Source organism: Haliotis asinina, chromosome 8 (assembly GCF_037392515.1).
Source record: "Haliotis asinina isolate JCU_RB_2024 chromosome 8, JCU_Hal_asi_v2, whole genome shotgun sequence".
In the NCBI taxonomy this organism is placed as follows: Eukaryota; Metazoa; Mollusca; class Gastropoda; order Lepetellida; family Haliotidae; genus Haliotis; species Haliotis asinina.
The window spans coordinates 21,599,840-21,661,259 of record NC_090287.1 but is presented as its reverse complement, the minus strand read 5'-3'; the positions used below and the strand labels follow the sequence as shown (position 1 = coordinate 21,661,259).

Below are 61,420 nucleotides of genomic sequence, written 5' to 3'. Positions count from 1 at the left end.
TTAATTTACAGATGTTTTAACATAAGTATCGGTGCACTGCAATGGTTCACATTGCACACAAGTATTCAAGTAAACATTCATACCTTAAACATTAGTAGACCACATGAACAACGCTGTAAGCTTGGTCACCATGACGTCATCGGCGTCGCATGGGCGGGGAAACAGCGTTCTCCATCAAGAACGCGTCATTAATCGCCATGTCAGGTGATGCAGTCAACCCAACATTGCTCAATGTGACAATGACAGGATATCCTGTTATTCCAGGTAAAGTCGGACAACAGGTAGATGAACTTGATAGCAGGCCTCATCTGTCTTCACACGCGGTAAGTGGGCCAGGTAAATGCATGGGATAAATGGAAATGGCTTTACGCCGCTTTCCGCGCCACATTCAACCAATATCAATGAATTACCGTAGCGGACCTCACACTGTACCACAGCCAGGATTTTTACTTGATGAGTGTAGGCTACAAGCAACATAGCGGTATATACCAATATATTTTATAAGTTGAGACTATCATATAAAAACAAGAATGTACATCAGCACTTGTAATCAGATGATTCTTAATGAAGTTACTTCTATAACCCGATAAACACGAAAAGTTGTTTTAATTCAACACCATCAAACACCACAGGGGTGGTTAACGCGTTCACACGTCACACCGAAGGCCGGGTTCGATTCCCTATATGGGTACAGTGAAGCCCATTTCAGGTGTCCCGGTCGTGATTTTGCTGGATTATTGCCGAAATGTTGCTGAAAGCGGCGTAAAACCGTACTCTCTCACTCATTTGATAATCAATCCATGCAGTTCACACCTTTCCATTAAGACACCCTCTCTCCCTCGTTCACTCTCTTTGTCATATATAGCGCATAGATGAGCACCCAAACGTAAGACTCGAGGTCAGCTCTTCAGTATTAAGTACATTCTCCCAAATAAAGTATATGTCAACTTCCCAATATGCTGCTTGAATAAATTCTCCAAAGTATACGTCAACTCCCCAATATAGCGGATACATAACCTCTCCCATGGAACGAATACGCCAACTACCCAATATACCGCATATATGAATTCCCCATAGCACGTTTATGTCATATTCTCAATGTTCTAGATAAATGTATTACTGCATGCATAAACTCTCCAATATAATGTATTCGTTAACTCCCACATGTTCGTATCGATACATGATCTGTCTAATGTGGGGTAAACGGTAACTCTATGCTATCTATGATGGTTCTGTCCCACAGCACCTATTTCTCAACCCCATGTAATGTAATACATTGGCGAACGCTCGAAATTACGATACACTTAAGGTACGGGTTTCTGGGTATATTCACATGCATAATTACACGACTGGTCAAAATTTTGAGTGCACTAAATAGGCAGGTGTCAGTATACATGTTTGAATATCCATTAATCACATTTGTAGCGATTGCAACTGTGACGTACCAAACAACATGGGCAATAATAATATAACACAAAGTGAATGTTCAGATATGGTAAAAGTGTTCAGAAACTCATTTCCCGAACACATTTACACATTATAGACCTGAGTAGGTGTTATTGCTGGTGACATTTGTGTAAGGTGGGTTTGGATAAATGGGTCGCTTTCTGCCATCGTAATGGTATGTGTAGTTTGAATGAATGTAACTAGTATGAAGTGTATTCAGAGCCGATGGGTGCTGTTCATAGGGTTCGACATCCCAACCACACTTTATTCCTTTACATCAACCTCAAAATGTAAGTGGAGATGGTATGGGATTTGCTTTATTTCATACAAGGATACTCTACAACAGGGATGGGTCACTCGCTTGCTTTGTTTACCATTTGTACTGATTAACGTGTGCCTCGTCATGCTCCAACGCACAGTGACTTGGCCCGTTCCCAGCGCAGCTTCAGTTGTTGTGTTTAACAGAACTTCAGCCAGTTTATTGTAGCAGTAGGAATGTTACAATGAATTAATGAATGAATTATAGTAAGAATTAAGAGCAAGACTTATGTGAATGAAAGAAATAAAGAAAAGGAATACAAGAAAGAAGTACATATGTGAATGAATGAAAGAATAAATGATACACCGCGGCCTCCCCCCCCCTCCAAACATGTTAAAAAAACGCAAAAGTATCGCGAGAACACGTGTTAACATAAGCTGTCCTTTTAAAGAATCTACTTTGAGACATTTTTGTTTACATTAATAATTGATCCAGATATCTTATTGCATGTGGAGAATGGAATGGACATTAACAAAATGTTAACTGACACTGTCACACTGCCCTCAAAAATAAAGTGTAAAACTGTCACAAAGCTTTCTAAAACACCTTTCCAGTTTTGTCAAAAAATAAGATCAACAAGAAAGAAAGACATTATGGAACTATAACCCTCAAGCATCAATGGCGAATCAGATCAGATCGGCAATATGTCACATTTTTCATACACCTCAAAAACACCCTAACATTAGTTTTTAGATTATGAAACTTTCACTATTACTTGCAAACACATTTCATCCGATAGTATTTTCCCCTCATATAAATTAAAGGTGTATGTGGAAGATGTTTTTGAGCAAGTAACTAGGAATACTCAAACAACGGCGTGTAGCATTTTAATGGCGGAACAGAACAGATCGGTGAAATGTCATATTTTTCACACACCTCAATTACACCCTAACATTTTTTTAGTCATAAAACTGTGACTATTACTTGCAAATACCTTTCAACTAAAGGTATGCTTTCCTTCTAAAAATTTCATCTATCTTCGCGGTGAATCGAGTGAGCTATAACATACCGACTTGAAACTTTACTACAAATTTACTGTCCTAATACGTACACTAATACCAATTATTTGGCTAAAACTGTAGTGACAAAATAGTTAACCTATCTTCTACATGCAGGATTTCAGTTGTTACAACACTCAGCGAACGTAATCAGTTGTTGAAAATAAACCGGGCTCAAACTTAAATACGACACTGCCACCATATTGACTACACAGGTTACGTAACGAGACATACATACGTTCAGCGGCGTGTCGAGGAGTTTCTTCTCCCGCTCTGTATAGACTCCCTGTTTCATCATATTGATCAGGGAGACTCTAACATGGGGAGTGGTCACTCATCGACAAGGATCTAAGCGTATACCGTATAACTCGCCACGTGACCACTGTAGCCAATATGGCGGCAGCGAAGTTCTTTAGATTTAGCACGGTGTATTTTCAATAGCTGATCATATTCGCTGAATGTAGTGACAACTGAAAACCTACATGCTTTGGGTATTTGTTACCTATTCTGTCACTTCAGTTAAGCCAGATAACTGTTATTAGTGCCAGGATTAGTACAGTACATTTGTAAAGTTTCAAGTCGGCATGTTATAGATCAGTAAAATCTTCATTCACATATTCGTTTAATTTTCAAAACTTCAGTGGGTGCGTGTTGGGAAGTAATAGTGATAGTTTTATACCTTTTGAAAAATTGTTCGGGTGTGTCTGAGGTTGTAGATTATCCCTGTATTGATATTTGTTTTCTTAGAGGAGTGTTCGTCTAAGCATTAAAGTGGGTTTAAAGGCTCGCGTGATGTGACTGAATGGGTCGGTTGTTGTACTTGCCGTGTGAGAGGACTGAATGGGTCGGCTGGCTGTGGTTGCCGTGTGAGGCGACTGAATGGGTCGGCTGGTTGTGGTTGCCGTGTAAGGCGACTGAATGGGTCAGCTGGTTGTGGTTGCTGTGTGAGGCGACCGAATGGGTCGGGTGGTTGTATTTGCTGTGTGAGGCGAGTGAATGGGTCGATTAGCTGTGCTTGTTGCGTGAGGCGACTGATTTGCGTCGCTTGGTTGTACCTTGGTCGTACCTGACAGGCGGCTGAATGGCTCGGTTGGTCGTGCTAGCCGTGTAAGGCGACTGGTTGTGCTGGCCGTGTGAGGCGACTGAATGAGTCGGTTGGTTGCTCTTGTTGTGTGAGTCGGCTCAATATGTCGGTTGGTTGTTCTTGTCGTGTGAGTCGACTCAATGTGTCTGTCGGTTGTGGTTGCCGTGTGAGGCGACTGAATGGGTCAGTTGGTTGTGGTTGTCGGGTGAGGCGTTTGGCTGATTCGGTTGGTCTATTTCGATATGTCAATCGGCTGAATTTATGATACTTGGTTGTGTGGTTGGCTGAATGGCCCCCTCCCCCGTAAGACGATACGTATAATATCAGCCAACTGGTACAGACGCGACTCTTTAAAGGGGCACTGATGCAGAGCAATTTCCGTGGACTGGTGGTTTCTTTTGTTACTGTTTTTCTCCCGTGAGTACCCGGATGATATCCAAGAATTCGTGACTGGTTTATGATCTCTGCTGCGTGCCCGATATGCGCAAATGATAGTTTATGTGTAGACTGATCAACAAAGATGAAGTCATTTTACTTCGTTATTATGAAAACAAATCAAACATCTTGAAGTTTACTCATCTGCTAGTGATATAAAAAACGTTAGGACTGAAAAATAACGAAGTCATTGTAGGTCTTTATATTTAGTTCCTTGTCACATTTGTATGCATTTTGAAAGTTAATTAAAAAAACCCACACGGTATTCTTATACTTACTTTCTAACATGATTTTCATGTCTCAACATTGTATAGATTGCCAACGTGAATCATATTTTACACACATCCTATTCGCGACCTAGTGCATGTTTTCTATAATACAGGTTCTGCTGCATGCTGCAAGAAATAAATTAAAACAAAGCGCAAATATTAAATTTAAGACAAACGAAAATTATAGCAACAATGTCAGGCTATTGCCTCGTTCAGGAATGTATCCATCAATATCCACATAAAAGAACGACATTCCATTCATCTGCAGCTGGTAAATAATCCTGCTCTATGTCTTGTGTCTTTCAACAGTCTAATATGCGAAAAAGTGACACGTCGTTTGAGAAATTTTCACACTGGTGTATACATAATCTCATTGGTCACCCAGAACAGCACCTGGAAACTAACTGCATGATGTCGGCCATGAGCTGGCCAATAATGAGGAACAATCAATCAATCAAGGCAGTGGTGGTTAATTCTTTGTAGGAAGGATGTTGTTTTTGACACTCGTACTTTATGACAGGTTGTATTCGGTATAGATTACGTAAATCTACACTCATAAACACTGCCTTTTTAACAAATCCTCCGTGGAAGTAATTAATCAATCGGTGTGTTATCAGTTAAGCCTTTGATCGATGTTTGTTTTTGTAACTCAGCGGATAAACCCTCTTGCATCACTTACATGCACATATTACATAACATGCAATACATTTGCCACTACAGACCTTAATTTATAGTGTTGAGTATTTACTCCAGACAGCAGAAATACCAAATGGGAACCTCTGTCGAATAATTTTAGTGATGTTACCACTATTTATACCCGTTATAAATTCATTAACTGACCATCAAGTGAATGATGACAAATAACACGTGTAGGTTCATACCATCAAACGCGAGTTACACAAGGAAGATGTAATCTCAGCGTCGCATGCAGCCTGAAAACACTTTTGGGCCGAAACTGTTTTGAGGATACCAACGGAATTTCGTTGTTACATAAGAAATGCACATAGGTATTTGCTGTGTACTTGGGTAAATGGGTATAATCAGCTTTTTACGTAAGAAAATTTTCAGATTTCTCTACCAATGGCAGAGTCGTTGTTCTTATAGTTTACGAATAATCAACTGTGTGGTTTTCATTATCGTAGATAATAAACCAGGGTCGTAGTTACCTAAATTTACGTATAATGTTTGCTATGACAGCTGGACCAACCCTCAAGGCTATGTAAATGTAAAGCTTTGCAATCTTTCGGACTTATATGAAACAAATGGCTTGCTACGTGTATGTAATCATATTTTCACATGACATGATTAAATATCGAGGTAAAAGACACATAAATAGGATCCAACTGGATCAGTGACAATACCATCCAGGCATCAGAAAAAGACTACACTGATGGGATATATTGTTACAATCAGATAAGGACCACCATGGATGTTTTTAAATAACGGCATGTGATGGGCATCAGCTTCCTCACTTTATAGGGTAAAGAAATTCTGCTAATATGGACAGGAGCCCAGTCCCTCTGTCCGTCACGGTCGAGGGAGCGGGTGCTGACCAATTTGCTGCTTGGTTTTGTAATTAGACCGTTGGTGAGAAACATTATTGGCTCCGCATCAGTGCCCCTTTAAAGGAAACCGTTATGTAGTTGGAATATTGCTGAGTGTTGCGTTCAAGAATAACACAACACATGTAAGCTTCTTTGCGTGGCATATTTAGAAGCCAGAAGAATTTAGAAGAAGGAACATATATACAGTACAACATAATTGCAACTGTACAACATAATTACATATAAACTTGTACATGAAGTGTATTGATACTGCTTAAAATGACATTTCCGTTTGCTATTTAGTGCTTTACTGCTCACAAATGTGAAATGCTCACTAAATACTGAATCTGTCTTTTTGTCTTTCCTGTTTTCTGTAGAACCCATGTTACTATGAGAATATTATACTCCCATTGCAACCAATCAGCGGTGCATAGAGACTGTCGACATTCGGGACTATTTCGGGTCACGTCATGAACTTGAAATCGACGGAATTTTTCTACGCATGGAGAGGTGCTGGCAACGTTGCATTTGGGTACGATGTCTGTGGTGTAGGTCACAATTAAATAATTCCCGTAGTATTTTTCCATTGTAAACAGCCATAAAGCACAGTGTGTCTACTTTCTTTTGTATGTCAGTTTAATTTTTATATTGAAATGGAAATGGGCGAACCTGTGCCAGCCCTGTCATATATTCAAGTTCACTCTCTAAAACGTAGGTGGTGTGCATCCCGACAATCTGTTTTGACTGAAACTCATCATTCAGTTGTGTAGGTAAGTACTATGCATCGCAATCAGCTGGAACCCAGCGGTCTGTAATTAACTCCAGACAAACCAGCCAGGGCAAAACCATCATCAGTCAAAGCTATGCAGGCACGTCGCATAACTCAGTAACCGAATCTCACCACAAGATCTTCCTTGTTCTCCTTTTGTGAGTGGGCGTAGGGCTAATAGTGGTTAAAATGTTTGCAAGTCACTCCAAAGACCCGGGTTCGATTTCCAACATGGGGATAGAAGGTCCAAAATGCAACTATGATAAAGCGATTCACCATTGAATCACCACTGCTTATTTGATCCATTCTGGCCACCATCAATAATGAATGTAAAGTTTTCCTTTGCAGTTATAGCATTCGTTTATTTGCTATTGTCTAACGATGTATCAATGACATTGACCTCTGAGAGTTTCTAGACCTTCGGTCATGCCATACTCTCAAGAACATGTATCACCCGTGCTATCTTTCACACTCTGCTCTGAATAAGTCTCAGCTGATATAGCCAATGACTGGGTACCCGGTAGGATGAGATGGTAAAGTGGCAATTAACTTTTATCTCCTGACAGGGCACCCTGAGTTGTACTGTTAGAATGGTACCTGGGCTGTACATGACCTGAGAACGAAATTTTAACGCACGCTGATACGTTGAACAAAACCTTAATTGTTGCAAATTCAGCAACCTTTGACCTTGTGTACAAAGTAAACATGTTTGCTTGAACAAAATCGAGTCTCTTGGTTGTGCCAGGATCTGCTGTTTCAATGATTCTTCTTCCCACATGTATCCCACAGACGTTTCGAGTTGAGTGTTTAGTGTACATTTGACCATTTAAGACGAGCTTCAGACCAGCAAGGGTGGATGACCTCCATGATGGAATTACTGCTAATGTAGGTTATCAGGTTATATGAATATTCATTACAACATGTTTTTACTGTAAACTAGCTCTGGGTGAGATGTTTACTCATTGAAATACTTACAGTTGCATTAACTGCAGATCAAAGGATAGTTTAGACACTTAATCCATGAGTAGATCATGTTTATTTAGATGTCGTTCACAAGATCAAACATCAACGTAAAAATTTAATCGACAATTTTATGTGGTTTCTTAAATAGATCTTGTGGAATAAAAATAACTAAATCAGCTTTTACCGTGAAAGGACTGTTTTATCTGGGACATTTTAATGAAACTCTTTTACCAAGGACTATTTTCTTACAATCGTAAAAATATACCCATACCTAGTTTGTATGCGACATGGTTTCGTCTGAACAACACTGCAACCTTGACCATCAAGGTGAGATGTCAGCTGACGCAAGCAACGAAGGCCACTTCAGCGTGACAATAACAGGTGCCCCTTTGTCCCAGATGAAGTGGTACACTAGGCCGATGCACTTGATAACCGCCTTGCGTCAGTAAATGTTGTTGGACAAGACAGTAAAAACATCTATTTATCAGAATCATGTGGTGTGAAATATATTTTTGAATTCTCTATTCGCAATGGAGACAAGTCATATACTAATATGTGCTATGTCTAGGGTAGGTTTGAGTGTGAGAGTGGTTATGAGGGTAGCGCGCACGCACGCACGCATGCACGCACCCACACTTACACGTACATGCACATACATAGCAAAAGATAAAAACAGCTTTAAAACAGCTTTAAAGCTTTAAAGGACGGCATACCCTTAGGTCATATCTTGATATAATCTCCTCGAACAACCTCACGACCAGCTTTTCAACGGGGCTTTCTGAAACCCGCTTACGTCACATTGCATAGTACCCTTACAATTACCCACCTACAGGCAACTGTTATGTGTCAGAAAGCGGATGCCATCTAATTAACCCGTTATTTGGAGGTATCTGATATGCGGAGGAACAACGTTCAAAAGTTAAGCCACTGTGTTATGTTCATTACGCTCTGAATTACGCAAAGTTAATTAATCACTTCTGTGGGCTCATCGGATCACGTGACTTGTAAGTGGCAAGGTTAGGTAACGTTACTCAATGACATACCTGTTGATTATGTAGTAGCGTGCTTCAGAAAACTTGTGGCGAAAGTAGTAAGTGTATGTTCTGAATTTGACGTGGATATACTGCCGTACGTTGAAGGTAGGTCGAGTATATTTCTAGCTCAGTGCTGTTCAATTCGCATTATGATAGGGTGTATTTACAGATACCATTAACGCAGCTGGAATGCTGCCATATGCGTTGTTAAACTACATACTAAACCTCATCTGCATAACCACAGAAATCAAAACACAATCGATTCTTTCATTGTAAAATCCGGTATTGACTGTGGTAAATATTCATGCAATATAGGTTGTACGATATTTCACGATCGAACACGAAACATAATTCCGATGGTATCGAATATTCACGCCCAGCGTGCAAGTTCATCGAGTTTTGTTACTACTCTACACCAGCTTATTGATCGATATGGCACAAAAGTACTATGGTGTAGTGCCTGATTAATTAAGCCCCATCCACAGTCGAATGGTATTCCAGCAATGGCATGTCGAAGGTCGCCAGATATGGACTTCACACGCTATACAGATACTGAGAATCGAACGAGTCTTCAGTGTGACGGGCGAGCACCTTTACCACTGAGCTACCTCACAGAAGCCAAGTAATGGGTGTGACTTTGTACATAGTCTATATGTTCTTCACTGATTGATAGACTATGGATGGATAGATAGAACCATTACTTGGATGGTTGTCGTTCATAATATTATCATGACAAACATACACAATCACTGCTCAAGGTGATAAGCGGCACAAAAACCGAAATACTCTCGAAACGTTGATAATGTTACAATTAGTTGTTTCTTAAGATTTACCTGCCCTTAAAACTGCCATAATATTTTGGTTTGATGTGACTACCAGAGGAACCTGCAAGGCAAACGAACCATTTCATCAAGGGATATACTGTCACTGACCACGGTTTACTTGCATTACAAGCACCTGTGGTGGACAAAGAAAGACATACCTTTGACAGACTTCATTCAGTAAACATGGTAAAGAGGCCTTGGGCCCGTGATAATGCTTTTGTGCAGTAACAAATAACACTTAGGTGGTACTAAAAGAGCTGAGCAGGCACAGGTATCAAGATTTGCAATACGATATAGTATATATAAAAAACATGTACTTTTATATATTGTTGGCTTTAAGTGACGAGTCTTGCTGTGTACCAGTGATAGCTAAAGCGTTACGAGATTTGGATTCATTGTGTTGGATCTCAATTTCCATACGTACTTTCCATACATATGCTATGCAGGACAGAGACACCAGTGTTTACCCGTAATAACCACATGGGTAAGTGCTGTCGAGTTAACAACGTTGGATCTCAATTTCCATACTCTACACAAATACAAACATACACTACGCAGGATAGAGATATTACTGTGCGCCAGTAATAACTGCAATGCTAAGTGGTTATGAGTTAATAGTGCTGGCTCTCAAGTTTGGAATTAACTTTGACATAACGTAAATCTAAATATAATACACCTTCCTTAAACCTCAAGAAGAATCAAGGAAAATAGTTTAAATGGCGTACTATTCACAATATGTGTTCTCAATTACAACTTTAGAAATATATAGAACAGATGTATACAGAACAGATAACGACCGTTTCACGTTTATCAATATCTCGTCAATATCTGTTATCACATTTTACCAAAGCCACAATCTGGCCTAGATTACGAAAGCATTAGTGATTACAACACATACGTGCAATATCGACGAAATAAAAGTTGAATGCATCTTTCAACATTTTCACAAAAACACACACCTCCGCGCCCATGTGCATTAACAGATACACAAGCACACATGTGTATGGTTAATGTGCAACGTTGTGATAAAAATCGTTACGTCAGGATATGTAGCGTGTTTTTAGGCTTTACTAACTGCTTCATTGAGGGTGTGATGTATATTTGTATTGAGTGTCTGCGGAGACGTTGACATGTTTGCAGCAGTGTATTGTGTATTGTATTGTATATAAGCATTGCTGATTGTCACACATTCTACGTAAGAGCGAAGCGTAATACCCCCTGCCCCCCCTCTCTCTCTTTCTCTCTCTACCTAGCTCTCTCTCTCTCTCTTTCTCATATTATGATATATTATGTTTGTGATGTGTGTGATTGTACTTATTGACCTTACGCATGCGATGTACACCACTTGTGGCATGTGCTATCCTGCTATAATGCTACCGTTGAACCGGCAATCATCACTATTCTCGTATAGACTCGTAAATAAACTGCCACTCTATACGCATCTTTCTTTCTCCCTGTTCCAATTCACACCAGCTAGATTTCCAACAACACGTTGACATAAGAACTCAGTGTTATCCTGCATGGGCGGATCGAACCTGATCGCATGCCTCCCGCCACCCATCATCCCCTTTCAAATTTCCTGGATCCGACCTGTAAGGTATATCTGTACGGAACAAAAAACACACGCACCTCTATATATTTCTGTATCTTCACATTGTGTTTGTTTTTTACGGGGAGTGTGTTTAATTCGGGGAGGGGGGGGGGGGATTATTTATGCGAATATAGTATTCTATGCACGCTCGACCTTACACTAAATACGTGCGGTTTGGGATGATGAAATATGTATGACCAAAGAACGATAACTCTATAGAGTATCACACTGTTTCGCGCCAAATTGGGCTCTGCGCATGACCCCTATTTGTCTCTTTCCCGATCAACAGAGATGGCGAACAACTCAGACTGTCAAAGGCTTAATGGCCAAAATGGCGATGTACCCGCCAAAAGACAACGAATAATGGAGACGGGAAAGATCACAGTTGTCTTGGGGACCCAGTGGGGCGACGAAGGTAAAGGCAAGGTCGTCGATCTGCTGGCAGCTGACGCGGATGTTGTGTGTCGATGTCAGGTAAATACTCTCTTCTCAACGTGTGTAGAACTAGAAAACAACATCCACTAGCACCAGACACGGTGTCATCGAAGTTGATTGCACGCCAGTATCAAGCAAGCGGTTATGAACCGCAAGCTAGGGCACTGGTGTTGTTTTCACGGTAACCTGTACTGATATTAATAGAAGTTAGCCCAGGTCGGATATCTGCCGAGGAAACACATGTTGCATGACTACCACTAGTACCAGCATACATGAACTATAAGGCTAGTTGCCACTGGATACTAATTAACTCTGCTGCTGTCGTTCTCACTTCCGCAGCGTCTCGCTTTTTCCCAGTGTAAAGCTACGCTTTCATTTGGAAAACTGTGAAAAATTTCTAATCATTTTCCCAAATTTTTGTTCATACCTCTTCGTTAAATTGACCCTCAAACTCCATTTCAAGGTTAATTTAACTTATTTCAAGAAAGGAAATTAAAGGCCAATGATATCGATCCTGTGGTCGTAATTTGGTTCTTTTTTTCTACTGATTCGAAAGAAAGAATTTCATGTGGTTTCAACTTAACATCAAAGTGAGTGAGTTTAGTTTTACGCCACACTCAGCAATATTCCAGCTATATGGCAGCAGTCTGTAAATATACCAGTCTGGACCAGACAATCCAGTGACCAACAGCATGAGCATCGATCTGCGCACTTGGGAACCGATGACGTGTCAACCAAGTCAGCGAGCCTGACCACCCGATCCTGTTAGTCGCCACTTATGACAAGCATAGTCGCCTTTTATTACAAGCATGGGTTGCTGAAGGCCTATTCTATTCCCAGTTTGTAACAAGTTCATTTTCAGTGACATTCACTGATAACTTCCTAAAATTTCCTAAATGTATTCCTGTTTCATAAAGAAGAATGCTCTATCACTGTGTCACATAGTGACATAGTGTAACATAGTGATAATGTCCAAAATGCTATAGACCTCCAACAAACAACTGCAACACAAAGTTGACCAGACTGCTTCATTCAGTTGTTAAAACAATTTGGAAAGGAACTCAGCTGTCACTGGAGGTTGGTATGCCTTTAAATTTGTCCAACACACAACACAGCACACTGACCTGTGCAATGTTTCCCTGCTGCATTTTAGTCAGTATGTATCATGAAAGAACATTTTATCACTATGGGTTACATGAGTTGTCAACAAATTGATTGATGACTTGCCATGTTTTTATGTGTCATGGAAAGTTACTTACCCTCAGTGCACAATCAGAGGACATTTACAGTGGTTGTTTCAGCACTGAATCTTCACTTATGTACTCTCTTAGTGTTTTTAGTGTTGTGTCTGTTAAGGTTGTTTCTTTCCATTTGAATATTCAGTCTTGTTTAAAAAAATATTTATTTAATATATTTGTTTATTTATTTATTTTTTTTTTCAAGCTAAGAAGTGTCATGGCCTACACTGAACTGAACACTGTCGACATTTTAAACACATTATCTATGTTGTTTCGATTTCACTTAATCTAATGAATAATGCATTAAATCCTGACAGCTTATCATGTTCATAGAAAATTATTTGTATTCATTACCCTGCATTAGTGTATCATATTGGATTTGTTGCTACCATATGTAAACAAGCATTGCAGTCTTTTTATCTCTTCATGGTAGTTAAATAGTACCCTTAGTACTAACTAAATGATAGTACTTTGATCTTTCAGGGTGGGAACAATGCAGGACACTCTGTTGTTGTAGATGGGAAAGAATTCGCATTCCACCTACTGCCAAGTGGAATCGTCAATCCAGAATGCAAAGCTCTCATTGGTGATTATTCAAGTTCTCTTATACACAGGGTGTGAGTTTTATCATCCTTCAAGGTGACACAACAAGGGTTGCATCATGTGGGTTTTCAGGAACCTGAGATCACTGGTTTTAATGTCATGTCTTCTTGATTTAATCAATGATTATGCTTCATTTTTTGTGTGTAAACCCAATAGGTTGCAAAGCTTTATAATTGGATAATATTAAGGGTTTGCCCAACTTCAATAGCAAAACATGTGTAAGCCATTTACTGGATAATTAGCCATTTGCTTAATTAAAAATGGACCGCTGCCATGTATCAGCAGTAAACTTCAATATTTTAGTGGACCATTTCTTATTCTAATGTGCAAAATGAACTATGGCCCCTGCCTTTCCCAGTCACTGACTAGGTCATCACAGTAAAACTAATTTACCTTTTTATGCCTAAATGTGAAGTAGGATTTCATGTAAGCATAACATTATTTTAATACAGATGTACTACTTCTGCATCTGTTGTGCATGTATGTGGATGTAACTTCCTCCCCAGCTCCCCACTCTCCCCACTCTCCCCACTCTCCCCCCACCCTTTCCCTCTATTAAATAAGCACAGCCATCCTTGAATTTCGTCTTATGTATGATTTTTTCATTGTTTTAGTGTTTTGGACTGGCTGTGCTTATTCAGGACTGGTCACTTTTATTAACACCCAGTCCTTGCACAGGCCTCATTGTTAAACTATTTTATACAATGAGAGGGGAAAATGAAGTAAGAGCATTTTTATTTTCTATGTTGAGAGAAGAAGTTGATTTGGGAGAGGAGTTTGGTATTGACATGTGTGAGGATGAAAATCAATTATTAATTTTTCTGGCCCTATGGGTATTGATAGTGATTTGGATATTGAACATGTTGAATGAATAAGTAAGTAGCTGGACACATCCTGTGCCTGGGTGTTTGATTATCTGTAACACCTCTTAGAATCAATACCAGAAGGAAACTTATCCTGCTGGGTCATATTGTTGTGAGTTTATTTTTATGCTGCTGTCAGCAGTATCATGCAGGTAACAAAAGAAGTTCATGCATTGTACCCATGCTGGAAATTGACCTCAGGTCTTTGGCTTGACAAGCAAACACTTTCCGAACTACTCAAACCATGTCCAAACAAGAATAAGGGGACGATCGGTAGTACTGTATGCCAGGTGTTTTCTTATCACAATGAGGGTCTGAGTTTGATTCCAGCCAAAAGTTCAGTTTTAAAGGCTTACTCCTGAGAGAGGTGCAAAATCATTTTCATTTGAATATATTTATGATTCTGAGAAGCCCAACATTAAAGTGCTGGATTTTGTTGAATAATTTCCATTGTCCACTAACTCTATATTGTTCCATTCATTTCTGCAGTGAGCATTAATGACCACTTCTGTTTACATCCCCAACTTCTCATTTTACATTGTGGAAGGTGTTAATTATGACAGTGAGTTTCATTACTGTAGTCAGGCATACCGTCTGAATTAATCACGTTTGGTAGTGAGCGTTCTTGTGGAGTACAACTTCTATTATCATTATTTTCCAGATCATTATGTTCAGGTAGTGTTCCTGTGGAAAACACATTCTACTGTAGCTAACCCAAGGGGACTGGGTAGTCAGACTTAACATGTTTTTTGCAGACTGCATAGGTGAAGAGTCCTGGATAGCTTCCAAGCTTCCAGCTCTGTGCAGTGTAAAGTCACCTAGCTTCTTTATAGTCAGACTTGTCGATTTGTTGAGTCACTGGCTTAATTATTTATAGGCTCCAGTGTGTTGTTAAGCATTAAACCAAAACAACAAACAACTACTGATAAATATTCTTTGTTCATTGAACAGATTTTATTTAGTTGCTTGTTGTGATAGTTTGGGAACTTTTGTATTACATTTGAATTGCTGTGATGAATCATCTGTGGCATACAGTAGTATGCATGGTTGAACACGATGTAATAAATCTAGAAATACCCATTAACTGAAAAACACATGGATTATGTTGTCAGTGAAAATGTATAAATAGCCTTCTGTAAGTTCTATTCAAGTTTATTCTGACACCATGTCTTGAAGCATGAGAAAGTGAGTTTGATTTTATGCTGCACTCAGCAGTATTCTACCAACTAGTATATGGTAGCCATCTGTAAATAGTCAAGTCTGGACCATACAGTCCAGTGATAGACAGCATGAGCATCAATCTATGCAGTTGGGATACATTGTGTCAGCCAAGTCGGCGAGCCTTACAGCCATTTCCAAATAGTCACCTCTTCAGTATTAGTTACGGAAGATCATTTGTAACCCAGATCTTCATGGGTTACTTCCTGTGTGAGGCTGATTACCTTTTAACAGATCCTTGATAGGATATTACATGAGACAATGCATCAAGGCTTCTAAGTTCTTCTTTAGGATCAGCAGCAAGTTATATTTGTGTCTCAGTTATTTGCAGAAAGGGTCAGGTCAGTTTGTTTTGTTTTATATTTTATGGCATGTTTATTTTATACCTGAAAAAACTGTTGTCTGACAGTAAAGTATAGTAGTCCAGTTAGATAATTAATGGCATAATCTTTAGTTATGTGTTCAGAGTTTGTATTTAACATTTTGACCTTTATATTGATTGCAGAAATCAGGGTGTAGAAAGAGTATTTTGGCAGTGCTGTACCAAAATATCATTTAAGACAGTGGTAGACATGATAAATTGATTTCTTGAGTTTTGAGTCTCAATTCATACAGCGATTCAGATTTGATTTTCTGAAAGAAAATTTGTATATTTTTTGCAGGAAATGGAGTTGTTATACATCTACCAAATCTTTTTGATGAGATTGCCCAAAATGAAAAACATGGTCTTCCTGACTGGAAAGGGAGACTACTGATATCGAACAGAGCTCACTTGGGTAAGTATTGTTTTTGTGTTAGTTGCGTGTGACCTAGATACATTGATTGACTGACGACAAACTGTACAGTGGTTGATTTGGTTTATTGTACACTGAAATGATTAAGCATGCATCAGTGGTGAGGAAAATGAGTCTTAGATTATACAACTGGCTGATATTACCAGTATATGAAATAGCCTCTGCCCAGCAACCCGCTGCTTGCTAGTTACTCGACGGGCTTACAACTTTATTTTATGTCTGGCTCTATGTGCCAGTACGTTTTCTAAGGGTATATATTTGACCATGTCATTGACTACAGGACATTTTTCGAAAATAATTTACAATTGTGGTAACTAGATTTTGTGTGTATAGTTCTTGATCAATCAAACTGTAACTACCATAGATCAACCTACCCATTTATCTAATACGGAGTGTGACTTTAGCCAATGAGTAATGTCATTCTTTTCTTATGGCAGTGACACTAAATAAATTAACAGTGACCACCAATAAATTAATTACTTTCTTTTAACATCATATCTCAATTTCCTATATTTAATACAGAGCTGGTTACTTGTTAACAGGGCCAGCAACATTTTTCAGTGGGCATCCTGTCTTTTTGTAGGAGTGTCATAGACTGATATTACTGTCTGTTTCGAGTTCCGGTTCTGAACAACACACTTCCTGTAAAATATACCATGATGGTTCTCATGATCTCATCAGCTTTTACTATCTGGTTCATGTGCATTAGTGAATAGTATCATACAGACATATTGTTGTTACAATTAGTGTGCTGGTGGTTGGGAGCCTGGTGGTTAAAGAGTTTGCTAGTCATGTCGAAGGCCCGGGTTCAATTCCTCACATGGGCACAATGTGTGAAGCCTATTTCTGGTGTCCACCACTGTGATATTGCTGGCATATTACTAAACGCACACTCACCCCACCCCAGAGTCAATGTATGGGTGACCAAGTTGTTAATAGTGGCTAAAAATCATGCTCACTCAAGGCAGTTACTGAACATTGCTGCTAGTAATGTAACCCCCAGCGTAGACACCTAGAAATCAGTGTTAATTTACATTCTCTGTCTATACTTAGGTCCAGGTTCTACTTCAGATTTTCAAAAGTGGTTTTTGTTATATATGAAAATACATTTTCCACAGCATTTATGAAGGATCCAAATTGTCATCTTTAATCAGGGATGTTGCGCTTAGCCAGTGTTGTCTTCGGTTATTTATATCATTGTAAACATTCACCTCAAGTCACTACTTGTTGACAAAGTTCAACCTATAATAGGTTCCTTCAAAATAATGGGGAAAGGCAATAGGCGAGATTTTTAATGAGGAGCTGGAATCATTTATTTTTATTAACTTCAGGATAAAATATTACCAGTATTAAATCACCGGTATAAATTGAGTAAATGAATAGGTTTTCTTTGTTAGGGCAGTTCTGTTCACTCCAATCCGCTCATTCTCTGTCACTCTGATAGTACATAGTGCACTCAGTTGTAAACACAGTGAATTGATTTTTGTCTCGGGTCAGGGTGACAGATGGAGATATGTCACGTTCATAAAATATGACTTTACTACTGGTAGTTTGTTTGTTGCTGAATCTATAAAACCAAGAAAGTGAAAGCTGTGTAGGAAAGATAGCCTGTCCCAACGTCCAAGACAGGTGAATTATGTGGAGGTTTGTTTTTTTTTTTAAAAAAATCTACTCCGTCTTCACATCGGGCCAGTTTTGCAAACCAGTAACATGTAATACAATGATTGTAGCCACCTTGAATATTGCCAAAGGATACTAAAATAAACAAACAGAAAAAAATATTGCAAACAGAGTGGCAGGACTGGTAGAAAATGTGACCAGCCAGTCGTGTGGACAGGCTAGATTTTCTACGTCTTTCCTACAATGGTGAAAGTCATTGATGATATGAGGAAATACAGTGATGCTTGTCATAGTATTTATATTCAGAGTACAAATTCAGTTCAGGCCATTTCGGATGATTCCGCTATGCTCGTTTCCATCATGTTATCATCATGATGTGTGTTTCCATTGTCAAATGGCTGTTCAATTTAGGTTGCAATCATGACACACTGAAAAACGTTATTTTCAAAAAATATGTCATGATATTTATTATTAAGAGTAGGTTTTAGTTTATTTTGAGAAATTAATGTAATGATAGATGTTTTGGTGTACCCTTGAGGAGTTATAGGTGGGCTAGCTTTCATGCTCTGGATGACATCACAAATGAAACCTGAAGAGTCTGAAAAATTTGTGAGATCTTGCATCTCCTGTGGTGTCCACCATTCTTGTAGCACCCAGTTCCATCAGAGATGCCAAGATAAACACTTCAAGGACAATTTCATATTGATTTGTTGATGTTGATATTGTATCCAAGATTATTACACAAGTAATTAGTCATTTAGTTTTACCGAAGTTAAAATGTCTCACTGAGTTAGGGGCAGGCAAATTTTCAGAGTCATTGGCGAAGAAAGGGGTCGTATATAACAAGTTATATTTGGGATTACACTTCATCAGGACAGTGTAGTTTTATTAGTACTAGAATGTGTTCTTTACTGAGAAAGTGTAATCACAAAGACAATATATGTAACATTTGACCTCTTATTATGTTGTAAACACGATAGAGTGAGCATTTGTTTTGTTATTTTACAGTGTTTGACTTGCACCAGAAAGTGGATGGGATGCAAGAATCAGGTCGTGGTACGAAATTGTAAGTTGAAGGATTGTTAATTTTGGACAGTGATACGAGCTTGGATTATGACTTTATTAATGCAGAGGTGCTAGCAGGAGCAAGAGTGTGTTCTGAAATTTGATAGTGGCACTGTGGAACACATGAGTTGATCATCAAATATATACCTAAGAATCACTAATGTAACAATGATGTTTATATTTTCCACAGTCCTCATATTGAAATACTATTCAGACATTTGCCGTGGATTCAGAATTGAGTGCTTATGAAAGACTGTTTTGGAAAACAAATCACATGTATTGATGCTTGTAATTTATTTCTTATTATATTAAATTTATAGGCTTCTAAACTTCTACCTCATAGTCCTTTGAAAAATCATGGCATTAATTCTAACCATATTAACATGAATTGGGATTTTATATCTTTAAGATTAGGATAATGCCATTTATTTATGACTTTGAGCCAAAATTTGGCACCTGATTAGGCCTACATGAACTTCTATTACTGTTAAAATACTTGCCCTGTTGATTTTTCTAACCCATAATGATGTTACATAGTATTATTGTTTGCTTTTTATATGTACATAAGTGTTGTTGACTTGCATTCTGTTTCACCCAGCAGTGACTGGGAACACGGTAGGGGGAGAGTGTGATATGATTCTATTCTAGTGAATCACATACAGCTCGGATGCTCCCCAGGAAGCTGAGATAGGACAAAATTAAGTGTTCCTGGAAACATTTACTGGGAAAATGTTCAGCTATTTTGCATATTTTATGGTGTAGATTTGACTTATTGTAAATAATGTATCAGATATGACACACAGTATTTTTGTTGTCAACAGGATCGGAACAACAAAGAAAGGAATAGGTCCGGCTTATTCCTCCAAAGTAAGTACAGTCCACATATGAAAAGAAATATTGACTCAAATGACTTCTTTGATGAGCATTCTATAAGATGAGTTGATGAAGAAAAAGGACTTTTTTATGGATAGACAACTTCTTTATTCTGTATTGGCAATGTTTCAACATAGTTTCTTATGTTGTTGTCAAGCAAGTGTACATAGAAGTTGTATATCCATCAAAATAGTCCTTATTTTTCACAGTCTCAGTAAACTTAGTCTCCGTGTATTTCATTACACTCCATCACTGAGTCTAACAAAACCTAGTTGAAGGTCACGTCAGGTAACCTTTGAGCGATCGATGACCGTCCAATCAAACGGGAGACGGTTAAATAGATTTAACCAACCAGACAACGGCTACTATTTAGTGATCGGAGGGACTTTCAAAACATTCAGGTCACTGACACAGATCTCTCCACAAACAAAAATCCACATAAAACAATTATTTGACCTGCAGTATATACTCTTTGGGGTTCCGTTGACATGGTTATTTCCGCAAGGTGACATCCTTGAATATTGCCAAAAACACTATTTTCAGCAACTGTTTACTCACCGTTGTCATGGCTGGACGTAGGCTGTGTGCATCACCCGGAAACGAGCGTACACTAAATAGCATTCGGAATCGTTCGGGTAGGAACATTTTCGAGATAAAAAGTTCGAAAGGTATGTGCGAATATGCACCTTTGCGATTTGGTAAGCTGTGTTCTGATTGATCAATCTCAAAGATTGCCTGACGTGACCTCCCATAAGATTTTGTTAGACTCAGTAGTGGAGTGTAACATACTGAGGATAAGTTTAGTTAGACTGTATTCTTCATTGACTCAAATAAAAAGTTCCTTTCAATGCAGAAAGACCTGAAATATATGTTTCGTTTTATTGATGAATGATATATGCCACATAAATATATTTATATGGGCAGTGGGGTGGCCTAATGGTTACAGTATCTGCTGGTAATGCTGAAGACCGAGGTTGTATTGTCAAACGTTCAAAGCCTTTTTTTGGTGTCGCCCGCAGTGATACTGCTTGAATATTGCTAGAAGTGGCGTAAAGTCTACTGACTCAATGACTGTGAAGACTAATTGAGTTTATTATGTATCATTACATATGGTCATTTTAGTATGAAGTCTCAAGATTACAGAATCCAGGGCCCTTATTCTCGAAACATTCGTAGCCCTAGGAATTCTTAACTTTGATTGTAGCCAATGTGTTAAGAATGGGCTTAAGAAGTTTGTAGGGCTACGAACGTTTGGAGAATAGCTAGCTAACAGTTATTTGAATCATGCAGCTGCCCAGATTAAAAATATCATATGCCAGTGTTTCCCATATGTACAGCATATTGCCCCAGCTACATGATATTTAATGGACTCTTTACGTCAGTGTTTGGCAGTGGAGGCCCTCACCTTCAATTTATTAACCTAGTATATTACTATACAGTGCCTGAAGTATGAACATCATGATCAAAGTCCCTAGGAAGCACCTGCCCAGCTGCTTAGGCATTGCAGTTTGCTGTGTAGAGTTCCGCCCCTTTGGCATGCCATGGTTTGAACCACAGTACACTCTGATTATGTTTTTTGGTTTGTTGGTGAAATATTTTCGTGTGCTGAATGTGTTATGCTTACTTTTGAAACAAGTTAAGAAATCTTCCTTTGTTGTTTTTTCACAGGCCACAAGGAATGGACTCCGTGTGTGTGACTTGATGGGAGACTTTGAAACCTTCTCAGAAAAGTAAGTTCCCTCCATTGTACACACTGTATTTGTCAGACTGCACAAGTTGGGACATTCACTTGCGATTCCCTAGACATTTCAAATTTTGCCATGGAAACGATATTGTATGTTTGATTCCAGATTCCATAATCTTGTGGAGCATCATAAGCGCCTCTGTCCCGACCTTGATGTGGACGCTGATGCCGAGTTAAGCAAGTATAAAGTAAGTTGTGCCTGGCCACAGTTGTCTCCCCTTTGTTGATGCGCAGAGTCGACCTTCGAACTGCTGACCTTTTTATTGTGTATGTTTAATGACCCATTGTATGTTTTGTGGATTGAAATGACAACAAAATGGTGAGACCAATTCCCCTGAAGAGGAGATGTACAGTGATATTTGAGGTATTCAGCATGATGACATACAGTCAAAAGTTGTGGTATGTTTCTTAAAAGTTGTGGGGCAACCTTGTGGTTGAAATGTATGCTCTTGCTGAGGACTGGAGATTGTTCATCAACATACATCTATGAAGACAAATTTGGTGTTCCCAGAGGTGATATTGCTGGAATATTACCACTTACTTTATCTCCAAAAGGTAGCCATGACAACACATCCTGGAATTTACTTTGGATCCTTTTCATCCAGCCAAAAGTGACTTAAAACCTAACTCACTCTCTTCGCATTGTGAGATATAAAGTAGAATATTGAGTTTCTCTTTCTTTTTTTTTTAATTTGATAAAACTTTACAGCATGTTGTACCTAGACCTCTCGTGATTTTTACATGGAGGTCACTTGCTAGACGTCACTGAGTTAGTGGATTTCATGAGGAGAATACTGACTCAATGCATTGAGTTTTAGTGAAAGTACATATACAGAGATCCTCGAGATCTGATGTGCAGGATTGTCACAAAAAGGAATTATGCATTTCTGAGAGTATTGTTCCAACTGTGATGGCTTAGTCAGTGTACAATGTATTTCATTGAGGATAATAGGACAGGTGTATACATAGTCTGTACATGCTTAAACGCACAATGTCACACCACACTTCTCTGAAATTACATAATGTATTTCTCTCAATAATACTATCATCCCTCAGGGAAGCTACCGTACAATTTTTTCCCCAAAATGTACCTATTTAGAGTAGGATTAAATGAGAAATGTCAGTTAAGGTTGCATTATAATCAGCTCTCACACCCACTAATGGTCGAACATTATTTCAAGCAAATCCCATAGTTATGTCCCTTTTAGTGCTCTTAAGCACAATTTTTGAGTGAGTAAGTATAGTTTTATACATCAATTAGCAATCTTCCATCTATATGGCACCAGTCTGTAAACAATCGAGTCTGGACCAGACAATCCAGTGGTCAACTACATGAATCGATCTGCACAATCGGGAACCGATATGTGTCAACCAAGTCAGTGAGTCTGACCACCCGATCCCCCCAGTTAGTCGCCTCTTACGACAAGCTTAGTTGCCTTTTATGGCAGGCATGGGTTGCTGAAGGCCTATTCTACCCTGGGACCTCCACGGGTCTCACAATTTTTAATTGAAACAAGTTTGGCAAATACCAGCAACAACGTGTGCGATATTTTTATGTGTACAGAGCAATTTTTTACATTCCATATATGACAAATGTATTTGAAAGCTGTTTTTCGCCTTGGAAGTTTTAATTATTGGTTTCAGGCAAGTCGTCTCAAACTTTCAATTATCGACTTCAGGCAAGTCACCTCAAATTTTCAGTTATCGATTTCAGCCAAGTCTCCTTAATGGAAGACTTTTATGATTGTGCATTGTCATACATGAACATAACAGACCATTCCTTTGAGAGTCGTCATACACAGATATGGTAGAGTTTCTCTGTGAGTTGGTGGATTGTGAGTCGTCATACACAGATATGGTAGAGTTTCTCTCTGAGTTGGTGGATTGTGAGTTGTCTTACACAGATATGGTAGAGTTTCTCTGTGAGTTGGTGGATTGTGAGTTGTCATATACAGACATAGTACCAGTACACCATTCCTCTGTAATCTTGTGGATTGTGAGCTTTGGTACACAGATGTAATAGACTATTCCTCTGTGAGCTTGTGGATTGTGAGTTGTCATACACAGACATAGTAGACTATTCATCTGTAAGCTTGTGGATTGTGAGTTATCATACACAGACATAGTAGACTATTCATCTGTGAGCTTGTGGATTGTGAGTTGTCATACACAGACATAGTAGACTATTCATCTGTGAGCTAGTGGATTGTGAGTTGTCATACACAGACATAGTAGACTATTCATCTGTGAGCAAGTGGATTGTGAGTTATACACACACATACTAGACCATTGCTCTGTGAGCTAGTGAATTTTGAGTTGTCATACACAGACATAGTGACCATTTTTCTGTAAGCTTGTGGATTGTGAGTTGTCATACAAAGACATAGTAGACTATTCCTCCGCAAGCTTGATTTGTGAGTTACCATACGTGAACATAGTAGAGTTTCTCTGACTGTGCCAGGACAAAGTTGTCACACACAGACCACTTGGTGACACACAAGTGCAGAAGCATCTTGGCTTCTTGTTAGTGATACGCAAGTACAGAAGCATATTGGCTTCTTGTGAATTTCTGTGCATACAGTTTACAGAGAGGGCACTACTTCCCTGATATTTTCATTGAGAAATACAATCTAGTTATGAAGCCATTACAGTGTATTCTGGGTTAAATAATTTGGTAATTCTTTACCTGCATGATTCTGATAAAAATGTCACTGTTTGGTTTAGCACACCCTAATTTGACTGTTTCAGCTAAATTGATCTGAACATTGCACATTGATCACATGTGATTTTAGTAACACCTGAACCTCCTTTTCTCCCTACTCTTTATTTTGCAGGCAAACCTAACATTAAGGTGTAGTTTTTAAATGGTTTCATTTTGTTTCAGGAGCTGCGAGAGAGGATTCGACCAATGGTCACTGATACAATCTACTATTTAAACAAATGCCTGAGGGAGGGAAAGAATGTGTTGATAGAAGGAGCTCAGTCCACCATTCTGGATATAGACTTTGGTAAGTTCATCTTTTGTCTGTCTTCACAATGGTTCTGTGGGAAAGCACATGCCTTGAAATAGCCTAGAAGTGTTCGTAGCTGCTGTTATATCTAGGAAATATAGAAATTTGGATAAAACATCAATAGGCCATGAGCCAGTCTCTCTACCAAATGGAGAGAAGAAAAGCCAATATTTATTTATGTATTTTCGAAACTTCATATGCCCAGTTAATGTGATTATTTTTTCACTATTTCTTTGGATTTCAAAAGTAAGTTAACGAAGAATGCATTCATTTCAACACTGACATCTAATCAGCCATATATTCACACATTCTAGGGATTTCTTGTGCTTCAGTATACTTATGCCCAAGTATTGTATTAATGCTGAGTGTTTTGGAGGAAATTACCCCTTTCTAATATTATGCTATGCTTACACTTTATATCTGTATGATGTAAATAGTAAATTCATCTATTGTGATAGACAAGAATTATCTGATTCAGTTTTTTGCTTGAAATTAACATATGATATAGGAAAGGCATGAAGATACGTCTGTAAAGGAAAACATGCATTGAGACCTTGTCATGTAAACATACATTAGAAACGTGAAAGGTGAATCTAGAACAGAAACTCAATTTCAACAGCACATTTATTAAACAGTGAAGACCTTAGAGTTACGTCTCTCAAACACTTGGCAATTGTGCAAATTTCACATTTTTTTTCTGAAGTTAGGGGGAAAAGGGAAAACCGTCTTCAGCTTCCCTTAGAGTGAGAAATATGGAGAGATTAAAGGAAAAAAATGTCATTTAAAAATCAGTGTATCAGTTTTTTTCTGTTTCTGGGCAACATGTATGCATCTACAACAGCAGGTGACTTCTTGAATCAAAACCTTGAATTCATAATCTGTTGTACTTTCTGGCACCACAGTAGAGTGCTGTAGTCTTAATTAGAACAATGATTGTAAAATTGAGAATGTCTTGATTTATATCCAGTGCCCTAAGCCTGTTTTCTGGCATTTGACGCCAACTTGGAGTTATTGTAATACAAACAATTATAGCAATGAGAATCTATCATCATTTGTTAAACAACATTTATCCAGTGTTGAATAAAACTCTGAGATTTAATTGTTTATTTGGCAAGGTAAAATTATGAGGATTCATAATCAACATTTCACTTTATTCAATTTACTTTTTTGTTTAAAGTGAAATTCATCAGTATGTTTTCACTGCATGCAGATTATAGATGGTCTGACTTTCCTAGTGTCATTTGTCATCAGTGTGGATCATTGATCATGCTATCAACTCCTTTGTTGTTATCCATTCTCATCACTTGATCCAATGCTGTCCTTATTGAACTATTGAACGTCACTCACTCTTTTTGTAGGGTTCTTACGGGGATAAACCCGAAAGTGACATCAAAACACAATTTCATATGCAGAAGACATTGTTTAACAATTCAGCAAGTGAACAGATTTATTGTTGTGGATCCCAGGATGTATATTGTAGTAATAATGTGTGTTATGAACAATGGTTATTGTGAACTAATATTAGTGGTGCTTTTGATTTTGTTTAACCTTATTCGAGTGAATATTTAGTATGCCCATGATGTTGTACGTGACTCACTCGTTAACTCAGTTTTTCTGGTACACCAGGGTTGTACCCGTATGTCACCTCATCAAACTGCAGTGTAGGAGGCGTGTGTACTGGTCTTGGCATCCCGCCCCGCAATGTGGGGAAGGTGTTCGGAGTTGTAAAGGCTTACCTCACCCGGGTAGGCACTGGAGGCTTCCCCACAGAGCTCAAGGAGGTAAGTCCTGAAGGCATCTAGAATACATACAGTGACTCACAGCCACCAACCTTTGGTATCATGATATACATAATTTTTATTGCCTGTCATTTTTGAGCATCAGGACATCTACGTCCATTCAGGGCTGGATTTAAGAGGTGTTAAGCTCCTTGCAGCAGGTGCAACCAAAGGTAAAGTTGCACCAGCCAGATTCCAGTCACTATATAGCGTGTTGACGTCATTAGTGTCAGTGTTCATAAACATATTTCCAGGAAGTAGTACCCATGAAACCATAGCAACACAGATGCAGGTGTTAACGAGCTGTCACATGCTGAGGTACTCTAGCATCATCCACGGCTTCATGGCGTGAGTGTCAGAGATATCGCACTTGTCTATGAATATAGCAATGTTTCAGTGCCACAGCTGTTCAAAGTTTCGAAGAAAAATGAGCTGATTTACTTATGCTCTTAATGTTAGATTTATTGTTTGTTTATTTCTCAAGTGTGACTAATAGCTAATATTGGGTAGCACCAGTGCAAGTAGCAAAGCACTAAATCAGGCTCCTGAAAATGGATTGATTATTTACAGACAGCTGCCATATAGCTGGAATATTGCTATAAACAAAACATCCAAATTGGTCTATGAAAGAGGTTAATATTTGTCAATAATTCCCAGGGTTGTATGCATGTGTCCGTTACTGTACGGAATACGTCATCTGTGTTGTGAAGTTCTTGCTTTTATGTCCAGTGAGTCAAGCCACATCCTTTGAGAATGAACTCGTTAGTAATCTCACAAATCTGTTATTGCGTTGTCATAGCAACAATGTTTTTCATGCTAGGTAATATGACATTTACATCTACACGCCTGTGTTGCTTTGGTTGACGTCATATCCAAGTATCCCATGTTACAGACATGAGTGAGGTTCATGTTGTTTCTTTGTGATCCATGTATATCATTGTACTATGTGAATTTGTGTTTACATCATAAATGAGAGAGCATGATTACTGAAATTCTGTTCAGGAAAAGGGGAAACTGTTGCTAGACCGAGGCCACGAGTACGGCGTGACAACTGGGCGGCCACGTCGGTGTGGATGGCTGGATGCTGTCATGCTGAGGTACTCCAGCATCATCAACGGCTTCACAGCGTGAGTGTCAACAATATCGTATATACCCAAGATATTCTTTAAATACTCTACTATATTTTACACTTCACCCACTATCTCTCAGACCCTTAATCCCACCACATATTTCCACAAGGCCCCAAATCCTTATTCTCACATTGCCCCACAATTACAGACCAACAGCCCCAGATCATCTCATGTTTATTGTCACCCCTCAGCCGTACATCCTCACACCCCAGTAGCACCACACCCCTACACCCTTATAGCCCCATAGTATCCTCATAGTACCACAGACACCCATACAGCACCCACATATCATCATATCATGTGCCCACTAGACCACACTTACGCTTGGTCACTGGCCCACAGCTGTTCACCCTTATATTTAATACATTGTGATATGGACCCGTGAAAGTCCCAGGGTAGAATAGGCCTTCAGCAACCCATGCTTGCCATAACAGGCGACTGCTTGTCGTAAGAGGCGACGAACAGGATCGGGTGGTCAGGCTTGCTGATTAGGTTGACACATGCCACCGGTTTCCAACTGCGCAAATCAATGCACATGTTGTTGATCACTGGATTGTCTGGTCCAGACTCGATTATTTACAGACTGCTGCTGAGTGCAGCGTAAAACTAAACTCACTCACATTGTGATATGATATGGTCTAGGGCTGGGATGGGTAGGAAAAAATGGATTCAAATACTCACATGTAACCTGAAATGTAAGAAATACATCTTTTCGGTCAACTTTCTGATTATTCAATCACGATTTGACAGAGATTGTTATAAAAAAGAGGAAAGGGTGACAATGAGACATTTAAACTGATCTCAAGCTGTGATTCAATTTACGTATGTTTAATCAATATAAAGAGTAAAGCCATTACTTAATTACTTGTTTTGGCTCCTGCTATTACTGTAACTAGACTATTCATTGCTCATGTGCAGATAAATTACAGTCGTTACTAATAAGCTCCAGTAATCAGACAATACCAGTGATGTAAATGTGTATTACATTCATTGATAATGAAAAAGACAAGTCATTATCTGCACTTGTCATTATGGAGTCTTCTCCCTTTCTGGGTACCCGATTCCTTGAAATCAGACTCGCTTCCAGCTGTACCTGACTGTATTCGAGTACCTGAGCAGCTGTCCTAGCTATGATATGGTCACGAAAAATTTTCTTCAAAACTTAATGATGCAATTTGTGATATGTTTAATATGATTGGGTTTTTTTTTTTGAGGAATTCAAAATTTCGTTAAGTGGTGATATTCTGTTACAGAGTTGCTGTTACAAAGTTGGACATCCTGGATGTGTTTGATGAGATAAAGATTGGCATTGCATACTACATTGATGGAAAGAAGCTGGACACGTTTCCTGGTAGGACTGTGTTGTTGAACAGACTTTACAGGATTCACTTTCCCATTTGAGTACAGAGGGTTAGCCTTGAGGTCAAAGTGTTCGTTCATCATGGCAAGGGACCTGGTTTGTTCCCAGCATCGATCCCAGGCTAGTTGTAAGAGGCAACTAGCAGAATCTGGTGGTCAGGCTGATTGACTTCATATCCTGATTGCTTTGATCAGTGCTTGTGTTGTTGATCACTGGATTGTCTGGTTTAGACGCCTGAATTTGCCAACTGCCGCCATTGAGCTGGAATATTGCTGAGTGCGGTGTTAAACAACCAACAAATCTGTATGGATGAAGCATGACCTCTGTCATGATGGTGCTGGAATATTGCTGAAATGAATCCCTCGTCCACCCACACACTCACTTGTGCACCCCTTTGTATTTCCTGAGTAACAACAGTTTCTTGTAACAGATGAATCCTGTCGCTCAGATGGTCAGGTTCTATGACAGTGATGATCGGTGCGGTAGCCTGGTGGTTAAAGCGTTTATTTGTACATCATGCAGAAAACCTTTGTTCGATCCCCGCCATGGGTAGAATTATTATACTAACATTTGTATAGTGCCAATATCCAGCTCACCTACTCAAATGCACAAATGTTTGATGCATTTTTGGTGTCCCTTGCCATGACATTGCTGGAATATTAATAAAAAGGGCATAAAAATAAACTCAGTGTCAAGGTCTGTGCTATAATTTTTTAGTGTTTCCCGATCGTGTGTAAATGATAAATGTTGTTTCCCCAGCATCTGATGAGGATCTACTGAAAGTTGAGGTGGAGTACGTCACTCTACCAGGGTGGAAGTGCAACACGGAAAATGTCCGCACACTAGCAGACCTCCCTAAGAATGCCCTCAATTACGTCCGCAAGATTGAAGAGCTTGTTGATATACCAGGTGAGTACGTACATGGGTTACCTCCATTAGAGTCAAGTGGACATTGGCAGTTACAGTGTTGGTCCTGGCTGCAACAGGTGTGAATAATGTGAATTATTCACACCCTAGAAGCTCTGGGCTTCTCTTAGCACTAAGACAGTCGTTCGTACATTTTCTTTAACTTACGACTATCTGAAGAGAGCTTAAAAATTCTTGGGCCTGTAGTACAACAGTGAGAGTCCAAGAGTCTGTAAACACTTGCAGTAACATCATTCAGTTATTTGTAGGCAGCATGATTTACAGTACAGGTTTTTATCCCAGAAGAAGTTTAGAACATTATTTCAGTAGGTTGAGATACTATGACCACACAGGGTGCCAGCGAGATGACCGGAAGTTTAGATAACATACCTGGCTTAAACCAAGATGTACAAAATAAGGATCCATTTCAATATTTCTGGCAGTCTGATCTATTTGCAAATAATATCAATTTTTGTAAATACTGCAGTTAATTATCAATATAGATAATAGCTATAAAACCAAATATTCATCAGTTATTGAGTCCTGTAACTGAGCCAAAATGAGAAAGAACTGAAAAAACTCCTGATAATTGAGGCCACTGATGAGTGGTGGCATATAGGTGAAATGGATGGATTATTAACAAGAACAACGTTCCTAACAAAATTTAAAAGCAACCATGTATATGTGTGTCAATTCAGTCTTCATTTCAGTAGTTGTGTAAGGTAATCTCAAATTGCCATATCATTAAACATTAATAGTTCATTGTAGCAATAATACTGGTGATCATTGAATCTATTATTCTGCCCTATTTGATGCAAATGTAAATTGTGTGGTGCAAATGTTACACAATGTTTATCTCCATCATTCTTAGGGGCAAATGGGTAGATAAGTAGTTAAAGTGTTTGCTCCTCATGCCAAAGACCCGGGTTTGATTCCTCACATTGGTACCATGTGTGAAACCCATTTCTGGTATCCCGCCAGGATATTGCTTGAATATTACTTAATATTGAATATTAATATCCGTGTAAAACTAATTAACACCATCTTTTGTTCCAGTTTGGTGGATTGGGGTAGGCAAAGATCGGGAGTCCATCATCGAGCTTCAGGGACAATGATGTCTACAGTATGTACATATCTCAATCGTCTGTTACTGCTGACCTAGCCTGGATGGATACCATGCTCGACCTTTACCATCTTATATTCATATGTGACGGATGAGTTGCTTTGACGTGAACATGTTCATGTATATTTGCGAGATATTTTAAAGTAGAGGTCATTATTTTTGAGTGGGACAGTATTAAAAGGTTTAAATATATATGTATGGTGCATTTAATGATTTTATATAATAGTCCTTCACGGAACTCTCATAGTTCAAGATTTACTCCTGAACATTCGTTCTGTGGGTGGTACCTTGCATTTTTAACCCGTTTCTTAATGAGACAAGAAACATTTTCTGTAAGACATAACCATGCAAATGTAATTACCAAACCTATTTCTAGTACATTGTTCCTCATCGTTACGTTTTACTTTTACCACATTACTGTTATGTTACATCGAGAGGAGCATGGGTATTGCGGAACATGGTCAGTCATTTGAAATGATGAAATCCATTCATGAAAGCCGCAATAACTTACTGTACTAGTGGCTGCAAGACTTTAAGGATCTCAAGGGAGTTAAGATGACATGCAATGATCGAGGGACGAAAATACCAGCCCCTTTAGCATGTACTATTTGATCTGTGCGCTCAATACATATATTATAATTATTTTCCCTGAGGTTAGCTGAAACCTTTGATCTTTTAATGGAATCTGGGTATATCACAAGTAATTTTCTCAGTTTGTCGGTGCCATACATGTCTTCGTGGGTTTTCAACAAAGTGCACCTCTTGCTTTTCAGTCATGTTTAGCTGACACTCAGTGATTGATCTGGAATATGGGTCAAAGCAGCATTAAACCCCCCTACCCACTTACTCACTCACTTCAAGTCATCATTGTGATGACATAAATTTGAATTTCTTTCCTTTTACCTTGTTTCAAGACACCTGCAGTGTTACTGAAATATTACTATCACACAAAAACATATATATCCATTCATTCTATATCTCTGTAACTTGCATTGAAAAGTGTTCAGTTCAGTTCCACACAGCTGTCACAACTGTTGTTAACCTTTGACAATGCTGCAAACGGAGTTGGTATGGCATCACAAATATAGCTCATAACAATGGTATTTTCATCTTCATTGAATTTTGTTAGGATGGATCTGAAAACTTCAAAATCTTCTGTACCACTAGACAATAGATGAGTGTTTGTGAATGCATTTAAATCAAATCTTGCCGTGATTGACTTTAAGTATTTTGTTGAATCTATTATGTTGTTTTTGTAGCAGTTTTTTACAGATCATTATATAGAAACCATTAAGCAGAAATGTAAATACGTTTGAAGATCCAATATACTGAAAATGCTACTCAAAAAAGTAGAGGATCAGCCAATTCTTCCATTTTACGTTTGTTTATCTGTTAAGATTTTAAACATTATTAAGTGAATGTATGTGTTATTACCCTCAATTTTCCACATGAAAACCAACTATGAATTAAACAGGTGGAGGAAATGTTTTGACAAAGTCTCTTTTTGAGAAGTATTTTAGAATGTGTATTTGTTTTCACCAGACAGTCCACAAGTATAAACTTTAAAAAATAGGGTTTGCCATGATTCCACAAGAATATATGAGAATTTTCATTGGGATGACCTCTTTGAAAATGTGATTTGTCAACTTTACAACTTATTTTATCCATTTCATGCAGATCAGAATCTTGATATTGTTTTTTGCCCTCAAAGCCAGTTTTTATAGTTATTAGGCATGAAAGAAGTTGTATAATTTTTCACTCAAATCATGACTGATTATAATTATTTCAGTTACCTAAGTAGGAGTGAGTGAGTTTAGTTTTACGCTGCACTTAACAATATTCTAGCTATATGGCGACCATCTGTAAATGATCGAGTCTGGACCAGGCACTCCACTGACCAACAGCATGAGCATCGATCTGCTTATTTTGGAACCAATGACGTGTATCAACCAAGTTAGCGAGTCTGACCACCCGATCCTGTTAGTCACCTCTTACTACAAACAGAGTCGCCTCATCAGATTAGGAACCAGAAGACCCCATTTGAATATGGGAATTATGTCCCCAGGGTTAAGGCATATGCTATGGCATCCAAGCACCTGCTTGTGAACATGTAACCATGCAGTTGTGTATAATAGTCACCCCAAACACCCATGATTGTATGCTCCAAATAAGTGTTGGTGAGGGAGCCTGGTGGTTAAAGTGTTAGCTCGTCATGCTGAAGACATGGGGTCAATTTCCAACATGGATACAGTAGATGAAGTCCATTCCTGCTGATCCATGCCATGATATTGTGGAATATTGATAAAAGTGGCATAAAACTGTACTCACTCACTCGCTCACTTAAACTGCAGATTCACCATGACTGTTGCTAAGCACCATACACATGCTTGGGTTTTACAGAAAGGGGAATGTCTACATCCCAAATGACTCCATCCTCCCCACCCAAATTAAACAGACAGGATGTTGACTGAAATACTGTTTAAAGCGGGACAGGTACCAAATGGGGATACAGAGAAATATTTACTCAAGGTACAGTTAATGGATGTCATATTATATAATGAATAGCATATTAATTTACAGTAAAACAGTAAGGTAACCAAGGGCTTGTTAGGGGAATGATTAGTGAGTGGTGTGAAAGAACTGACTTGTGTATATGTGTGAGGAAGTTGTATGTATGTGTCTTCAAATGCTGATACTTGAATTCATGTCTGATCTGTTCAAGGTGACATGCTTGTACTCTCCACCATAAAATTAACCTTACTCAATTGCTCACTGCGTGAGTCGATGGCACTTTATTTTCATTGCTGGGAAATTTGTTATGCTTTCAATTGCTGCTATAGAATATACTCTAACATGAAGAGTTAAATAACAACAGATGCATGTGGAAAAATGTTAGGCATCGTGATGTATTTCCATGTATATTTAACTTTTAACAAAATGTATGCAGAAAAATCAATGAAACATCCTTATGTTTAAAGAAACTGAATATGATCCGTTAATGTTTTATCAAGTCTATGACAATGATTTCTGTTTACTAATTACACTTTTTATCATAAAAAATAGGAAAGAGTTCTGTCCGTCACCCACTCTTTTTCCATGGTATGTTTGCTCCAGGGGAGTCCTTGCCAGGTATTATATTCCAACATTTAGGTAACTGATTGTTTTTTTATACCTGTTCTAGATTACTGAATGTATATTGAGGGTCAGGTGTGCATGTTAGTTTGTAATTTTGGTTTTTCATCGGGGTGGGGGCTACTAGCGGAACTCTTCCTCCAAAATATCTCCATGTTGTCCTGAACTGATACTGCTGTGTCTAGATGTTTGAAGCTGTCTTGAGGCTAAGATAGTAGTAAGTCGTAAGTTTTTGATTCTATACCCAACCTGGGCTCTGGTGAATTCTAGTATTCTTGTACAGAGGTACTCTGTCTCATCCTAGACACTTCAGACAATGAGATCCATGGCAAGGTAGATCTGGCCGGTAAATATTGTTTGGTGTACCAAATTATGGAGTGGTGAAGCTTAACTTTTTTCCAGATGTATATGTCTGGTTTTGTTGCTGAAAATTTCTGAAAACATCTGCACAATATGTGTATCAGCTGTCTGTGAACTGATTGCAGTAGGTAGTATGTGTGTTGATTTGAATGAGTGGACTGAAGGGCATTTGGTACGTGTGTGTCTGATTGCATTGGACTTTGCACTATATTAGTGCATCAGTTGACCTGTGTTTTGTGTGTGTGTGTGCGTGCGTGCATGCGCGCTCACAGATTGTAATCTTGAATCTTAACAGGACAGGGGGATTTGTTTTACAGAGGTGTTTTGGCCTGCCAGTAATTATTTTCTTTTTGTTTGTGTAGCATTTTAAACATTACAACTCTGACAACTGTCCATCAATCTGACATAGAAATGTACAACTCTCCAACAGTTGTGAGGTGATTAGTATGTGGATAAGTAATTGTTCATCCCCAGACATCCTCCATGATCCCAAGGGGGTCCAGTTGATTGATTGTGTATCTATATGTTATAGACATTACGTGAAACAGAACATTTATCTGACCCGTACTTTCCTTGCTCTCCACAGAATAACACAAGAATAATGTTAAAGTTGTTGTAAAAACAACTAGAAAAGGAACGAGGTGGTCGAACTCAAACCAGGATGTGTTTTTTGTTACAAAACTATCTCTACTAGGTTATAATTTTCTGTGATGAAACATATTGAGATTCATGATATGAAATACAATTCATTATACTGTTATCTACAGAGGTTTTTGAAAGGCAGTATGAGTTGGACAAACATGAATGAATGACACTTTTTATGGATAACACCTTCTTTAATTCTTCACACATTTCAGAGCCAATCCTTGTTCCGTCATCAAGTGAATGATTCCGCTCTAAAATGTCATGCTAAGAATCAAAAAGAAGTTGTTATCCATAAAACAGGTCATTCGTTCATGATAAGTACAGGAACAAATAATCAAGGTTAACATGACTTGATATTTCACGTGAAGTTTTCAATGTCCCTAAACCGTTCACAGTTTAGTAATCTGATCTGTTTGGTCAGCATGATTGTGTCTGTTTATGACAAAGTGTTTTTACTCACATTTTTACACTGTACATAAAGGATTTATATTTTTTGGCCATCGGAGCATAGTGTGTGTTTTAAAGGTTTTATATGGCGGATATAATCCTATTGCCTATTGTATCTTTCTCTGTATGAATACATGTTTTCAGTCTGGATGATTCCATGCTAAGTAACAACAAACCTTTCCTTCTGTTCAACCCTTGAATCCTGTGAATAAAAATATCCTTGATTATCATGTCTGTGTTGACTACATGTTGTTTATTTTCTGTTATCACCAGTAACTAGTAGTACTCATTTGGCAGACACATGCTACAGGCAAGTTTTCAAGTGAGCAAACACATGACTATGAAATAAATTCTGCGCTAACCTGCACAGGCCTTGCTCATAAAGACTCATGTCTTCAGTGTTGCAAGCATTGCTTTTGATTGCAGACAACCTGGGGCGCCTTCGCTCACAATTGTAAGTGCCAAGGAGCGGCACTCATGCATGCTAATACAGATCAGTTGTAAGGCCGCTGCTCAACTTATCCTTCTTTGCCAGTAATTATGCACATATAGTCATACTTCACACACACGCTTAGTTACAAAGGTGACTACATTCATGAATCGCTGCCATCCTGCCACAAAGTAAAATGAGAGGTTGGGGATGTTATGCTCACTGTATAAGTAAATGGAACAATACACAGAGATACTGGTCAAGAGAATACTTTCAATATCATCCAGTACTTTGATGTTGGACTTCTCTGAATCACAAAAGTATTTAAGTGACTGTGATTTTGTATCTCTTTCAGCAGTATTCACGAAAAGTGAAAGCAACAAACCTTGCAAACAGTACTTATGTTGGGAAGTAAACCCAGCAGCGAAGTGTGACAAGCGAACACTTAAGCTATTGTACTTCCCCATGTAGTAATTTGCCATGTGATTCAAGTGTTCACTCATCACACCAAAGACAGGTTCGATTCCCCACATGGGCATGATGTGTGAAGCCCATTTCTGGTGTTCCCCTGCCATGATAATTCTCTAATATTTGTAAACTCACACTCGTCCCAGTAATGCTAACTGAGGAGTGAATATATGAGTGGCCAAGTCGTGTGAGGTGTCACAGCTTCACTATACAGAGTTGCTTCCCTTTGTCATGCCTGTGGTATGGGTTTGTCATCTCCAGATCATGCTCCTGGCTTTCAGAAAAGGGGTAAATGTCTGAAATTTCCACAGACACACACACTTACACATGTGATATACTAAAATGTCATCTACGTTAAACCAAATTAATAAAGTAAATACCTGTATTTCAATTTGTTGGGACATTATAAACTTGAACTAATTTTGTAACAAGCTCCATGTTTGGTCCCCATTTGCTGACTTGATGTTGGTGGTAATGCCTCGTCCCACACAAATTGTTCTTGTGAGTGATGAATCAAAAAAGTTCCACAAAATGATTTTTAATAATTTTTATCATCAAAGATTCGCTAAAGAGGGTAAAGCATTCACTTGTAAGAAACCCAGTCTCATTAGAATGAGATTTTACTGTTTCTTTTGGCAGTTTATTGTTTTCACCGTTTGGAATGCAGAATTATTTACTTTCACCGTTACCCAAGCCAGATCACGTGCTCCTCTCAGTCATGACAATTTGAGTATTAAATTTATAAATTATGATAAATTTGTTAGAAATGCCGAATTTGGTTCACGATCCAGGAATGTGGTATCCTCAGTACAGTCTTTGCCACTGTTGTCAACAGAAACAGTGGCGGAAGGAAGGACCCGAATTCCGTGTGCTCCTTTAGTGCTGGGCTGAACAAACTCGACCTGGTTTGTGTGGTCACTGGCACTTCCTAGCAGTCCCGTGGAGTCGGTCTGGGTGCCAGTGGTACTCAACTTCTTGATAGTCGGATGTGGATCGTGGCTATCTGAAAGATGGTCACATGTATGTAGTTCTGCCAATATTATGTAATCATTTCCCTCTCTGAAGATATGGGACGAATCTCCTGCTTTCATTATGCTATGTATTATGTATTTTGTAATTTATTACTGCACACTGCAATATTCCAGCTATATGACGACTGTCTGTATGTAATCTGAGGCAGTACAGTAATTACATCATGAGGATCGATCTTGGGATACGATGACCTGTCTTCAAAGTCAGCTGACTACCCATGAGTTCAGTTTGTTATCTCTGACAACAAGCACGGCTTGCTGAAGACGAATCTGTCATATAACGGTCATGTTATCTCCATGTGAAGTTCAGACAGTTTAACCATTTTCTGGTGTCCCCCGCCGTGATATCGCTGCAATATTGCTAGAAGCGGCGCAAAACCAAACTCACTCACTCACTCACGCAGACAGTTTAAGAGACTTCTTTAAGAGGCACTTTAGACATTATACAGATGAAGGAAAACCAAGTTCTCTGTGTAGAAAACTTCTTTATTGCAATGAGGGCGAAGCGTCCGTGTATTAACACTGTTATCAAGCAAGTGACCATAAAACTGTTTGCACCTACACCGAAACGTCGCACTCATTGCAATACAGAAGTTGACTGTCCATAGAACTTGGTTTTCCTTCAATATAAAAGATATGGATCAACGCCTTTATTAACAGATTCAGTTAATGCTACAGTGTCCTGTCAGTAATGAGAGTGAGTATCTGCTTTGTTGAAACTATACACTTACCTGACATTAGCATCCAAACCTCGTTATGCCATGTTTAGCCACCAAATTATTTCAGATTATATAACGGCATGGAACACTGTTCCAATGGTAATAAATTTAATCCAATAGCACGTTAGTCAATTCATTTGTACATTCTCGCTCACCTGGATTTAACTCCATAAGGCGAGCTCCCATCTCCGTGTCTACAGCACTACCCCTCACGCTGTTTCTCCTACATTGTCGCAAAGTGAGAGCAACCAAACCGACGACGGTGATAACGAGAAGTGTGAACACACACACCACGACGATGCTAATTTCGGCCAAAAACCTCTCCAGACCAGCTGAAACATGTAACACACAATGAATGGCATGTTTACAAAAACACATAAAGATAAACATATAAGTGAATGTCAGAATCAGCTGTTACGCCCGAGCAGATTTGATGAAATGTGACCACAATGATAAAATGATGATCACAGAAGCGTTTTCTGAAACAATTATGGAGCTGTCCACCCGTTCCTCTTGAAAATGAGCATAGACACACAACAACACTTGGATAGCCGTAACACAATACATACTCAGTGTCTTGGTCTCGCCACGGGGTACAACAGCATCACGACGACTTGTATCACCCCGGGGGTGGTTCTGCTCCCTGTATTTAGACTCGAGGGTCTTCATGGAGGCCTTGCATCTCTTGGCTGTAACACAAAAGGTCATTTGTGTCAGTTAAACAATACATTCGGCTTTCTAAACTTCTAGTAGCTTAAACAGTGAAATTCAGTTAATCTGAAACACGTGCCTCATGAACGATTACGTGATGCATTTGTAGTGAACTTTGTTGGTATTGGTCTCGTGTCGCAAATCGATCGTAGCGCTGCGACTGTCATAATTCTATGCTAAAGTATGGTAGTGACGTCATCTATGCACTGCGGTCTCCTTGAGGAACGGGGCCCAGGTGGACCCTATGTATCCGGACACTTCACGCTTACTGCTGTGAATGATTAAATATCTTCAAAGTATCAGCAACTCACTAATCACCACTATTTTGCCCTTTGCGCCCAAATGACTCTCTTTTGTTGGAAAATCGAGAATATATGTTTTCGCATTATACAGCCCAGGGCCCTGATTTTCGAAGCTCTCTTAGCGCTAAGATAGTCATAAGGGCGATACATAACCATTAACATACGAGTGTCTAAGCGAGCTTCGAAAATCTAGGCCCAGTTGAACAATGCCTTTAAGACATTGTCCTGTCACTTCGTGTATAATAAATGAGCGAGTGAGTTTAGTTTTACGCCGCATTCAGCAATATTCCAGCTACATGGCTGCGGTCTGTAAATAATCGAGTCTGGACCAGACAATCCAGTGATCAACAACATGAGCATCGATCTGCGAGATTGGGAACCGATGATATATGTCAAACAAGTCAGCGAGCCTGACCATCCGATCCCGTTAGTCGCCTCTTAAGACAAGCATAGTCGCCTGTTATGGCAAGCGTGGGTTGCTGAAGGCTTATTCTACCCCGGGACCTTCTCGGGTCGTATAATAAATAAGCGTACGGAAGGTGTATTTAAAGGATTACATATGTCCACTGAAGGTCCGGACTACCATACGTCTTCAGCAACCCATGCCTGTCGTATGACTAACGATATCGATAGGTCAGGCTCGCTAACTTGGTTGATATCACCATATCCTAACTGCATAGACCAATGTTCATGACGTTGATCTCTGGATTGTCTGCTCCAGAATCGATTATTAACAAACCACCGCTATGTAGTTCAAATATATGATGAGTGCAGTGTCAACCAACAAACAAAGTGACGTACCTTCGCAGTAACCCAGACAGTCTCTTGGCACCCGGGCTATGTCCTTCTCACACCAGTGCTCAATCTCGGTGCATGGACTGCAGATCCACTGCTTTGGGTCAATACTTCGTCCTTTGTCACAGTACTGGAAATTGACGAGGCACCGGTCCATGCCACAAGGAAAGTAATAGGGCTGCGTTGTGTTTGGTGGAATGGTACCAGTAGCACTGCAGACATTTCGGAAGAGCGCAACCAAGACTGAAAGAAAAACATGACAGATAACTTATGTTGCCAGAAAACATGACAGATAACTTTGCCGTCGTTGTAGGGGTGCATAATTATTATACAATCTATGTCAATCATTCTGTGACCGCCAAATAATAACGATAATGGAGACAGTGCCACTAGAGAGGTGGTAGACTGCGTTGCTGTAGTTTAACCACACCCGACTCCTTTCGTAGTGTTTGTATACAGTGTTGGGGTTAGTCATAATATTCCATAAATAACTGATCATTACTGTCTTGGTGGCATCAAATCGTCACCCCAACAATCCGGACTTTATTCCAAAACAGTAAGTTCATTCACAGAATCCCCCCGTGATAAGACTACAATGTAGTATTGGAGTTAGTCGAAACGCTGGCGAGATATCGTAAGCCGGCCGAGGTAGTGTCAACTGAATAGCAACCAACTACGATCTAACGCAAGGGTAATAAAACCTGTTTTCAGTTAATAGTGTTGCGCAACACATAGCACACAGAGCATATCAGATTTCTCTTTGGCGGGTAGGGACAATTGAGCTGCTAGAGTTGAGAAAAGGTAAATATTGTCTGCATGTGCTGTCTGGAAATTTATTGAATTTCTTTATCCTAAGAGATTCAAATAAGTGGGCTTAAATGTGGAATCCCCGATAGGAGAAGATCGTGTTATAATGAGGAACTTACATTTGTGAATGTGTGTCACAGATCACACAACATTTCGTGTCATGTTGCCCTGGAACAGAGTGTGTGTTATCAGGCTATCACTGTATGGATAACATGGTGACAAGGATGTAAACGTTGTGTCAGCTTGTGACAATGTGAAGATAACAGTGGCTTCTAGATGAACAATTTCGTTATGCGTTATAAAGACAGAAGGCGAGGCCGTGTACCTGTGTGTTAATGGGGACGAGAATGGCGTCCCTCAAGGTAGTGTTCTGGTAAGAACATTGTATGTTGCCAGATTTTGTGCGTTATAGAAGGGTACATTTCAATGATAACTTGGAAATATATGTGTGATATTCCTATGTATTTATCACATAAACAATTTTTTATAAGAAACGGTATAATTATTGTCCGAGCGGTATGACAGATAGCGCAATACTCCGACTGTAAAATGATTCATTGTCATCAAACATTGTTTCACGAATATTATTGTTTATATCTTTAGGCATTGGCCTTAATCATTTAGCAAAAACGTGAGACAGGAATAGTAGATGATTTATATCTATATGAATCCGTCAAATGAATAATGTCTCAGCATAAATATAAGGCATACACTTGTTCTGAGGATACAGAAGTAACTTGATCCTTGCACAATACTGCTAGCAGAAAGAAAGACTGAGCTCAGATATAAGCCTTAGTTTCCTTACAGAACTAAACACCTGAAGTAAATTTAGAATAACCGAACTACATGGCCTATACACTGACTACCAGTGTCACAACTGTACAATTATGTTACAAAAATGTGTTTTTATTGAACCAGTACATGGAAATTTTAAGAAACTTTCATGGATTAACTTTATCGTTACCATTTTCCACAAGTGCTACTATGGTCTAATATTCGACTTCATAAAAACCAATAACTACATTTTAGACATATTACATACAATACTGGTTATGAATAAATTTTTCCCTTGCTCAAATGACGGGTAGCTATGCAAATTGTGAATTCATCTCCATTTAATGGGTTTCAGTTAATGGCAATTACGATCATCTGTTTGAAACTGAAGTTAAATCTTTAAGTTTAGAAAATGTATTTAGCGCAGGTAACCGTGAGCCCATAATGATGTTAGTTTGTCCTTTGTATGTTATGGTAGTCTTGAATTTGAAACTTAGTGTTATCCCCTTGTTAATACTGAAGCCAATTTCGTCAAAACTCGTTTCATATATTTTAAACATGTATGTTTACATATTCCCGTTAAAGTATCGTTAAAAATCCTTTATAAGTGATGACTGCTGATTGATTTAGATATTTTTAAAGACAGAATTCTACCCAGAAATGATTTCATTGATAACTTGAGACAGATGAGATCTTCCAAGTTCACCATATATCGTTATGATACACTTTGGAGTACTGTTGATTTGAGGTGTGTAGAAAGGACGATGGTTAGTTGTTCTGATAGATAGTCAAATCACCTCATTGTTGTAATGAATTCGTGTAGTCATTGCAAAAACAACTGCTAATTGATATTCACATGCAAACATAATTTCCGACCTCAGTGCACAGATAAGATATTTATGTGACCAAGTTTGGTATGTGCCGTGTATATTTTGGGACTGACAATAGTAAGCTTTAGGTCGATCTCTTTCGCTCATGAGCAGTTCGTATTGTGCGATACGGACACCTTGACACGTGCAAATGTCACTGATCACAAGCTGAACAGGTGTATTCACTAATTATATCGCCTTATGAACAAGGCCCCATATTTCAGACGTGTTTTGACACATTGGCTGTTGACATTCTGTCTTTTTTAGTTAAACCGCGACAGTCTATTGTGAAACTCTGTCTCGATTTAATGCACTGCTGCTGGTAGCAAATAAGGGTCGCAGAACGTTCCAAAACACTGCGCAAGTGAATCGGTTCACTAATATGGCGTCATAGGGGGTTCCCCCAACTGGGTAAATTGCTTCAATCATCATTTCTTTAAATTTTGAGGCAAACCTTTACAACTGTAATTTGGGGACAACATAAAGCTCTGTTATATCCACCCATAAGGAGTTCGATATAATATAATCATTGCATGATGTGTTGTTTATATATGGACACCAAAACACACACACACACACACACACACACACACACACGCACAAACACACACACACACACACACATATATATATACATACATACATACATACATACATACATACATACATACATACATACATACATACATACATACATACATACATACATACAAACATACATACATACATACATTAAAAATATATACAACGTTAGAGGCGATTATCAAAGAGTTACATCTTGTACAATCACAAGCGACATTAATCCACATTAGTAATTATATGTAATCAGTGAGTGATATGAATATGTACTTAACGTATATTGAATATCGATCTGGTATTATATGACTGCTTTCTAATATATATCATTGTAGCAATACCTTGTCGATTAAGCGAGCTGCACAATTATGATAGAGTATAAATATTCTGAATAGGCAAATTGATTATATTGATGAAGCAATAAATAAGAAATATATAAAGGGATACGATTGCATCAGTCGCCCAGTGTCAATAGACTAAAAGTGTCCTTGGATGTATTAGGGGAGTATTTACTGCTTTGACATTAATGACCTCATATGTTCTATGACTTGCATATATTTGTCCATCTGTAAATAAAGACGTTTAAAATGTCATCGCACACAGATTAAATTACAGGAATGTGCACCAGAGAACTTTATGATTGATTATGCATGTATTTACCAAATCTTCCAACACAAATTGTTAAATCATATTTGTATTGTATAATCACACATACACTTGTAAATTACGCATCTCTAAACACTATTTTTACGTATTAAGTTATTCTCTTGAATTAGTTCAGACATACCTGCAAGACAAAGTGCCCTGGTGTAGAATATCATCCTCATTTCCTCACAAACGAACATCATCAAGTGTGTGTCTCGTCTGATGAAAGTGTGGCGGTATAAATCTTGTGAGGGATTTCACGGAGGGGCTTCCCCTTTCACAAGCGGTTGCCATGACATCGGGGTTGGCAATTGCCCAAGATGCAGCTCCGGACGCGGAGCTTTTCAAGGGACTTTCCCTAGGGGAACCACAACAGCGCCTTAGAGCAGTTGGTTATCTCAGCTCCTAACTGTTAGCATTGATTTATAAAAAAATAAGGTACTGGATTTGGAATATTTCACAACGAATTTATAATATAACCAATTATGATACAAGAGTAATTAGACAGTTGTTGTTAGTTATCATACAGTTATAGGGTCACATGGTTACATCCGACATTTTCTAACGTGAAGCAAAGTTGCTGCACGTGGTTTAGGTGTGTCTTTCATCCTTGAGTTTCCATATCCTATCGTCAACTATTTCACAAATAAAGTTATCTGTATTTATGTTCCTTTCGTATCATCACTTACAGATTCCGAAATACGCGGTCCACAACCTCTCCTCTCCACCCCCTCTCCCCCACCCACCCTACACATATACAAACATCTCGTCATATAACCTGTAAAAGTATTTATTTTCTTAAGCCATGAGTGAAAATGTTGACCGTATGAGAACACGAGACGAGATGAAAACTGTTATTTGACAAGAAAAATACAGTTTTGTATTTATTGTATGTTTTATTAATGAACTTAGTTTCTGATAAACTCAATTTTCTCAAAAAATAAGAAGAGATTATTGATAATCAAATATGTTTATTATTTAACAACACATTAGTACGAGGCAGGTTAGAGCTGGGACTGTATTCAGTAGTGTGTGGCTGAGTTTAGTTTTACGCCGCACTCAGGAATATTATAGCTATATGGTGGCGGTCTGTAAAAAAAATCGGATCTGGACCAGGCAATCCAATGATCAATAGCACGAGCATCAATTTCTGCAACTGGGATACGATGACATGCGTCACTCAAGTCAACGAGCCCGACCACCCGATCCCGTTAATCGCCTCTTACGACAAGCACGGGTTGTTGAAGTTTAATTCTAACCCAGATCATCACAAGTTTTGTATTCACTAACTCAGCTTTACTTACAACGACTGTAAAGATACAATGATTTCCGATGGTTCCCCTGTAGGTGCATATCTAACAACAACCCCCCTCGTTAAATGCATGCATATCCACAATATATCAAGGCACCTGTGACATATATAATATCCATTATAACTCTCATTAAGTTGTGCTGTAAGTGTGAAAATATATACTCTATATATGTTTTGATATATTACTTCTGACAATCCAGAAAAGGATGATGACCTGGAGCTAACAACGTTTTGTTAGTTCCTCAGGCTGATGATCCGAGTTCGATTCCGTGCATGGGTACAATGTGTGCAATCCATCTGTTTTGACCTCCGCTGTAGTATTGTCGTAAAACAGTCATCACTCGTTCATTGAAGTACCCACAAAACTACTACGACATAATAGTGTGTTATCAATTTAATCGTAACAAGAACTTGAAGTACATAAAACATGTAAATTACACAATGATTGTTACATGAAATGGATTTGCTCCTATTGATTGTTGTTCCCTAAACACATACCTGTGATGACTGTGGCAGTGATGTGGATTAACATCATGAAGGAAGCCTTGCTCCGTGGAAATTAACCTTGCCCGTGTAGTGAGCAGAACGCGTGCGGGGGAACCACTGAGGGGTTTTACATTAGGGAATTCCCCTAGTGAAAATATCTAATGTGTTTGTGGCTCCTGTGGAAGGCTATATGTGGAATCAAACATTAAATTAAGCATGAATTCACAGAACAACAGAATTAACATTATAAATGGATAAATATTAATGGATGCAGAACCGCACAATAAATGATTCACAGATTTTGAAAGGTGATGGCCGTCTACATAAAGAGTTATCTCCCTTACACCAAACGAGCTCTGTCCTCACGGTCAGTTTGTCGTTTCAAAACTTGTTTTAACATCCATGTTGCTTTCTTCCTGCCTGTTGTTTATATTTTGACATACTATATTTTATATAACATGTAAATATTTTTTACATGTACTTTTTGTATTATGGCTTGTGCAGTGGTGGCTGTCTACTGCTAAATAACAGCTCAAACTGCATTCACTCACTCACCTTGTAAAGTAACATTTCTTACCTGCAATGATTCTAAAGATGCTGACGTGTTCCATAACGGTAAAAGCTGCAGGTGAAGCCGCACTTCGTGAATGGCGCAGGCAGCAAGTGTGTGCATTCGAGTTAGAGGGGAATTTTCAAAGGGAATTCCCCTTGGAAATAACATGCAGGGGATGATAGGAGGAGGCGCACCTATCACATTGTGCACTGCATTCCGACCTGAGCAAGATTGGTTGGTATATTACTTAATGCCAAAGTCAGCAATATTCCAGCTATATAGCGGCGTCTGTAAATAATCGAGTCTGGACCAGACGATACAGTGATTAATATGATGTCCCATTTATCGCTCTGACATTGTGCAATGCATTCCGATTTGAGTAAGGTTGGTTGGTATAGTGTTTAACGCCGCACTCAGCGATATTCCAGCTACATGGAGGCAGTCTGGGCATACAGCTTTGATAACTAGCGCAATCTCCACATTAATATAATACAAGGACACACGTGTTGTTTGGACTGGCAAGTGGAAGGCTTGTGGCAGTTTCTTTTATCACATTCTGTCATTGTTAAAATATTTGATGATTAAGACACAGGGATGAAATAAATTTAGAAGTTTATGAATGATTAGGTAAACCGCCCCATTTCTCCCAACCAGCCCCAAATGATTTGCAGCCATTGTCTACAAAATCACCCTCTAATTGGGACACCCACTGCACTTAATAATGAACAATAGTGAACAGTAATTATTTTAGGTGTCAGGTGGCGTCATGCGTATGTTATGGAATCGTTTATATTCCTACTAGCAATAGCACTAGTACTAGCGGAAGGTGGGCGTAGTATGTTGTTGTGATCAGTAAATCTGCAAGGGGCATTAGACAGCAGTACATATAAACCATTGTGTAGAACAGCTGTCAAATTAACAATTTCTTCTGCTCATGTCTAATTATAATAATAATTGATAGTAATACAACACGAAATGTATGCTATTTATGCATTCCATCAATCCTTTCAGATTTATAAAATCTTTCCTCCCCCGTCCCCAAATACCACACGCATACGTGTAATATATCTTTATCTATTATACTGTATATTAATTTTCTGCTATAAGAAGGGATGAATACATTTAACTTCAAACCATCCCACCTTTTAACAATCCTGGATCCGCCCTGAGTGTTTGGGAAGTATCAATAACGCTACGATGAGGTGGACTGGGGTTTAACATCGCACTTCAGGTCCACTCATCAATGGGATTTGAATGCTCACATTGTGTGAAGCCCATTTCTGGTGTCCTCGACGTGAAAGACTCACTCCCTCACTAACCCACAGACCTACTCACTGACTCACCCATTCACTCACTCACTCACTCACTCACTAACCCACAGACCTACTCACTGACTCACCCACTCACCCACAGACCTACTCACTGACTCACCCACTCACCCACTCACCCACTCACTCACTCACTCACTCACTCACATCGACAAGACGATTGTGTGTGGCACAGCTGACCAAGTTCGGACATTCCTCAAGCATCCTTCCAGCCAATGTGGACGACCACTGCCACTATATACTCTCTGACTTCAAAGAGGCCACACAGTAAGGAGAAACTTTGAGATGACACAACTGACAATACACGATTTCGCATACCCACAGCTGACAACATCTGAGTGAGTGAGGTTAGTATTCCACCTATATGGCGGCAGTCTGTTAATAATCGGATCTGGACCAGGCAATCGAGGGATCAACAGCATGAACATCGATCTACGCAATTTGGATACGATGACGTGTGGGTCAACCCAGTGAGCGAGCCCGACCACCAAATCCCGTTCGTCGCTTCTTACGACAAATATGGGCTACTGAAGATCAGTTCTCACCCGGATCTTCACGGGTAGGCAATCATCTGAAGGAGGATAATAGAACTTTTCGTTGCAACTAACACACCAAATACGGTAATAATGAAGATATAACGCTGTAACGGATAAATAAAACATTTAATACTTGTAATGAACGTGTCTACTTGCACCTCTACAGCAGAATGATATCATGGTTACGAATTTTTCTTTGGTGTGGCTTCAGTCAGCGTTTCTTTAGTCTGTAATAGATATGTACATGTATACACTAAACGCCAAAAGAAAACGTTACCCTCCGTCCGTAATGACAAAGGTACCTATCGTAGCTGTCGATGTGATGCGTGGACGTCCACGTCTTGGTATGCCTGTGGGCGTTGGCGACAGCATCATATGTTGATCCCATCTGCACCATCCCAATGAGTCTTTCTCTCTCTTCAGCTGTTAACCGTGATATCTTTATCATATTTGTGTATTACATCATGCATTCTAGGTTCTGTTCATCCCCCACAGAAGCTTTCTACACGTGACATGGATGCAAATGTTTTATCTTTTTCTCAAACCAAAATTTTATTTCTCAATTTTTTTTCGACATCTAAATCACTGTTATTGTGGTATTTCGGCACGATCGAAAACAGTTTAATGATTCTTTAAAAGATGCACTTCACCTACATATGAAGGCATTTGCGATTTTCTGTTTCACGATTTACTAATGTCTCCAAACATATAGTTATTCATAAAGGTAGGGGTGTTTCGTTGTTTAGTATTTAGTGTATGCTTGACGTGGTAAATCACACCGGAGTTATACATCGGTGTACAGAACATGAAATATGAATGCCAGACATAGTAAAAAAGTGGTAATAATTACATGCATGGAAAACTGAAAATTATGTAGGGTGTGTCTGAAGCAGTTAAGCATGTATCTTTATGAAAGGTCTCGAGCATGAATTCTGTTATGTGCTTCCCAGTTTGGAACTATTAAAACATCACCGCATATTATAATAGCAGCTGTCTTCTCCCGCATGGTCGTATGTGTCATTGCCCTTACGAACTGTCACATTGTCTCCGGCATGGTCGTATGTGTCATCGCCCTTACAAACTGTCACATTGTCTCCTGCATGGTCGTATGTGTCATCGCCCTTAGGAACTGTACCGTTGTCTCCTGCATGGTCGTTCGTTTCATCCTGAATATTCTGACCCTTCATCACGTGATCGTAAGCACCACGTCCGCCATGGTGTGACATAGGTTTCCCGTAACCCAATGTGAGTTCTGAGTCCTTTGGATAACTAAGTACTGCATCAGCCGTCTCTTCATTTGCACATCCACGGTTATTCTGGTCAAGCAAATCGTATTCATCATCACTGTAGTTCCTGTTTGCTGTTGCAGACGGCTCTGGAACAGTTCCTTGTTCACCTTGACCATCAGTGGATAGATAAAGGTCGTTGTCCATGGATAGCATAGGGAGGCTGTTGGCCTTTGGCTCAACTGGCACGGATGTAAAGCAACACCTTTTCTGTCTAAACATAAACGCAATCAATACTCGTTAAATACTAATTAATTTAATGATCGTATGTTGATGACCATAGAAGTACTAAGCAGGAACCAAGCTTTAACGTCGAGACATTCGTAACTTAGACATATCAAAGGCCGGTACAAACGTATTTGAATGTGTTTGACAACAAACGGTACAATATAATTATCGCATCACTGAGGACTTACCTGTACATAACCAGCAGTAGAGTAATAACGACGGCGACAACGACCACACCCAGAACTGACAGGCCATAGTACAAACCTGGAACCAAGACTGTTGGCAGAAATGGTTGTATATACACATCAGTATAACAATACAGTGAAAGGAGTTGGGGAGTGGAGGTTAACGGCGCCTTCAGCAGCGTTCTGTTAGATCACATGTTATCTCCATGCGGGAGGAACGATTAATTTAAGACTTTGGGTGAGTGAATGAATTAATTTTACACCGCACCCCTCAATATTCTATGGCTTCGGTTTGCAAATGACTGAGTCTGGACCAGTCACTCCAGTGATAAACTGCATGATCATCGATCTACACTATTTGGGTCCTATGAATTTAAGACTTTGACGTTCACTGAATAGTTGACCATTGATCTGAACCCGAGAAGAAACGGGTTAGAATTGGTCTGCAGTAACCCATGTGAGACAACTAACGGGATCATGTGGTCAGGCTAGCTTACCTGGTTGACACATGACAATGTATTATGGCTGTGTATTATGTCTCTCTGTCTTGAAATCATACCTATATTGTTACTGCTTTGTTCGTGTTTATCCGAGAATGGCTCTGTTGTCTGTTGAATCACATCTCTTGTGAAGGATGTCTGACTGGTCAGTACAGGCATGGTTGTTGGTGTCGTTGTCACCGATGCCGAGGTTCCTGTATGTATGGAAAGCAAGGTGGTGTGTAGACCAGATGATGTAGTGGATCTCGTCGTCTTGGGTGAGGCTGTGGATATAAACATTGTTTTATGAGATAAGCAAACTAAATCAAGAAAGGTTGGTGTTATTTGAGATATTCCCCTGACCACTGACCTGAACCCGTGAAGATCTGGGTTAGAATTGGTCTTCAGTAGCCCATGCGGGGCAACTAACGGGACCATGTGGTCAGGCTCGCTGACCTGCTTCGCACATTTCAACGTATTATGGCTGAGTGTGACGAGTAATACTAGTATGACAAACAAAACCATACTCTCTCTCTCTCTCTCTCTCTCTCTCTCTACGAAACGGAACATAACCATATAGTGTTGTTTATACAAATAGACTTAAACGAATTAAATCTACGTGATTATCACATTCTCTCACCCGATTCACAAATAGTTGGTAATTCAGAGGAACAATCCTCCCAGTGGAGCAGTGAGGTCCCAGTCGTGGAGAGACAGAGTTTGTCAGCTGTGTAGGGAGTTATTGCACTGTCCAGGTAGTCACTTCCTGAGATATTCCAGGGTAGAATTAATGCTTCAAACATTTGTTCTTTCAACATTCTGTTAAAATAACACGTAACAAATCATAATCTGAGCATATTACACAATAGGAAGTAAATTATTCATTATCTCGTGTTTGTTATTAGAGGAATCTGTCAGATCGGGTTCTTTTACGTGCGCGAGTCTTTCCTAATAATTTCCTCACCAGCTTTCATGGTCTAGATTAACTTTTTCACTGACACTGTTATTTAGCCAAAACAACAATGACTCCAGTGCCAACAGCAGACACACACACGTGGCTCTGAAAGCAATAATTACTCGTATATGACTATGAAATCCGTATCTGCAACCCTTTACCCCAAGGCCGAGGCACAACAACAGTAGACTTGTCTTGGGGTAATAGTGCATCAGCTCTACACCCCTTCAGTGTATAATAACGTCTAGTCCATGATGAATTAGAAACCTCTTCTGACCAGTAATCTCACCGTGCAAAATAAGTACAATATGTACATTTTGAGGTTTCATTTGGAAAGGGATTACAGTGCGAATGAACATAGAAGTGAACATGGGTTAATCTACATTTCTGAGACTTTTTATCCTACTTTATGTGATTAAGATGCAGAATAGCGTTTGGCACCTCGGCAGAAGAGGTATCCATGTAACCCACTGAAAGTCTTAAAAGGTACCTAAACTTGGAAACCGAAGGTGTTCCAAGATTCCAAGTCTCGCAAAAGGACTAAAGGACACCGACGATTTTGTGGGTTGTCCATCACTGGATTGTTTGTTCCAGACCCATCCGCCTCCAAAGAAGCAAACACGGACACGGACACGGACACGGACACGGACACGGACACGGACACGGACACGGACATGGACACACGTGGCGACAAGCAAAAAATAGACGACATTTGCGTTGACTGATGTTTTTACTATATAACATATCTGTTGTGATTCATTTGTCATAGGTTAATATCAAGTTACAATACCACCGTATTGTTTCTCAGATTATAGATTTTAGACATGTCGGACACACTCCAGTTCGAAATATTAAAAGGCTCTCTTTCTTACACAAGACGCTTATTTTAGCCAATAACTAGCAAAACTTTTACCAAATGTAATTAATTCTGAGAAAGCATATAAATGTATTTTCGACAATTCGGATAACCGGAAGCACAGAATGTGGGATTTAAAGGGGAAATAATCATATTCATGTTGGGTTAAATTGGAAAGCAGAACAACATGTGAAGCAAATCTGTGATGGCATCTGATAAAATCTGTGATGGCATCTGATGAAATCTGTGATGGCATCTGATAAAATCTGTGATGGCGTCTGACAAAATCTGTGATGACATCTGATAAAATCTGTAACGACATCTGATAAAAACATTTCGGAACCATGTTCGTTAGATGGTTCACCACAAATTAGCGACAGTTGTAAGTTATAGAAAGTTCTTTGGTAGAAAGAAACCCAGAAAGATCAAGACTGCCTAACTCCATCTTGGACACCGAAACAAACTTTATGGTTCAACTAGGCGGGCAGTTTATCATTATTCACTTCTGCAGAAATGTTCATACTAGAGAAAGGTATCCATGATCATTGTGTACTGACTTGAAACCTGCTTTTAACAATTTCTTTTTTCCCTGATCCGATTTTTTTTCGAAACGACTACATCCTTTTCAAAAAAGGAAATATATTAGTATGTAAAGTGGAATGGAATCATATCTCTTCTATTGTTCAGTATGGTCTCGTGTACTGGGCGCAAATAGACCAGGGTGCCTATTCTAGTGTCCCAGCTAAGACAGATCCTAACTACGCTAGGACAGGAATTATGACATCCTACTGTTAAGACAAGACCCATTCTCGAAATAATCATATCCTTGTCCTAGGTTGAGTAACAGATCCTAGCTAGGACAGCGAGCCCTTCAGTAGGTGAGAACAAAATCTTCATTAAGTTCACCTAAATATTACCCATAATTCACTGCATGAAAAACACATATGTAACGGCAACTACGATCTCGTTTACAAGTCAAATGGTGAGACTAAAAATCGAAGTAAAAGGTTTTCGTGGACTTACTTGATCTAGGAGAAATTGTAATTAATTATAGTTATAATCAAAATTCATACCTTGTATCCAGAAAAATAGAGTGAACTAGATCTAAGTATTTTTACATGTTAACATATTCGATATTTGCATCACATCAAATTCATTTATTACACTAGGACATAACATTTCTCGTCAGATTTTGAAAGTCTGACTTTCTTTATGAGTCATCTTATAAAGTGAAAATTCACTTAGGAAATAAACAGAAGTTACTTCCCTTATCGAGTTGGCCTTGATATTGACATTTCAGAGCAATGTGACAGAAAAGAGTGATGTAGTGAGTAAAAAGGGATAGAGTAGGTAAGAATAAAACTACATCTCGTTTGTACATCTAAAGAATATGTGTATTGCAACAAGTATGTCTTATTCACTACTGACAAACTGATATAAACACAAACAAATGTTCTTAACCCATAAAAAAAACTACGTGTTGTAAATTCAGCTGTAATTAAGTTTTCACAACGTCCACATTGGTGAACAAACAAGTATCACACCGTGTTGATTTTCACTAAGATAGACTTAGGACAAGTCAGAACCTGTCCTAATATTTGTCCTAAGTTAGGATATACTAGTGCTAGGATATGTTTCGAGAATAAGGTAGGACACCTATCCTAGACCCTAGGATCAAAGTTAGGATATCCTAGGGCTAGGATCCTTTCGAGAATAGGGGCCCAGTGGTTCCAATTCGCCATGAAACTCAAGTGTCCAAAAGCAGGATTCGTTAGTCAACTTACCGTTCAACCATTTCTTCGAATAGCCTCTCCTTAATCCAATCCAGTAAGTGTACTTATCCTGACTCACGAATTTATACGTCATGGCGTCGTGAAGGTAATCTTTAGTTCGACTGGTGACTGTCACCAGATTGCACGTCCTGTTGACTTCATCCCACGAGTTGTCAGTATGATAAACGCACACGCTTCCACTGCATGTGTTTTCGCTGTCAGTTAAACTGTCCACTGAAATAGTTCAGCTATCAGAGCTAGTTCTATACACATATATCAATAAGAAAATGTTGGTAAACTGAAAGATCCTATACAACACGTTTACTTTAGCCAGTAACTAGTTAAAGTATCACCCAATACAACTAATATTTAGGAAGACATAGAATTGTATATTTGGCAATTCGGGTAACCGGAAGTACAGAATGTGGTATTTAAAGGGACATAATGAGCAATTTCATAAACGCAGATTCAAGGATTGTTTGATATTAATAAACAATTATTTTAGAGTTTATCAGAATGTATTTGTATTCTTAGTTCATTTTTGTCAATGTAGTTTTATGCTGCGTTTAGCAGTATCAAGGCAATGAACGTTATACATTGGCTTTAGATCCACATAGGGAGTCGAACCTGAATCTTCCAAGCTTTAACCACATTGTTGAACCATCGACACACACATGGAACTTACACCCATTTAATACCGCTCCGTTAGTACAAGCAGCTGATCTTGAAATATCACAACGTGATGGATAATACCCGGTTTGATGTCCCAATGTTATGACTTCTGCATATACACACATGCCCTTATCACTTTGGTCAAATGTGATTTCTGAAAAAGAAAAAGACATAGTACAAATATTTCAGCTAGGGGATTTGGTTGAAGACAAAGGGCGGTGGGAAAGCTTACGATAAAAGCAAACGCGTTTACTCATCACGCCGAATACCCGGGTTTGATTCTCCACATGGGCATAATGTATGGAGCGCATTTATGGCGTCCTTCGCCCTGATAGTGCTGGGATTTTGCTAAAAGGGGCATGAAAATATATTCACCCACTTCTGACTAAGACACACGAAGTCGTAGCCTCAAGACAGACATCAGTTTACTTTAACTTGTCCAGTCCCACTCACGGAGAGGGTGAATTCGAGCCCTTAAGGAATGTTCCTGTCTTGTAAGCACTTCACAAACGATGCAGTCAAACGTTACTGAAGGTAGATACGAGAATTTTATATGCGCAATGGCAATGGATGTGTTACCTCCACTTCTGTACACGGAGACGCCGTCCTGGTTTCCACACCTCTCGTCATAGTTTCCAGGACAAGGGACTCCTGTCTGGTTCCATGTCATTTGTACCTGGTCACTGACATCACAGTAGCACGTATCACCCTTCAAATAGACATGTATCTTCATTAACTGCCACTACAGTTTCCCCTTCGCTGTATTAAATCGGATAGTTCTGTAAATCTATACTGACAGAAAACCTCACATATTTATAGGTGTTTAGCGGGTTCTTTAAGGCTTAAATACGCCATGTTTGAGTTTGGAATACGACGAAATAAACAGATGTACGTCAAATGTTAACTTTTGCCATGTACGTCACAATCTCAAGCGGGGCAGTCGTAAAGCTCATGTCCACCCTGGGCTTGACTGACACCTCCTATCCATGGCCCCAAGAAGATGTGGATGGCACTTTGTGAAATGATCGTCCATCCCTTCTGAATAGCTTTGGGTAACTGAAGCTCCTGGATAAACCGGTCTATTTCATGCACCAAATGCTCAAAGGATTTGAGACATTTAATCCGGGGACCTTGACGTCAATTGCATAACTATTAGTTTTCAGAACTCACAGATCTGTTACGTGGGGGCAAACATTGTCTTAGTGAAATTGTAGAGTCGGGACGCTATAACGCCAACACCTTTAGCTACTCTAACTGGTTTCTAAAATTCTTTCTCTGTCTCTGAGAGATGGCTATATCCACGGTATCAGGTACTCCTTCCAGCGATAGTGACATGTTCGAAACAACACCGTTGCCTATACACTCAGATCTGCCCTTCTTTTCTGGAAGGAGGAAAGTGATTCGTCGCAGAACCAAACGGAGTCAATGTGGCCAGCACCACTCCCGTCTCTGAAGACCAATTCCGGCAACTCCTGCAGGTGAGAGGACGTATACTAAGATCCTGCATTACAGCGGACGTAAAAGTTGGTGTCCTGTTTCCAAGGTGAAGACTGGGAGTTACCTCCTCAACGTTTCTTTCAAAAGATGTAGGGTTTGCCAGTGCCAGTGGTGATTTGATCGGACATCTGGAGACTCACTTTGCTTTACAGTCTGGAGCTTCTGTCTGAATCTTTATAGTGTTATCAACAGCGTTCACGTATATCCCTTGTTGTCAAGTATTCATATGTGAATCTCCGTGGTGTTATAAACAGTGTTCACGTTTTTCAGATCATGCAGCATTTTCAAGTGTTCACAGATGTACATAACTCCAATAACAAATCTCAAATTTTAATATATTTTTATGTGTATATATTCATATTAATATCATACACACACATATATACACACACACACATCCATGCATGCATGCATACATACACACACATATACACATACATACATGTACGCACGCACGCACGCACGCACGCACAAAACTTGCCTTCAGCCCAAAGGGATCGCTTTCTCCACACTTCAAAGAGCACCGGGAGGCGGAGTTACCGTCTACAAGATGACGATCTGACTCGTACAAGGGTTGTGTGCTGTAGCCAACGTATTTGTAGAAAGGCGATCCGTCTGTAATGGAAATAATTTCATTCTTGATCAAACATTAACGTGAAAAATTATATAGTTCTACTACGCTATTTCAAGAGAACGGGCCATAATATTCACGTTCTCATTGATTATACAGTTATCAAATTCTAAAGTTTTGCCTGTGCCTTAATGTTATACATCTGATGATGATATTATCAACGCAATAACACAAAATATAAACAATCCTTGTCAGCTTGTATAAATGACAAGCAGCACGTCGAGTACTCAAAAACAATCTGTCTACTTTATCTGACGAAACAAAGTTCATTCCACGCAAAAGGCAGGAGAGACACAGAACATATAGTTTTGATCCGTCACATCACACATCACGAAATGACTCCAGCTGTTTCCAAAGAGGATGGAGCGAGAAAGAGACAGTGACAGAGAGGAAGAGAGAGACAGACAGGGAAAGGGGTAAAGATAGAGGGAGAGACAGAGAGAGACATACTGAGAGACAGAGAGCAAAATCCTACAGAGAGGAGAGGGGAAGGCAGACACAAAGAGACAGAGAGAGAGGCAGACAGAGAGACAGACAGAAAGAGAAAGGTAGACAGAAAGAGACACAGAGAGACACAGAGAGAGAGACACACACACAGAGAAAAGGGTAAAGAAAGAGGGAAAGGACAGAAATGGAGATAGAGACAGAGAGACACAGAGAGACAGATAGACAGACAAAGAAAAAGCGTAGAAAGAAAGAGAAAGGTAGACAGAGACAGGCAGACAAGGAGAGACACACTCAGAGAAAGGGGTAGCGACAGGGAGAGAGGTAAAAGGGTAAAGAGAGAGAGAGAGAACATGAATAAACAGGGTAGGGGCAGAGAGAGAATAATTGGGGAGAGAAGGGTATAGAGATACATGTCCTGTCAAACTCCATTTTAAGGTTCCATTATGTATTGAAGCATATTTTAAAAACTGCAAAATAAAATTAATAGACTAGTTCCCGTTTGGAGAGTATACATGCATGACAAGTGCAGAGGGATTAAGGGAAACTTCACAAAATGCAGTTAAACTATAGGATCAATTGGGTGCGGATGTTTTGAATTTACGTTGAAAAATGAAGATATTAAAGATGATTGAAATATGGACAATATTGAAATATTGTTTCTGGTTAATATTAAGAAAATGTGGCACCTGTCCATTTCCATGTAGAGTATGCAATTGCCCCCAACCAGTAATATTGGCCTGGTATCATCTTCTGTGTGATGTCATCAGGGAGTACATCTGATTTGGGGATGTAGACTCGTCCGGAGCCACACCCTTCTCCTACAGCCTCCCACCAGCTGCTATGTGTTGTCGTTGTGTGATACTCCAAGCTGGCATCCGTCCCAAGTCTGCTGTCGTCATACCACTGTGCTGAAATATCGAGAGTGAGTGAATGGAGCAAAGACCCGAGTCAAGAGATCACGATCATCATTTGAAATCAGTCATAGGTTGAATTATCACAGCAACACATCACCAGGCTTAACATGACAGCATCCGCTATTGTGAACGTCTATTTTAACACTTCCGTATCATCAAACGCATACGATGACATAAAACCTCCCTGGGACACCGGCTCATTTACAGTCTGTTTCATTGCGTTTGAGAGCGCTGAATTGCTAGCTAAAACAGAATCTAACAATTGCAAGAAAACAGAATTGTTAGATTTTGCCTCTTTCCCTCTCCCTGTCTGTCTGTCTTTCGATTTCATGTTACCATGCAAAATTTGGTTTTGTTGCAATCATTCCAATTTCGTGTTGCATTAGTGAAGCAATTCATGGGTCTCAAATGAAAGCAAAGGGAGTGTAATTGCGAGCAAGGGATGGGGACGTATAGCCTGCATAGAATGTCATGTAATGTATCCAGCACTCCTATAATTAGGTCCAACTTGATACTGTATTCAAGCATGAAGAGAGGAAAGAATCATTTCACTGTTGTTAATAGACTAAGTACATCTGTTTGATTACCTTTTTGCGTTACGTAGCAACAACATCGTAATTGTTTTTTGTTTCTTTGTTTCTTTGTTGTTTAACGCAACGTTCGAGATATATCGTATCAATCTGTAACTAATCAAGTCTGTATCAGGCAATCCAGTGATCAACAGCATGAGTATCGATTAACGCAGCTGGGAAACACTTACATGTGACAGCTACGTTAGCGAGCCTTACCACCAGATCCCGTTAGTCGCCTCTTAGAACTGGCATGGGTTGCTGGTAACAAATTCCAGCTCGGAAATTCACAGGCACCATACTAAGTATTTGATAGGGAAAACTGTTACAGTGGATCTGTCAAGCCAGGACTCTATGTAAGCCGGTTTTCTGTATAACCCAGACTATTCTCTGTGCCGCGGCAAAAATATGTTTCTTAATTTATCATTAAAGCGAGCTTTATAATTCGGAATCTCTCAATTGCGGATTACGGACTAGAAAAACAGTCCCAACATTCAACTCGCTATGAGAACAATGCTTTGTAATCCGGACGTAGCTGACTAAATAACAGTGCGTTGAACAAACAAATCTGTTACTTCTGTCCACAATGGTGAAGTCGGTCAGGAGATACTATTGTAATATGTTTAGTGCCCTATAAACTCATTCACTCTCTGTGTTTCAAGATGTTTTGCTCAGATATGATGTCACAACATTGTCACACATATGATGTCATATATAATTTCAACGCCAGTTAAACCAGTCTCCGATTATCCTTCGAAACACATTCCGCCATGCGGTAAAGGGTAAAGGCAGTGATAAAATATACGCATGGACAAATGAAAAACAGGCCACGTGTTCGTCTAAAGAATAAGCATCTAGTGCCCTACCAGCTAACTGCCACTGAAACATCCGCAAAGAATCCAGCTATAAGGCATGCATGTTTACACCATCGTCTTTTTCGGTATCATCCTTTGTAGCCTTATGTAAGTATTAATGTGTTTCAACAACCAAAATCATCCGAATACGTACAAAAGTGAGCTGCATTATCCGTGCAGAAGACGTGAAGTACGAGTAGACACGAGGCTGCGCGCTTCGCCATGATTGTTAACCAGGAAGTACTTTACAAACGGAATCCAATGGGTCTCGCTGGATATGAATCAGGCTCGTTTGGAATGTATCCGGTGTTACATCCGTATCTGCGCACATACACAATGAGTGTAGACTGTGGACATACAGAGAGGCGTATTATCAATAATGACGTTACTAATTTATCTTACACAGATTCCGACTGATTGGAAATAAATTTCATACTGTCGCGATTGTTTTATTACATGTATTGTTTTCAACAAGATTGAATGCAAAACGAATCGTTTTAGCACATGAATGAGAATCCAGCTACGTCCGGATTACGAATCATTGTTCTAATAGCAAGGTGATTGACGGGACTGTTATTGTAGTCCTTAATTGCTGTAAATCAGATTTGTATCAACAACTTATACGTTTAATATACCGGGATTTGTAATGACATACGTTTTATCACATACGAGTGGATATCAAAAAGTTTTGAGCCTTGCACATTTATACCTGACAAATAGTAATGGGTAGGGCACCTAACGTATATTAGTGTCCTAGCTACATGTTCCCGGTAGGATCACATAGCTGGATGTATTTCTTCAATGGCAGTGCCTTGTAGAAGAGATATACCCCCTAGTGAATGTGAAAAATGGACAGGGTTGAATATAGAGCAGTAATAAAGTTTCCTGTCCTGGAGGGCAACACGGCCAAGCAGATTGAAGAGCGACTCACTGCTGTTTACAAGGAGTCTTGTCCTTCTGCTGCAACCATCAAACGTTGGGTGAAAGAGTTTCAGCGAGGAACAGAGAGCTTAGATGATGACCCCCGTCCAGGACGACCCTCAACAAGTACCATCCAAGCAAACATTGACACTGTGCAGTATCCCTGGGATGTTCAATCTCCACATGTCCAAGGTGAGTGATGGGTCCCAAGAATGCTTTCTGATGACATGAAGCTTTCTCGGGTCAACATTAGTTGACTCGTTACCATGCACACCCAGAAGCTTTCACTTTAGAAATGTAACCTGTGATGAAACCTGACTTCATCATTATGACCCTGAGAGCAAGCAGGAGTCAATGGAATGGAAACATGTCACCTCTCCAAGTGACAAAGAAGTTCAAATCGACCAGGTCCCCAAAGAAGGTTATGACAACTATTTTTGGGGACAGTAAATGTGTTATCCACATCGACTACTTGCCACAAAGAATGGAGAGTACTATGCTAACCTTCTGAAGCAGGCACGTCAGTCCATTAAAGAGAAGAGGCGAGGAAAGATCCGGCGAGGGATTCTTCTTCACCAGGACAATGCGCCAGTCCACACCAGTCGAGCTGCAATGGAAACTGCGCGCGAGTGCGAGTACGAAATTTAACCTCACCCTCCCTATTCACCAGACCTAGCCCCTAGCGACTTCCACCTCTTTCCTCGACTGAAAAACACATCCCGGGGCCAGACATTTCAGGACGATGATGAGCTTATCGATGCTGTGGAGGGTTTTTTATGGGACCAAGATGTGGATTTCTTCAGATTAGGAATTAGCAATTGGCAAAACAGATGGGAGAAGTGTGTGAAGTTGGAAGGGGACTATATTGAAAAATAAAGCAGTATGAATTCCAAAATCTTGCTTTTGCAGGGAGAGGCTCAAAACTTTTTGATATACCCTCGTATCTCCCAGTTGTCTTAATCAGTTGCTACAAACACAACAGTAATACTCATGACGTTTATCCTTGTTTGAACTCTGGATATGGAGATCGTTGAATTTTTCTTTACTTCTTACGGTTAACGGAAAACATTTCTCCAAATCCATATAGGATTGGATCTAGGTGCTCCAGTGTTCTGACTGATTGTATACCACCTCTCACTGGAGTGAATCTAGGTGCTCCAGTCTTATGACTGATTGTATGCCACCTCTCAC

The 61,420-nt window shown here is 39.3% G+C and overlaps 3 protein-coding genes across 4 annotated transcripts; 1 reads left to right on the top strand and 2 right to left on the bottom strand.

Annotated features, from left to right (window-relative positions):
- Positions 1-11,512: 11,512 nt before the first annotated feature.
- On the top strand, positions 11,513-35,849 carry LOC137293559 (adenylosuccinate synthetase-like). The gene is made up of 13 exons (XM_067824185.1): positions 11,513-11,750; positions 13,433-13,535; positions 16,296-16,409; positions 19,056-19,113; positions 19,934-19,979; positions 21,654-21,715; positions 21,836-21,917; positions 24,614-24,737; positions 26,367-26,521; positions 27,521-27,645; positions 28,902-28,999; positions 29,768-29,917; positions 30,971-35,849. The coding sequence occupies exons 1-13, from the start codon at positions 11,568-11,570 to the stop codon at positions 31,027-31,029; spliced, it is 1,359 nt and encodes a 452-aa protein (XP_067680286.1). The 5' UTR covers positions 11,513-11,567; the 3' UTR covers positions 31,030-35,849.
- Positions 35,850-37,051: 1,202 nt separating this feature from the next.
- Positions 37,052-46,200, bottom strand: LOC137294155 (uncharacterized). Of its 2 annotated transcripts, none has more exons than XM_067825137.1 (5): positions 43,891-46,200; positions 40,084-40,320; positions 38,839-38,958; positions 38,425-38,601; positions 37,052-37,522 (listed from the first exon to the last, which is right to left on the bottom strand). In XM_067825137.1, exons 1-5 carry the CDS (start codon positions 43,949-43,951, stop codon positions 37,266-37,268), a joined length of 852 nt encoding a protein of 283 aa, XP_067681238.1. In that variant the 5' UTR covers positions 43,952-46,200; the 3' UTR covers positions 37,052-37,265. The 2 variants fall into 2 exon arrangements, with proteins under 2 accessions (XP_067681238.1, XP_067681239.1); XM_067825138.1 differs by lacking the exon at positions 43,891-46,200 and adding an exon at positions 40,580-40,762.
- Positions 46,201-48,075: 1,875 nt separating this feature from the next.
- Positions 48,076-59,561, bottom strand: LOC137294296 (uncharacterized). The gene is made up of 10 exons (XM_067825297.1): positions 59,463-59,561; positions 57,658-57,879; positions 56,375-56,508; positions 54,976-55,105; positions 54,410-54,550; positions 53,737-53,958; positions 50,782-50,907; positions 50,222-50,425; positions 49,666-49,741; positions 48,076-49,463 (listed from the first exon to the last, which is right to left on the bottom strand). Exons 1-10 carry the CDS (start codon positions 59,530-59,532, stop codon positions 48,932-48,934), a joined length of 1,857 nt encoding a protein of 618 aa, XP_067681398.1. The 5' UTR covers positions 59,533-59,561; the 3' UTR covers positions 48,076-48,931.
- Positions 59,562-61,420: the final 1,859 nt, after the last annotated feature.

What these genes read in the sequence shown, in the direction of transcription:
- LOC137293559 (XM_067824185.1), top strand. Translation starts at nt 11,568, where the DNA reads ATGGCGAACAACTCAGACTGTCAAAGGCTTAATGGCCAAAATGGCGAT. An exon ending in TCAGGTCGTGGTACGAAATT is followed by an intron (nt 19,114 to 19,933) that starts GTAAGTTGAAGG and finishes TGTTGTCAACAG; the next exon opens with GATCGGAACAACAAAGAAAG. An exon ending in ATCATCAACGGCTTCACAGC is followed by an intron (nt 27,646 to 28,901) that starts GTGAGTGTCAAC and finishes ATTCTGTTACAG; the next exon opens with AGTTGCTGTTACAAAGTTGG.
- LOC137294155 (XM_067825137.1), bottom strand. Translation starts at nt 43,951, where the DNA reads ATGATGTTCGTTTGTGAGGAAATGAGGATGATATTCTACACCAGGGCA. An exon ending in CAGGGCACTTTGTCTTGCAG is followed by an intron (nt 40,321 to 43,890) that starts GTATGTCTGAAC and finishes TTTTTCTTTCAG; the next exon opens with TCTTGGTTGCGCTCTTCCGA. An exon ending in CCTTATGGAGTTAAATCCAG is followed by an intron (nt 37,523 to 38,424) that starts GTGAGCGAGAAT and finishes ACCATCTTTCAG; the next exon opens with ATAGCCACGATCCACATCCG.
- LOC137294296 (XM_067825297.1), bottom strand. Translation starts at nt 59,532, where the DNA reads ATGGCGAAGCGCGCAGCCTCGTGTCTACTCGTACTTCACGTCTTCTGC. An exon ending in CTCTACATGGAAATGGACAG is followed by an intron (nt 56,509 to 57,657) that starts GTGCCACATTTT and finishes TTTCCATTACAG; the next exon opens with ACGGATCGCCTTTCTACAAA. An exon ending in TTCGAAGAAATGGTTGAACG is followed by an intron (nt 50,908 to 53,736) that starts GTAAGTTGACTA and finishes GGAATATCTCAG; the next exon opens with GAAGTGACTACCTGGACAGT.